Genomic DNA, 72,089 nt, shown 5'->3' with positions numbered 1-72,089 from the left:
GGGGGGCAATTCAAGAAGTTTACCACAGAATATTCTTCATAAGCATTGCCTTTATTCTACATTTTGTTAAGAGTAAATAAAGATGTGATAATATAAGAAAAAATAGAGAATATTTAGGATAAGATGAAGAGTGATGTTACATAACCAAGTAGCTATAAATGTAAGTACAACGATACAGGCAAAATGTATAGCCAAGTGCAATGCAGAGCTAAACTTCTTCAGTACCATCGGTGTTATCCAACCTTATGGTAAGAGTAAATATAGATTTGATGTGTAGAAAATGGAGGGCAAAGGAAAATAAGCTGCAGAGTGATGGTACATGAACAACTAGTTGTCAATATAAGTACACTCATAAAGGACAGTAGGTACTTACAAGAACAATGCAAAGCTAAACTTTTTCATTGGCATTGGATATATTCTACACTAATGTAACCATTAATACAAATCAAATAATTTGGAGAGAACAATTGATAAGCAAGCTATCATGCATACTGCTGTCACATAATGAACCAGGTATGAATGCAAGTATAGTGATACAGGACAACATGTACGAACAAGAGCAAAGCAGCGGGCAACATATTTGCGATATCCTGTCATCCTTTTCAAACCAGAATTATTCTTCGAGCAGATTTCCTGCAAAAGAGATCCATAAGGCACATGCAGAAAAGTAGAAGTTCAAATTGTCATGTGATATCATAGACAATACCTCATCCTAGGGATGAGACCAATGCATAACAAGGACTTTCCATTCAATGTCTTCTAAATTTAGCACAGGAGACTTCATCGGAAATTCGTTTATAGACTTGCCATCAAAGTGTGATTTCCTCAGGAAACAACGATACTGCTACAATGCTTCCTTGAAAAGCGCAAGCAGGCTTTGCTTGTCATGACTATCCAGATTGACCCTCGCCTACTTACAACAATGTAATGTAAATCATTGATGTGTTCAATCAGCAGAAAACAGGAAAATAATCACCCTGAATAATAGCACTTACACGTAAGTGGGACAGGAAGATGTGAAAAACGGTGTTTGTGTTCACTATAATCTTCATGATGGGAATATATGCACGTAGTCCCTAACAACATTGAAAGCATTGCCTTTTAAATTGGGAATAACTGGGATGGGGTTCTAATCTGCAGGAATTGGCCGTCTCTGCAGTTGGGATAGGTCTTCGGCCGGTGGACTTGCTGTACTTTTTGCTAGAGTGGGATTTTTCTGTGGTACGGCTGGTGCTATGGCAACTGAAATCAGCATACCTTTTATGAGAGTGCAGCTCCTGTATGGTGGGGCTACTGGTGTGGCCAGTGAAGTATGGGTACAGTCTTCTGGAGTCAGTCCTACGTTTTGTGTCACTGGTTGTAGAGCCGATATAAGTGGGGCGTTGTCTGATTTCTCTGGCACCACCACATTTTTCAAGGACTATGCTGGTGCTCCTTCAGGTTCAGCAATCACCCTCTTCCTTTTTGATGTCTGATGCACAAGAACAACATTTGAGTGGAAAAACATGGTATGATGACAGATGGAAAATGTATTCATAATGGATGGGCATGGCATCTTGACATATATGATGAGTAAACTAAGCATATGGAGGTGCAACAAAGTAGAAGAAATGCAAGACACCTTATGCAAGATGAGTGTAATCAATGAAACCTTGCCAAATTAGAACAGGTACCTTGATGGGTAACAGGACATGCCAGCTGCCTTCGACTCCTCGAGGTCAGAATAGTCATTAGGATCATATTCTGAATAAGAATCTGCAGGTGGGGAGCGCATGAGTTTCATTGCATCCAGAATGGCACTCAATGCCTTGGTGCCAATTTTGTTAGTCCTTGAAGTGTTCCACAATATTCTTGTGATGCACGCATTCTGATATTCATTGTGAGTACGTAAAATATCTGAGAAGCATGAAAACATAAATAGTAGTGAGATTATCTTTGTAATGCGGAGGATATTCTAATATAGGGGCCCCCTATAAACCCTTGTGTGCTATCACTGGATTCTGATGAGAGAGCCCATGTGTGCTGTAATATGGTGCGTGCATTAATATAATCTGGCACAAGTACACAAAAAATAGGCTCCAGAAGTAAGGATAGTTGGTAGATGATAGGTTCATAATATATTGTACGGCTAGAAAGGCTTCGGATACTTGCTCTCTTCAATTGAAGGTGCGGTACTGTTAATATCAGTGTAACTCTCAAAGGCGTCACGGCTCCCTGCATTTCCTTGCGAATCTTATAGGATTCAAGTGGGCAGGCCACTAGAATTCCTATGCCTATGTTTACAAAGTCCTACGAATCGAAGAGTTGAAAGTGTCCATCACAACCGACCGAATATACCTCTACACTGCAAATGTCCCTGCTCCTCTTCACTACAAGGAACATATTGTACTACTTTCATACTTCCTTCATTCCAAAATATAAGTCTTTGTAGAGATTTCCACTATGGATCACATACAGATGTATAAAGATACATTTTAGAGTGTACATTCACTCATTTTGCTCCATATGTAGTCCATGGTGGAATCTATATAAAGACTTGTATTTAGGAACTGAGACAGTACTTATTAAAGAAGAACAAAAGAGGAACATGCTAAAGAAGAGCAAGCAGATTTTGGATAATAAAATGTTCGCTGCGCAGTGCCCACACATGATGAACCAGAGTGCATTAAGAATGCAACTGTAACGCCCCAAGACTGACGCTCCAGACGCCTTGCATGTATTTTGAGTTTTGTCGTGTGTGTTTTATTTATTTGTTGCATGCATCATGTCATCATTTGCATTGCATCGGAACTCCGTTGCCGTCATGTTTTAAAAACTTGCATCCGTTTGTCGTTGCCGTTTCTCCCTTTGCCTTCATTACCTTCCCTCAGACCGCTTTCCCTTCATTGATCATTCCGAGACCAACCTTGTTCTTTGTTTTCCCTGTTGCCTAAACCGGAGTCTCTCTGTACAGTGCACAGGTCCCCTCGCGTGCACATCTGAACTTGCTCCGAACCCGACTCGGGCTGTCGTTACTGTTGGGTTTGATTCATTTTCAAAAGTCCCTAAAACATCTTCGGTTTCCCTTTGGACTTCCCAAGTCTATTTTATTCTCGTCCATCAGATTTCAATCAGAAGATCCAAACTTACCTCCTTTCCATATATATAGTCCACCCCTAGTCTAATTTGAGACCAAATCCTAAAACCTAGGGGATCTGCCCATCCATTCCGTGTCCACAGCCGCCACCAACTCACCATCTACCTCGGGATCCCTCCTGATCCCAAATCCACCAATCAACAGCCCCCTCCATCCACCAGCGCCTCCTCTGCTCGATCCCGAGGGGATCACGAGCAGCTCGCCACCGGCTGCAAGCAGCAGCACCACCAGGACCCCGTCGCCCCTTCTCCTCTTCTTCTCCTCCGCCCCTCCTCCCTCTGTTTCTCTCCCTCGTCTCTCATGCCTCTCCCTCTCTGTACCAGGAACATCCATGGTTGGCCGCAGCTCCCTCGCCGCCGTTTGCACCAGGCCCAGCCGGGAGATGGACGGATCCGTCCTCCCACGTCCACCCCCCGTCCCGCTCGTCCCGGAGCTCCCCTGCTTCGCCAAGTCTAATGCCATGGGAACCTCGCCCGCTCGACCCCGTCTCAATCTCAATTTCGCCATGGCCACCCATCCATGGAGATGAGCCGCGCCGCCCTATTCACCTGTGACCTCGGGTCGCCTCTCCGTCGTCCTCACCACCCACTAGTGAGCTCCTTGCGCCGCCTCCGGCCCCTTTCTTATCCTCGTGTCGTGCCACTGCTGACTTCTCCACCTAGCCGTCGTTTTGTTGCAGGAGCCGAGGCCGTTGCCCCCTCTCAGTTCATCACGCCGCCTCCAGTTCCGCCGGATCCATTGCCTGCAGGCCCTTCCTGGCCGGAACCCGCTGCCGCGCTGCCGTTCCTCGCCCGCAGCTCCGCCTAGGTGCCGACGTCCCGCTTCTTCCCTGCGAGAGCCACGTCTCTGCCTCGTTCAGTTCGAGCGAACGAGAGATCTCCTGCCGACCCCCTGCGTTGACCTACTCCAGCCAGCGTGGACAAGCGCCAAGGCCCATCGCCCCTTCTCCCTTTCCACCGACTTGCCTCAAGGCCTGATGTGAGCAGCTCCCCCGCGCCCTGGGCCAGATCTTAGTTTCGGCCCGATAGTATTTTTTTCCCTGACCTGTGGATTTTGCGAATTATCCAGAGAAAACTGTTGTTTACAGAAAAGTCCTTGTTGTTCATGCATCAATAATTCACAAACCATGCATCAGAATTAAATAAACTATATATGTAGTATGCTCAATTTTTCATGTACTTTCATAATATGCCATTTTCATCCATGTTAAAATGTTTAAACTTGTTGTTTGTTTAATTTTGCATAAATGCCATGCTAAAATGATTTATTTCATAACTAAATAACCGTAGCTCCAAATTTAATAAACTTTATATGTAAATGGGGTAGAAAAATGCATAGTTTAACATGGTGACATTACTTTGTATGTTTAACAACCCTAAAATATGGTTTAGGGCAGAACAGTACCAAATCTAAAATATGCACATGTAGATTTTTTTGGAATTGTTGTTTGTTCTTCTGGCCTCATTTAAACTTGCCTAGTTAGGTAGTTTCATATGCTTCACCCCTTGCCATGTCTAATAACATTTAATATTGTTGGGTACATAACTGAGAGAGAACTAAATAATTGATGTGGTGTTTCGTCAATATGTAACTTGTTACATATTGAGCTCCACTTAATTTGTAGTGTCGTTTGTTGCACTTTACCATGCCATGCCTATTTAAATCGGACATGCATCATACTTGATTGTGCATCATGTCATGTTTATGTGATGGTTGTTTACCATGTTGTTTGCTTCTTCCCGGTTTGCTTCTCTCGGTAGCTTCGGTTTCTTTCCGGAGTTGTGAGGATTCGTTCAACTACGTCCATTTGTCTTCTTATTGGACTTGTTCTTCTTCCTTGCGGGACCTCAGGCAAGATGACCATACCCACGAAATCACTTCTATCTTTGCTTGCTAGTTGTTTCGCTCTATCGTTATGCCGCGCTACCTACCACTTGCTAAATCATGCCTCCCATATTGCCATGTCAAGCCTCTAACACACCTTTCCAAGCAAACCGTTGTTTGGCTATGTTACCGCTTTTGCTCAGCCCCTCTTATAGCGTTGCTAGTTGCAGGTGAAGATGAAGTTTGTTCCTTGTTGGAACATGGATATTTTGGGATATCACAATATCTCTTATTTAATTAATGCACCTATATACTTGGTAAAGGGTGGAAGGCTCGGCCTTATGCCTGGTGTTTTGTTCCACTCTTGCCGCCCTAGTTTTCCGTCATACCGGTGTTATGTTCCTTGATTTTGCGTTGATTACGCGGTTGGGTGATTATGGGAACCCCTTGATAGTTTGCTTTGAATAAAGCTCCTCCAGCAAGGCCCAACCTTGGTTTTACCATTTGCCTACCTAAGCCTTTTTCCCTTGGGTTCCCCGGACTCAAGGGTCATCTTTATTTTAAACCCCCGGGCCAGTGCTCCTCTGAGTGTTGGTCCAACCTGTCAGCCGCCGGTGGTCACCAGAGGCAACTCTGGGCTGGCCTATCAGAAGTTTGGACAATCCGGTGTGCCCTGAGAACGAGATATGTGCAGCTCCTATCGGGATTTGTCAGCACATTCGGGCGGCTTTGCTAGTCTCGTTTTACCATTGTCGAAATGTCTTGTAACCGGGATTCTGAGACTGATCGGGTCTTCCCGGGAGAAGGAATATCCTTCATTGGTCATGAGAGCTTGTGATGGGCTAAGTTGGGACACCCCTGCAGGGTATAAACTTTCGAGAGCCATGCCCGCAGTTATGTGGCAGATGGGAAATTGTTAATGTCTGGTTGTAGAGAACTTGACACTTGACTTAATTAAAATACATCAAACGCGTGTGTAGCCGTGATGGTCTCTTTTCGGCGGAGTCCATGAAGTGAACACGGTTTGGGTTATGTATGAACGTAAGTAGTTTCAGGATGACTTCTTCATCACTTCTAGCTTCTCGACTGTTGTGTTGCTTCTCTTCTCGCTCTTATTTGCGTATGTTAGCCACCATATATGCTTAGTGCTTGCTGCAGCTCCACCTCATTACCCCATCCTACCCATAAGCTTACATAGTCTTGATCTCGCGGGTTTTGAGATTGCTGAGTCCTCGTGACTCACCAGATACTATCACAACAGTTGTAGGTGCCGACGATACTAGTGCAGGTGATGCAACCGACCTCAGATGGGAGCTCAACGAAGATCTTGGTCGTTGCTATGTTTCGTTTTATGTTGATCAGTAGTGGAGCCCAGTTGGGACGATCTGGGATCTAGCAGTTGGGTTATCTTCTTTTCTTTTGGCTTCGTCCGTAGTCGGACTATGTGTGTGCTCTGAATGATGTATGAATTATATGTTCATTGTGTGAAGTGGCGATTGTAAGCCAACTCTTTATCCCATTCTTGTTCATTACATGGGATTGTGTCAAGATGACCCTTCTTGCGACAAAACCACCATTCGGTTATGCCTCTAAGTCGTGCCTCGACGCGTGGGAGATATAGCCGCATCATGGGTGTTACAGCAACTCCATGTTGTCTCTCTATATGCGGTGCACATGCTTTTCGAAAGTAAAGTAGGAACATTAGCTAACCAATTAAACGTTATCTGTTTTATTAATATCAGCATCATATCAGATTCATATTTGAGCAAAGAGTTTGGAATTATGAGTGGCATGTTGTTTAGCTTGATGGATTGAGGAGCAGCGCTAAGCAGCTACGATGATGGTACTGAATATAAAGGAATGTCTGCATCCAAGTCGCGTGACTTTTGTCATTTGGGTCTGTCGACCATTTCAGGCGGTTGGATGAAGATCCTACATCTCCTAACCCTTCTTCTTCCTTGTCTCTGATTCTTCCCCTACAGAACACCGCACGGGCCGCCGGCCGAACCACCAGCCCCGCCCCCTGCCCTCCCCTGAACCACCCCCCACCGCATGCCTACCTCCGCCACCCCTACCACCACCCCCGCCCCCACCCGCGTTCAGTTTTCTTCATTTAGCAAGGGCCCACCACTGCCCCGCACAACCATTGTTCCCACCCAAGCCCCTTCCTTCCCTCCGGCGAACTCCGGTGAGCTCTCAAAAATTGACTGACCCAATTTGGAAATTTAGTCTACTGTCATTTAACTAGTGTGGAATATAAAAGGGGAAAACCATAATCATTGTGATAGACTGCTGAGCATGCCATGGCGGATCTGAAGGTGCAAACCGTACAAAGGCATCTTCGCAACCAATGTTTGCTTTCCACTAACAAGTAAGATCCTAAGTGATGGACAAGAAATCATAGTAAAGCAGTGGCGATCTATTTTCTTGCTGCGATAAATAAGTTGAGCATATATGAAAGAATACCGCCTCTGATATGGTGCCGTGTATGCATCTGCTGAGAATTTGATGGTGTTGCGGTAGCGATGGCTGTCGGCGGCATTGAAACAGATCTAGGAGGGTAGACGGTGGCGGCGGGGGAAATATCCCGACGATGTGGATGAGACGATCGTAGGAGCGGCGCCGGCAAGGTGGACAACGATGGGGATGAAGCGAGGGGACGGGATGCAAGGATCCTGGTCCGAAGCGGTGGAGGAGAGAGGTCGATCTCTTGTAATGGAGAACGACATTGGGGTATCAGCTCCGGCATGGCGGAGGAGGATGACGGTGGATGGGGTGGTGGAGGGAGGACGCTGGGGTGGAGAGGGTGTTTTGGCGCTCACGGAGTGCGAATGGGGAAATGGAGGGAGAGAGGAAGGGGAAACCTTGCCTTCAGGGCGCGCTTCTCTCAAATGCAAGGAAATTTACAAACTTAGCCCCCGTTTAAAATTTCCTACATCACAACAATAATTGTTGGTTGGGGATAGGACGGTAATCCCGCATACACAGAATATTTGGCGCCGGCAATTTCGGCCGAGGAGACACTGTGTTTTGGCGCCCACCGTGTATGAATCCGGGTGAGAGGCGGTTATGTCGCGTTTGAGTGAAATTACAAACCTGCTCCTATCAAGACCTATTGAAATTGAGCCGACATGTGTTGTGTGTCAGGGGCAGGCGGTAATTTCCATCTCCCATATTTTGGTTTCGGGCGGTTACTGCGAGCTTGGCCGCTTCGTTCAATTTTTTGAGAAAAAGCTTGCACATTTACCGTGCCAACTCAATTCGAATCCATTTTGTATTCTATTTTTGTTCGGGCAGGATCCATTTTCGATTGGAATAAAATTCTATATACATCATTTTTTATATATACTTTCAAAAGCGCAACAAACATACTCCCTCCGTCCCAAAATTTGTGTTTTAGATTTGTCTAGAACGGATGTACCTAATACTAAAACATGACTTGATACATCTGTATTTAGAAAAATCTAAGACAAGAATTTTGGGACGGAGGGAGTATGATTTAAAAATACAATGATATCAAAATCATAAGGTTGAATTCAAAATTTTAAACCAAATTATGTTCTACTAAAATGTATGGATCTGTAATATCTACATATTAAATAACATAGATGCGCGTGAATTCATATGAGTATGCATGTTTGGTAGATCAATTTTGGTTTGAGTATGAATTACATGTATCATCATCTTGAATCCAAATATTTGAATCCCTTTTATGGTGACATTTTCTATACACGCAACTAAATATTTGAATCTCCTTTCACGCCCATCTCTCTCGCATGCTGCGTCATGTAACTATCACTCTCTTTTCTCCATCTCACCAGCATGCTCACTTCATGTTTCTCCTATATTTTTGCAAACATGGTCTCTTGACGTCTCCCTTGAGAAGTGTCACACTCTCCCTAGCATTATACATTACACGGTTTTCATTATCTCTCACATCTCTATCATTCTCTGGTATCACTAGGTACCTAAGCTTTCTTTTTCACCGCCACACACACACTCTCACTCGTCTTTCACTTTTTCTTTCTCTCCAGGGTTCTCTCATGCACCCCATATCTCTCTATATATGACTCCTAACAGTAAAATTACTCTCTCCCGCACACACAAAGTTTGTTGCAGTCTCCTTTCTGTCTTCATCTCGGTTATAAAAATGTCATTATTCATTTGTTTACCGATCAGAAAAACTCCCCCTCCCTTTCTCTCTCTCTCTCTCTCTCTCTCTCTCTCTCACACACACACACACACACACACAACTAATGCTTCCTCTCGCCTTCCCGACTACCATCTCTCTCACAGACACACAAATTTCTCGCTTTCGCACCCCGACTCATATTTCTCTCACAAACATTGATCAACTAGCCTCTAGATAGGTTTATACACCCGCACACTCTTGCTTCCACTATCTCGTACATGTCTCTCTCGCGCTCCTTGTATCTATGTAGATTTGTCATCCCTTCTTGAGACACGCCCTCTTGATCATGCACACACACACACACACTATCGCTCATTTTATGGTGATACCTCTTGCACACACACTCTGTGTTTCTTTGTCACACACCCACTATGTCCTCCTCCTCTGTCCCTCTCTCTCTCTGTCTCACACACACACACATGGGCTTTTTGCAACAACTAGCAAGATGCCCATGCGTTGTATAGAACATCAATATGCATTTGTATGAATAGTTTATCCTGTGGGAGAAAAGGATGAACGAGGGAAGGCCTTATTTCCAAAAGTGGAGATGGGTGTGGGTATCTTTTCGCAAAATTTCCATAGTTTCCTTCCTATCCGTCAGATATAAATCAGACGACCTATATTGCAGGATGGCAGGCACACCATCATCACCAACTTTGTTTTTTATAAGAGTAGAGATATACCACTTCTCGAATCTTGAAACCAACCACACTCCTCCCTTATATCATCAAAACCACCAAAGGAATATATTTTGAGTGAAACATAACATTTTTTACTGATATACGTATTTTAAAACTAGACTCTTTTCTATCAAATCGGAGAATATGTGTTAATCTACTTTCATCGTGTGGCAACGCAGTGGCACGTTGCTAGTTATTACTACTGTATAATTTTTTGGACACCAGACAATCGGTGGAGTACAGATAAGAAGATAAGAGGTGCACGCACGCAGTCGGTCTCTTGCTGTCTCGCACACATGAGATTTACGTAAATGCACCATAAACAAATAAACCCTAAAACCCTAGGTGCACGATTGCTACATGCGCGGGTACCAGGTACGTGGTGGAGTGCACCTTTGTAGGAATAGTCAGCTCACATGATAATTTGATCCATAAGAGTTGATGGTCGGGACCACAGGTGAATGACCTAGAGGCGGTGGCTCCCCAATCACCACTGGCCGAGTAGCCACGTTTAAAATATCATTTTTTAGCAGGGTAAGAGTTCCAATTTTCAATGGCGCGATATAAGTACTATTTTTCAGAACAATGGGTATGGAGGAAAAATGGAATTCATAACTACTACCTCCGTCCTGGTTTACTAGTCCCCATCGTATTTTGGGTCAAAGTTTGTCCACCAATTTTACTTACAAAATGTGAATGGAAAATGATATTTTGTTATGCCCAAACAAAAAAGGAATGGAGGGAGTGATTGCTCTGACACGGACGCGGCCTCTCATAGCGCAAGCATTGAACCGGCGGGCTGGCCAAGATGGCCCCACTAGCTGCAGGCCAGGCTGAAGACGCCTCCTCGCCACATGCTACCGGCTTCAGACTGCCCCGCATGCCTCCATTGAATCCGCCCATGTGCCGGTAACACGTCTTTCTGCGAGCCAGACGGCATTTTAGAACACAACACCGGTTGGCTCCTGTTGTCCGCCCACTATTTAAACGAGGCCAGATGCCTGGCAAGAACAACACCACACCGCCGCTCCCCATATCCTCCTTGCACCATTTTCAACACACTCTCCATATCATTCGATGAGCAGGAAGATGAGTTCTCCGTCATAAAAGCCGGCAGGGTGGCCACCGCCGACACCTGGGTCGGGAGCCGCCGTCGCTCGGAACCCACGAATGCTACCTTTCTCCAGCAGAAACCCGATGTGTTGCCGGGTTTGGCTCAAAATATCATGGACCCCAACCGCGGCCGGCATTAGAAATATTATGGTTGTCTCCAGAAGTTATTCGTGTTTAGTCAAAAATTGTCCAAAATATAATTAATTATGTATGGTCTTGACTTGTTGTGCTCGCACTGGTAGTAGGAACTAGAGGTTTTTCTTTATTTATAATTCTCCTCACATTTATTTGGATTTGAAGTGAATCATGGTTGTGGATGTTATCTATGAATGTGCAGATATCTGTGAACATGAGTTTGATGTGGAAGTTGAACTTGGAATATTGGGCTTGCATGTGAACTATACCATGTCCAATGCTTCGTCTATTATTGTCTGGAAAGTAATTACTATTATTACATGACCCAATATTTTTTTATTTTGTGCCATATCAGTAGATGCACGGACATCACAATAGGCATGCTGACTGGATAAACATTTGAACCTAGCTATAATGAAGGAAAATTTGTATTGAAAACAATTTTAGATAGCAGGAAACGCCTAGCATGCTCTGCCTCTGCTAGCTTCTTTCTGGCTTCTTCCATCTCTTCTTTGGCTTGGGTGAAGAGAGCATCTAATTGCTCTTTTCGCTTCTTCGGGAACTCAGCTACATTCTCAAGGGTTGTTGCACGCTTTCTTTCAGCCTTTACTAGAGCCAGGAGGACACGAACAATTGACGACTCCACCTGGCTTGTGTGTAATCCAACATCATCTGGGAATTGGCACCTTGTGTCTAATCCAGCATCATTAGGGAACGGGCACCTTGTGTGTAATCCAGCCTCATTTCGGAAACATGATCTCGAGGTTGACCATACTTCCCTCCTCGCGGGAGCTGCATCCTGACATGAAGTAACTTCTTTTTTAGATCAATACTCAGAGCAACCCAGATCCATTTAGTAGAAGCCAGATAAACAGGACTCGGAGAAGTGAATTCAAATGGAGAAATATAAAAATAGACTCCAAGGTGAGAAGACACACTTCCTACATCGAGCTAAAAATGAAAGCGTTGGGACAATTAAGACTCTTCTTATTGCACATCGAAGAACACAAGGCTAAGAGAAAAAAAAACTACAACATATACACATCGAAGAACACGAGGCTAAATGAAAGTTATTGAAAGGGTGTTACTTACCAAAGCTTGTTTTACAGGTTCGGTGCAGCTCCTCTTTAACTTGCCACGTTCCTTAAAGATGTCCCCAATATCCCGTGTTTGGTCCTCATTGCTCCTCTGCATGTTCGCACTCGTGGTTTTAAAATCTCAACATGGCAAGAAAAATATAGTAATACTCATGCATCTTGTGGGATACATTAAAGCACTCATCTGTCATGTTAGAGCATCTCCAATAGAAACGCAACGCGCAGCATGTTAAAAAAGTGTTTACAGCGCCAGAATAGCCAGTTTTTGTGGGCCGCGGAGTGATGGCTCCAGCGGCCGCTGCAAAAAATTGCACGCGCGCGCCGCTCCAGAAGACGCGCTACATTTTTTCTCATTTCTACTCTGACTCAATACACATTCACTCTGAGTCGATACTGGCATAGATAGATACATAGATAGTTCTCATCATAGATAGATAGAAGAATAGATAGTTCAACTACTCCTCGTCGTCCAACTCGATGATGTCCTCCTCCGATGTCTCACGATAAGCGGCAAGATATGGATCGTCGTCGGAGTCCCAGGGCGACGCTGCTCCTAGCTTGATGTTTAATTGAGCAGTCGCCTTCCCTGTATGCTTGTCCTTATGATAGGTGGCTCGCTCTGCCCTCCTCTTCTCCCTCTCCGCCCTTCTTTGCGCATAGAACTCACACTCGTTGATGATGTCCTGCAGGAAGCGTTGGCGCCACAACGCCATGGCTTCCTCGTCCATCTCGGCGATGCCGAGATGGTCCTCCCGCCTCCGATTGTCGCGACGATCCTCGTCGGTGATAAGCCACGGGGGAGGCGCGAGCTCCTGCGCCCGCTCCCGCGTTGGCATGTTGGGGAAGTTCATTGTTCTACAAGGCCACCGGAGGCACCATGTCATCGCATCATACGCGCGGGAGGCCTCGTGGGCGGTGTTGAAAGTGCTGAGGGAGAGGCGCGTCTCGCGGAATCTGATCTCGGCGTAGAAGCTGCCGGAGGGGTGCGCGCGGACGCCGCGGTATCCCCAAGTTTCCCGGTGATGCAGCGGCATGGTGGCATGCTAGCGGCGAGGCGAGAAAGAGCGAGGAGAGAGCGGTGGCGAGGGAAAGAGAGGGGAGAGAGTGGTGGCAAGGCATAGAGCAGTGGGAGGTCGTTGGATTTTATAAAGCATGCCGGACACCGCGCGCCAAAACTAGCGCGCGCCCCGCCGCATTTTCCCACGCGTGCGATCCTTTCTCGACGTCCCTGCTATCTCTACTGGCTTCTCTGCTCTTATTATATATATATATATATAATATTTATTTTATATTTATATATCACTACTTCTTATATCGTATATATCTCTTTGCCGTTTGTCAGTTCTTTGCCATATGTTTTTTATAAGCAGATGGCAAAGACGTTCTTTGCCATCAGCTGGCATATGGCAAAGAGCTGGCTGATGGCAAATTCCCTGTTTCCAGTAGTGTATGTACTACTCTTTTCTTTCTAATAAAAAAACAAAAAAAACAGAGTTGGTGATGATGGTGTGCCCGCCGTCCTGCAATATAGGCCATCGGATTTATATCTGATGGATAGGAAGGAAACTATGGCAATTTTTCAAAAAGATACCGACACCCCTCTCCACATTTGCAAATAAGGCCTTCCCTTGTTCATACTTTTCTCCCACAGGATAAACTACTCATACAAATGCATCTTGATGTTCCGTGCAACGCATGGGCATCTTGCTAGTTCTAAAAAACTTTCAATCATTTGCCACACTACTGGTTGCAGATGAAGAACCTACCTAAGCACAGCGCAATACAAGAGCGACTCACAATTACAAGGTGATATTCTGATGGACAATGCAAGCTAGTATGACCAATTACTTTTACGAGAACAATAGCAACCAGGAAATTTAAAGGGTAGGTATGAACAAAATTGGAACCGCACATGTACTACTAAGAGATTCAATACACACATTACCAATCGAGGAGGAGTACGATGGTCGCAGTGGCCTCTGTGCATCATGGTCGGAAATGGGAGTCAGTTCATTGTCCACGGCGGTGGTGCTTCTGCGCTTGGCATCAGCTTCCGAGAAGCAGATCCAAGACCGTGGAAGATGGTGCTGGGGAGGAGGCTCCGTGTACGAAGACGATGGTGGACCGGCTCCAATGCACGTACGACATCATCGATGAGGCAGATGCACTGCGGTGGACGAGTGCGCCGATGTAGAAGGGGAGGAGCACGAAGGCTGTGGTGCCATGGAGAAGTCTATTTTGCGGTGGGGATAGAAAATGGGGAGTACTCAGGTGTACTACTCTTGGTACAGGGGTGGGGTTGGCTGGGTAGGGTGAACCTGAAGTTACCAAAACAGCCCCCTACCAACCAGCATCCGTAGGCCTGTTCCGAAGGGTATGATGGTAACTCTACACTGCTCGAATCAGGGTCGCGGGAGATTTTCCCGCCAACCTCAAAATTTTGTAACACTGAACACCCCGTTTGGCGTGTTGGGTACTTGGCTAAGCAACTAGTACTCCATCCGTTTTTATTAACTCTTCATATTAGGTTTGGCTGAAGTCAAACTTCCTAATGTTTGACCAAGTTTATAGAAAAATATAAACATTTACCATAACAAATATGTATGATGTGAAAGTACATTCAATAATGAAACTAATGGTATTTATTTGTTATCATATATTGATCTCTACTACACAAACTCCTTCTTGTAGACGTTGTTGGGCCTCCAAGTGTAGAGGTTTGTAGGACAGTAGCAAGTTTCCCTCAAGTGGATGACCTAAGGTTTATCAATCTGGGGGAGGCGTAGGATGAAGATGGTCTCTCTCAAACAACCCTGAACCAAATAACAGAGTCTCTTGTGTCCCCAACACACCCAATACAATGGTAAATTGTATAGGTGCACTAGTTCGACGAAGAGATGGTAATAGAAATGCAATATGGATGGTAGATATAGGTTTTTGTAATCTGAAAATATACAAATAGCAAGGTGGCAAGTGATAAAAGTTAGCGAAAATGGTATTGCAATGCTTCGAAACAAGGCCTAGGGTTCATACTTCCACTAGTGCAAGTTCTCTCAACAATAATTACATAATTGGATCATTTAACTATCCCTCAATGTGCAACAAAGAGTCACTCCAAAGTCACTAATAGCGGAGAACAAACGAAGAGATTATTGTAGGGTACAAAACCACCTCAAAGTTATTCTTTCCGATCAATCTATTGGGCTATTCCTATAAGTGTCACAAACAGCCCTTGAGTTCGTAGTAAAATAACACCTTAAGACACACATCAACCAAAACCCTAATGTCACCTAGATACTCCAATGTCACCTCAAGTATCCATGGGTATGATTATACGACATGCATCACACAATCTCAGATTCATCTATTCAACCAACACAAAGAACTTCAAAGACTTCCCCAAAGTTTCTACCGGAGAGTCAAGACGAAAACGTGTGCCAACCCCTATGCATAAGTTCACAAGGTCACTGAACCCGCAAGTTGATCACAAAAACATACATCAAGTGGATCACGTGAATATCCCATTGTCACCACAGATAAGCACAACAAGACATACATCAAGTGTTCTCAAATCCTTAAAGACTCAATCCGATAAGATAACTTCAAAGGGAAAACTCAATCCATTAAAAGAGAGTAGAGGGGGGGAAACATCATAAGATCCAACTATAGTAGCAAAGCTCGCAGCACATCAAGATCGTGCCATATGAAGAACACGAGAGAGAGAGAGAGAATAAACACATATCTACTGGTACATACCCTCAGCCCCGAGGGTGAACTACTCCCTCCTAGTCATGGAGAGCGCCGGGATGATGAAGATGGCCACCGGTGATGATTCCCCCCTATGACAGGGTGCCGGAATAGGGCCCTGGTTGGTTTTTGGTGGCTACAGAGGCTTGCGGTGGCGGAACTTCCGATCTAGGTTTCTTTCTGGAAGTTTGGGTATTTATAGGAGGGTTTGGCATCGAGAACAAGTCAGGAGGACCCACAGGGTATCCACGAGGCACAGAGGCGCGCCCTCCACCCTCGTGGGCCCCACGGGACTCCTCTCCGAATATTTTCCCGAAAAAACCTCCGTTGATTTTCAGCGCATTCCAAGAACTTCTATTTATGCACAAAAACAATACCACGGTAGTTCTGCTGAAAACAACGTCAGTCCGGGTTAGTTCTAACCAAATCATACCAAAAGCATGTAAAAATATTATAAACATGGCATGAATACATCAAAAATTATAGATACGTTGGAGACGTATCAAGCATCTGCAAGCTTAATTCCTGCTCGTCGTCGAGTAGGTAAATGATAAAAACAGAATTTTTCATGTGGAATGCTACCTAACATATTTATCAATGTAATCTTCTCTATTGTGGCAAGAATATTCAGAACCATAAAATTCAAAACAAAAGTTTAATATTGACATAAGGAATGATAATACTTCAAGCACACTAACAAAGCAATCATGTATTCTCAAAATAACATGGCCAAAGAAAGCTATCCCTTCAAAATCATATAGTCTAGCTATGCTCTATCTTCATCGCACAAAATATTTAAATCATGCACAACCCCGATGACAAGCCAAGCAATTGTTTCATACTTTTGATGTTCTCAAACTTTTTCAATCTTCACGCAATACATGAGCATGAGCCATGGATATAGCAGTATAGGTGGAATAGAATGGTGGTTGTGGAGAAGACAAAAAGGAGAAAATAGTCTCACATCAACTAGGCGTATCAACGGGCTATGGAGATGCTCATCAATAGATATCAATGTAAGTGAGTAGGGATTGCCATGCAACGGATGCACTATAGCTATAAGTGTATGAAAGCTCAAAAAGAAACTAAGTAGGTGTGCATCCAACTCGCTTGCTCACGAAGACCTAGGGCACTTTGAGGAAGCCCATCATTGGAATATACAAGCCAAGTTCTATAATGAAAATTCCCACTAGTATATGAAAGTGACATCATAGTAGACTCTCTATCATGAAGATCATGGTGCTACTTTGAAGCACAAGTGTGGTAAAAGGATAGTAGCATTGCCCCTTCTCTCTTTTTCTCTCATTTTTTTGTTTTTGTGGCCTTCTCTTTTTTGGCCTCTTTTGTTTCCGTCCGGAGTCTCATCCCAACTTGTGGGGGAATAATAGTCTCCATCATCCTTTCCTCACCGGGACAATGCTCTAATAATGAAAATCATCACACTTTTATTTACTTTACAACTCAAAATATGACTCTATATGAATGCCTCCAGCGGTGTACCCAGATGTGCAATGAATCAAGTGTGACATATATGAAAAAAAATTATGAACGATGGCTTTGCCACAAATACGATGTCAACTACATGATCATGCAAGGCAATATGACAATGATGGAGCCTGTCATAATAAACAGAACGGTGGAAAGTTGCATGGCAATATATCTCGGAATGGCTATGGAAATGCCATAATAGGTAGGTATGGTGGCTGTTTTGAGGAAGGTATATGGTGGTTGTATGGTACCGACAAAAGTTGCGCGGTACTAGAGAGGCTAGGAATGGTGGAAAGGTGAGAGCGTATAATCCATGGAATCGACATTAGTCATAAAGAACTCACATACTTATTGCAAAAATCTACAAGTCATCAAAACAAAGTACTACGCGCATGCTCCTAGGGGAAGGGTTGGTAGGAGTTAACCATCATGCGATCCCGACCTCCACACATAAGGAAGTCAATCAATAAATAAATCATGCTCTGACATCATCACATAACGGTTCACCATATGTGCATGCTACGGGAATCACAAACTTTAACACAAGTATATCTCAAATTCACAACTACTCCACTAGCATGACTCTAATATCACCATCTTCAAATCTCAAAACAATCATAAATAATAAAACTTCTCATAGTATTCAATGTACTTTATATGAAAGTTTTTACTATATCCCCCTTGGATGCCCATCATATTAGGACTAGTTTCATAACCAAAGCAAATTACCATGCTGTTTCGGACTCCCAAAATAATATAAGTGAAGAATGAGAGCTCATCTATTTCTTCAAAATAAAACCACCACCGTGCTCGAAAAGATATAAGTGAAGCACTAGAGCAAACGACAAACTACTCCAAAAGATATAAGTGAAGATCAATGAGTAGTCGAATAATTATGTAACTATGTGAAGACTCTCTAGCATTTAAGAATTTTAGATCTTGGGATATTATTCAAACAGCAAGCAAAACAAAACAAAACAAAATGACGCTCCAAGCAAAACACATATCATGTGGTGAATAAAAATATAGCTCCAAGTAAGGTTACCGATGAACGAAGACGAAAGAGGGGATGCCATCCGGGGCATTGATACGTCTCCAACGTATCTATAATTTTTTTGTTGTTCCATGCTATTATATTACCCCTTTTGGATGTTTATGGGCTTTATTTTACACATTTATATCATTTTTGGGGCTAACCTACTAACCGGAGGCCCATCACGTATTGCTGTTTTTTTCCTATTTCAGTATTTCGAAAAAAAGGAATATCAAACGGAGTCCAAATGGAATGAAACCTTCTGGAGCGTCATTTTTGGAACGAACGTGATCCAGAGGACTTGGAGTGCAAGCCAAGAAGCAGTCGAGGAGGCCATGAGATAGGACGGCACGCCCACCCCCTCTGGGCGTGCCCCCTGTTTTGTGGGCCCCTCGGGCGGCCACCGACGTACTTCTTCCTCCTATATAAGCCTACGTACCCCAAAAACATCTAGGGAGCCAACGAAACACAATTTACACCACCGTAACGTTCTGTATCCGCGAGATCCCATCTTGGAGCCTTCGCTGGCGCTCTGCCGAAGGGGGAATCGACCATGGAGGGCTTCTACATCAACACCATAGCCCCTCCGATGAGTTGTGAGTAGTTTACCATAGACCTTCGGGTCCATAGTTATTAGCTAGATTGCTTCTTCTCTCTTTCTGGATCTCAATACAATGTTCCCCCCCTCTCTTGTGGAGATCTATTCGATGTAAACTCTTTTTGCGGTGTGTTTGTCGAGATCCGATGAATTGCTGGTTTATGATCAAGTTTATCTATGAGAAATATTTGAATCTCCTCTAAATTGTTTTATGTATGATTGAGTTATCTTTGCAAGTCTCTTCGAATTATCAGTTTGTTTGACCTACTAGATTGATCTTTCTTGCCATGGGAGAAGTGCTTAGCTTTGGGTTCAATCTTGCGGTGTCCTTTCCCAGTGACAGCAGGGGCAGCAAGGAATGTATTGTATTGTTGCCATCAAGGATAAAAAGATGGGATTTATATCATATTGCTTGAGTTTATCCCTCTACATCATGTCATCTTTCTTAATGCGTTACTCTGTTCTTTATGAACTTAATACTCTAGATGCAGGCAGGAGTCGGTCGATGTGTGGAGTAATAGTAGTAGATGCAGGCAGGAGTCAGTCTACTTTTCATGGACATGATGCCTATATACATGATCATGCCTAGATAATCTCATAATTATTCGCTTTTCTATCAATTGGTCGACAGTAATTTGTTCACCCACCGTAATACTTATGCTATCTTGAGAGAAGCCACTAGTGAAACCTATGGCCCCCGGGTCTATCTTTTATCATATAAACTTCCAATCTACTTTTATTTGCATCTTTACTCTTTTGCATCTATCTTATAAAATACCAAAAATATATTTATCTTATCATACTGTCTCTATCAGATCTCACTTTCGCAAGTGGCCGTGAAGGGATTGACAACCCCTTTATTGCGTTGGTTGTGAGTTCTTTGTTTGTTTGTGTAGGTGCGTGGGACTTTTGAGGAGCCTCCTACTGGATTGATACCTTGGTTCTCAAAAACTGAGGGAAATACTTACGCTACTATTGCTGCATCACCCTTTCCTCTTCAAGGAAAACCAACACAAGCTCAAGATGTAGCAAGAAGGATTTCTGGTGCCATTGCCGGGGAGGTCTTCGCTCAAGTCAAGACAAACCAAGTACCCATCACAAACTCATCTCCCTCGCATTTACATTATTTGCCATTTGCCTCTCGTTTTCCTCTCCCCCACTTCACCCTTGCCGTTTTATTCGCCCTCTCTTTCCTAATATTCTCCTCTCTCTCTCTCTCTCGCTTGCTTTCTTCTTCCTTGCTTTTGTTTGCCATTATATCTGAAATTGGGAGATTATCGTCTACATGGACAATAATGATAACATGGAAAATTCCGAGGCTCCGGCTGAAGAACCCCCTATCTTGCATACTAAAAAGTTTCGAATCGGTAGTGGTAACATTATTGGAAAAAGTGTTATTCAAGATTTCTTTACTTATGCCGGTGCTTTACCTTCCATGGGTGGTTATATTCTTCATAGTACTAGTAGTCTTGTGGATGCCATTGCTATGCTTGTAGTTGAACTTGAAAGACAATTTATGCATATGCATCCTTGCATACAAAGAATTTTTCTAGAATTTTCCAATATTGAGCATTCTTCTGTTAAACGCGATGTTACTATCTTTTTGGCTCATGAGTTTATATTTATAATAAGAGAGGCCAAAGAAATCTTTGCGAACTATAGGGTGGACGCCGGTCGTCCTCCCATAGAGGCTGTCCTCTTTGATCAAGAGGAAATTAGGCGTTTTCAATCTTCGGACTATGTTTCTTTCAATGAAAACCTTAGAAAAAAGGTTCCTACCAATGTATTGGTTGATAGAATTACCGAACTTAATAATGATTTTGCCCTTCGAAATAATGAGCTAGGATAATCTCTTGAGTATAGGCTCACGAGATTTTGCCAAAAGAATGCTTTTAGTGATGAATTAGTTGTGCATTATGAAGGGCCAAAGGAGGAATCCGTTCCTCCTGAGATTGATCTTGTGGAATTTTGTCTCGCTAAATTTAGCCCTTTTGATTAAACTTGCTGCCGAACGTAGAAAATATGAGATGAGCTTTCAAGATCTATCTTATTATTATGGCACTACGTAGATCTATCTTCGCTTTTATGCCTAGCTAGGGGCGTTAAACGATAGCGCTAGTTGGGAGGCAACCCAATTTTATTTGTGTTTTTTGTTTTTGTTCCTGTTTAGTAATAAATTTTGCATTTATCTTCTTTTTAGATGTGTTTTTATCTTTTAATTAGTGTTTGTGCCAAGTAGAACCTATAGGATAACTTATGATGTTAGTTGATTTGATTCTTCTGAAAAACAGAAACTTTGCACGCACGAATTTAGTTTTGTTAAATCACAGAAACGTGATTTTTCGTTGATTCTTTTTTCTTCTAATCAATAGACAAATTTTTTAGGGCTTCCTACTTTGGTATGATTTTTAGAGTTCCATAAGTTTTCTTTAGTTACAGATTGCTACAGACTGTTCCGTTTTTGACAGATTCTGTCTTTCATGTGTTGTTTGCTTATTTTGATGCATCTATGGCTAATGAAATAGTTTATAAACCATAGAGAATTTGGAATACAGTAGTTTTAACACCGAAAAAAATAAAGAATGAGTTCATTACAGTACCTTATGTGGTGGTTTTGTTTTCTTTTACTAACGGAGCTTATAAGATTTCCTGTTAAGTTTTGTGTTGTGAAGTTTTCAAGTTTTGGGTAAAGCTTTGATGGACTATGGAATAAGGAGTGGCAAGAGCCTAGCTAGGGGATGCCCATCGCACCCCAAGATATTCAAGGATAGCCAAAAGCCTAAGCTTGGGGATGCCCCGGGAAGGCATCCCCTCTTTCGTCTTCGTTCATTGGTAACTTTACTTGGAGCTATATTTTTATTCGCCACATGATATGTGTTTTGCTTGGAGCATCGTGTATTATATTAGTCTTTGATTTTTATTTTACCACAATCATCCTTGCTGTCCACACCTTTTGGGAGAAGCCTACTTGATTGAATTTATTAGAATATGCTATGTGCTTCACTTATATCTTTTGAGCTTGATAGTTTTTGCTCTAGTGCTTCGCTTATATCTTTTAGAGCACGGTGGTGGCTTAATTTTATAGAAATTACTAGTCTCTCATGCTTCACTTATATTATTTTGATAGTCTTTTAGAACAGCATGGTATTTGCTATGGTTATAAAATTGGTCCTAGAATGGTAGGCATCCAAGTTGGGTATAATAAAAACTATCATAGGAAGTGAATTTGATGCTATGATCAATTTGATACTTGATAATTGTTTTGAGATATGGAGGTAGTGATATTAAATTCATGCTAGTTGGGTGATTATGAATTTAAAGAATGCTTGTGTTGAAGTTAGCAAGTCCCGTAGCATGCACGTATGGTTAAAGTTGTGTAACAAATTTGAAACATGAAGTGTACCTGGCTTGTGCATCCTTATGAGTAGCGGTCGTGGACGAGCGATGGTCTTTTCCTACCAATATATCCCCCTAGGAGCATGCGTGTAGTGCTTGATTTTTGATGACTTCTAAATTTTTGCAATAAGTATATGATTTCTTTTGACTAATGTTGAGTCCATGGATTATACTCACTTTTACCTTTCCATCATTGCTAGCCTCTTCGGTACCGTGCATTGCCCTTTCTCACCTTGAGAGTTGGTGCAAACTTCGCCGGTGCATCCAAACCCCGTGATACGATACGCTCTATCACACATAAACCTTCTTATATATTCCTCAAAACAGCCACCATACCTACCTATTATGGCATTTCCATAGCCATTCTGAGATATATTGCCATGCAACTTTCCACCGTTCCGTTCATCATCATCATGACATACTTTACTTTTTTCATATTGACATTGCATGATCATGTAGTTGACATCTTATTTGTGGCAAAGCCACCATGCATAATTTTTCATACATGTCACTCTTGATTCATTGCACCATCCCGGTACACCACCGGAGGCATTCATATAGAGTCATATCTTGTTCTAGTTTCGAGTTGTAATTCATATGTTGTAATCAATAGAAGTGTGATGATCATCATTATTAGAGCATTGCCAAAAAAAATTAAAAAAATAATGGCCAAAGAAAAAAAATAAAAAAGAACAAAAAAGAAAATAAATAAAAAGGGCAATGTTACTATCTCTTTTTCCACACTTGTGCTTGAAAGTAGCACCTTGTTCTTCATGTAGTGAGTCTCATATCTTGTGCTTCAAACTAGCACCATGTTTTTCTTATAGTGAGTCTCATATGTTGTGACTTTCATATACTAGTGGGAATTTTTCATTATAGAACTTGGCTTGTATATTCCTACGATGGGCTTCCTCAAATGCCCTAGGTCTTCGTGAGCAAGCAACTTGGATGCACCACCTACTAGTTTTCTTTCGTTGAGCATTCATTTATAGCTCTGGTGCGTCTGTTGCATGGCAATCCCTACTCCTCATGTTGACATCTATTGATGGGCATCTCCATAGCCCGTTGATTATCCTCGTCAATGTGAGACTTTCTCCTTTTTTGTCTTCTCCACACAATCCCCATCATCATATTCTATTCCACCCATAGTGCTATAGCCATGGCTCACGCTCATGTATTGCATGAAGGTTGAAAAAGCTTGAGATTATTTAAGTATGAAACAATTGCTTGGCTTGTCATCGGGGGTATAGAAGTTGGGAACATCTTTGTGTGACGAAAATGAAGCATAGCCTAACTATATGATTTTGTAGGGATGAACTTTCTTTAGCCATGTTATTTTGAGAAGACATGATTGCTTTGATTAGTACGCTTGAAGTGTTACTATTTCTTTTATCAATATGAACTATTATTTTTGAATCATTTGGATCTGAACATTCATACCACAATAAATAAAATTACATTGAGAATTATCCTAGGTTGCATTCCACATCAAAAATTTTGCTTTTATCATTTACCTACTCGAGGACGAGTAGGAATTAAGCTTGGGGATGCTTGATACGTCTCCAACATATCTATAATTTTTTATTGTTCCATGCTATTATATTACCCCTTTTGGATGTTTATGGGCTTTATTTTACACATTTATATCATTTTTGGGACTAACCTACTAACTGGAGGCCCAGCCCGTATTGCTGTTTTTTGCCTATTTCAGTATTTCGAAGAAAAGGAATATCAAACGGAGTCCAAACGGAATGAAACCTTCGGGAGCGTGATTTTTGGAATGAACGCGATCCATAGGACTTGGAGTGCAAGCCAAGAAGCAGCCGAGGTGCCCACGAGATAGGAAGGCGTGCCCACCCCCTCTGGGCACGCCCCCCTGTCTTGTGGGCCCATCGGGCGGCCACCAACGTACTTCTTCCTCCTATATAAGCCTATGTACCCCAAAAACATCCAGGGAGCCAACGAAACACAATTTCCACCACTATAACCTTCTGTATCCACGAGATCCCATCTTGGAGCCATCACCGGTGCTCTGCCGGAGCGGGAATCGACCACGGAGGGCTTCTACATCAACACCATAACCCCTCTAATGAGTTGTGAGTAGTTTACCACAGACGTTCGGGTCCATAGTTATTAGCTAGATGGCTTCTTCTCTCTTTTTGGATCTCAATACAATGTTCTCCCCCTCTCTTGTGGAGATCTATTCAATGTAAACTCTTTTTGCGGTGTGTTTGTCGAGATCCGATAAATTGTGGGTTTATGATCAAGTTTATCTATGAGAAATATTTGAATCTCCTCTGAATTCTTTTACGTATGATTGAGTTATCTTTGCAAGTCTCTTCGAATTATCAGTTTGGTTTGGCCTACTAAATTGATCTTTCTTGCCATGGGAGAAGTGCTTAGCTTTGGGTTCATTCTTGCGGTGTCCTTACCCAGTGACAGAAAGGGTTGCAAGGCATGTATTGTATTGTTGCCATCGAGGATAAAAAGGTGGGGTTTATATCATATTGCATGAGTTTATCCCTCTACATCATGTCATGTTGCTTAAGGCGTTACTCTGTTCTTATGAACTTAATACTCTAGATGTAGGCAGGAGTCGGTCGATGTGTGGAGTAATAGTAGTAGATCCAGGCAGGAGTCGGTCTACTTGTCGCGGACGTGATGCCTATATACATGATCATGCCTAGATAATCTCATAATTATTTGCTTTTCTATCAATTGCTCGACAGTAATTTGGTCACCCACCGTAATACTTATGCTATCTTGAGAGAATCCACTTGTGAAACCTATGGCCCCCGGGTCTATCTTTTATCATATAAACTTCCAATCTACTTTTATTTGCATCTGTACTTTTTGCATGTATCTTATAAAATACCAAAAATATATTTATCTTATCATACTATCTCTATCGGATCTCACTTTCGCAAGTGGCCTTGAAGGGATTAACAACCCCTTTATTGCGTTGGTTGCGAGTTCTTTGTTTTTTTGTGTAGGTGTGTGGGACTTTTGAGAACCTCCTACTAGATTGATACCTTGGTTCTCAAAAACTGAGGGAAATACTTACGCTATTGTTGCTGCATCACCCTTTCCTCTTCAAGGAAAACCAACGCAAGCTCAAGACGTAGCAGGCATCCCCAAGCTTAGGGTCCTTGTTGTCCTTGAATATTACCTTGGGGTGCCTTAGGCATCCCCAAGCTTAGGCTCTTTCCACTCCTTATTCCATAGTCCATCGAATCTTTACCCAAAACTTGAAAACTTCACAACACAAAACTCAACAGAAAAGTCGTAAGCTCTGTTAGTATAAGAAAATAAACCACCACTTAGGTACTGTTGTGAACTCATTCTAAATCCATATTGGTGTAATATCTACTGTATTCAAACTTCTCTATGGTTCATACCCTCTGATACTACTCATAGATTCATCAAAATAAGCAAACAACATAATGAAAACAGAATCTTTCAAAAACAGAACAGTCTGTAGTAATCTGTAGCTCTCGAATACTTCTGTAACTCTAAAAAATCTGAAAAAATTGGTTGACGTGAGGAATTTGTCTATTAATCAACTTAAAAGCACTCTTCTGTAAAAAATGACAGCTAATCTCGTGAGCGCAAAGTTTCTGTTTTTTACAGCAAGATCACATTAACTTTCACCCAAGTTTTCCCAAAGGTTCTCCTTGGCACTTTATTGAAACAAAAGATATAAAACATGATTACTATAGTATCTTAATCATGTGAACACGCAAAAAAGTAGGGGTGAATATTGGGTTGTCTCCTAACAAGCGCTTTTCTTTAATACCATTCTAGCTAGGCATGATGATTTCAATGATGCTCATATAAAAGATAAGAATTGAAACACAAAGAGGGCATCATGAAGAATATGACTAGCACATTTAAGTCTAACCCACTTCCTATGCATTGGGATTTTGTGAGCAAACACCTTATGGGAACAATAACTAACTAGCATAGGAAGGCAAAACAAGCAAAACTTCAAGATTTTAAGCACATAGAGAGGAAACTTGATATTATTGAAACTCCTACAAGCATATACTCCTCCCTCATAATAATTTTCAGTAGCATCATGAATGAATTCAACAATATAACCATCACATAAAGCATTCTTTTAATGATCCCCAAGATATAAATTTTATTACTCTCCACATAAACAAAGTTCTTCTCATCAATAGCAGTGGGAGCAAACTCAACAAAATAACTAGCATGTGAGGCATACTCCAATTGAAAATAAAAATCACAATGACAAGTTTCATGGTTATCGTTGTTCTCTATAGCATACATGTCATGACAATAATCATCATAGATAGGAACTTTATTCTCATAATCAATTGGAACCTCTTCAAAAATAGTGGATTCATTACTAAATAAAGTCATGACCTCTCCAAATCAACTTTCATAATTATAATAAGATTCAACACCCTCCAAAATAGTGGGATCATTACTTCCTAAAGTTGACACTCTTCCAAACCCACTTTCATCAATATAATCATCATAAATAGGGGGCATGCTATCATCAAAATAAATTTGCTCATCAAAACTTGGGGGACTGAAAATATCATCTTCGTCAAACATAGCTTCCCCTAGCTTGTGGCTTTGCATATCATTAGCATCATGGATATTCAAGGAATTCATACTAACAACATTGCAATCATGCTCATCGTTCACAAATTTAGTGCCAAACATTCTCTTGCATTCTCTAACACTTTGGCACAATTATCAAAATCCTTATTTTCACGGAAGACATTAAAAAGATGAAGCATATGAGGTGCCCTCAATTCCAAAACAAATTAGTTTTCGTGTATATACTAAACTAGTGATAAAACAAGCACTAACCTCCCCGACAACGGCGCCAGAAAAGAGCTTAGTTGATGGGGTGTTAGTGCCGCTTACCTAGCCTCCCCGGCAAAGGCGCCAGAAAAGAGTTTGATGTCTACTACACAACCTTCTTCTTGTAGACATTGTTGGGCCTCAAAGTGCAGAGGTTTGTACGACAGTAGCAAATTTCCCTCAAGTGGATGACCTAAGGTTTATCAATCCGTGGGAGGTGTAGGATCAAGATGGTCGCTCTCAAGTAACCCTGCAACCAAATAACAAAGAGTCTCTTGTGTCCCCAACACACCCAATACAATGGTAAATTGTATAGGTGCACTAGTTAAGCGAAGAGATGGTAATAGAAGTGCAATATGGATGGTAGATATAGGTTTTTGTAATCTGCAATTATAAAAACAGCAAGGTAGCAAGTGATAAAAGTGAGCGAAAACGGTATTGCAATGTTTCGAAACAAGGCCTAGGGTTCATACTTCCACTAGTGCAAGTTCTCTCAACAATAATAACATAATTGGATCATATAAATATCCCTCAATGTGCAACTAAGAGTCACCCCAAAGTCACTAATAGCGGAGAACAAACGAAGAGATTATTGTAGGGTACGAAACCACCTCAAAGTTATTCTTTCCGATCAATCCATTGGGCTATTCCTATAAGTGTCACAAATAGCCCTAGAGCTCGTAGTAAAATAACACGTTAAGACACACATCAACCAAAACCCTAATGTCACCTAGATACTGCATTGTCACCTCAAGTATTCATGGGTATGATTATACGACATGCATCACACAATCTCAGATTCATCTATTCAACCAACACAAAGAACTTCAAATACTGCCCCAAAGTTTCTACCGGAGAGTCAAGACAAAAATGTGTGCCAACCCCTACGCATAAGTTCACAAGGTCACTGAACCCGCAAGTTGATAACCAAAACATACATCAAGTGGATCACGTGAATATCCCATTGTCACCATAGATAAGCACGGCAAGACATACATCAAGTGTTCTCAAATCCTTAAAGACTCAATCCGATAAGATAACTTCAAAGGGAAAACTCAATCCATTACAAGAGAGTAGAGGGGAAGAAATTCATAAGATCCAACTATAATAGCAAAGCTCGCGGCACATGAAGATCGTGCCATATCAAGAACACGAGAGAGAGAAAGAGATATCAAACACATAGCTACTGGTACATACCCTTAGCCCCAAGGGTGAACTACTCCCTCCTAGTCATGGAGAGCGCTCGGATGATAAAGATGACCACCGGTGATGATTCCCCCCTCCGCCAGGGTGCCAGAACAGGGCCTCGATTGGTTTTTTGTGCAGAGGCTTGCGGCGGCGGAACTCCTGATCTAGGTTTCTTTCTGGAAGTTTGGGTATTTATAGGAGGGTTTGGCATCGAGAACAAGTCAGGAGGACCCATGGGGTATCCACGAGGCACAGGGGCGCGCCCTCCACCCTCGTGGGCCCCATGGAACTCCTCTCCAATAACTTTTTGTTCCAGTGTTTTTATATTTTTCAGAAAAAATCTCCGTTGATTTTTAGCGCATTCCGAGAACTTTTATTTCTGCACAAAAACAATACCATGGTAGCTCTGCTGAAAACAGCGCCAGTCCGGGTTAGTTCTAACCAAATCATACCAAAAAGCATGTAAAAATATTATAAACATGGCATGAATACATCAGAAATTATAGATACGTTGGAGACGTATCATATATGTTAATATTTTTTGTTATAAACTTTGTGATAGTTTACAAAACTTGACTTTGACCAATGTTAATATGCGGGCTTAAATAAAAACGGAGGGAGTACACATTTGTTTTCTTAGTTTGTAGTGGAATTAATCATTTGTTTTAATCATGAAATAAATATATTAGGCTACTGACTTCGAATGTAATGGTTTATACAATTCAATAGTTAGTATCATTGCTAAATTCCAAGATGTATGCGAGGTCTATAGTACTTCACAATATGCTCAAAATCACATAGTCCCAGTCAAATGAAAATCTAAATGCATTTCAGAGTTATTACTTTGTAGGATGCAACAAAACCAACCATAACTCTACATGATCCATTACAAAAGCAACATTTTGAACACATCCCAATTTGTGAATGAAATGTGTAGAGAGTGCAAAGATGGAGCAGATAGGGCAGGAAATATTGAGAGAGAGATAGAGAGATAGGAAGAGGTTAGGTCTGTGAGAAAGATGGAGACATGTATTATACGTGAGATGCTTGTGCATCTGGATTTTGTACACGTTGAAGGAGAAGAGACAACGGGTTTTATGAGAGAGCTGGAAAAACTTGGACTAGAGGGGAAGGATCTCGTGGATTGAGGGATTTATAATTTTGTGCGGGAGAGAGAGGGGGGAGGAGTCAGTCAGCCGTCGTCACAACATCCTGCTTCCAAATGGCCTCGCATTCTCTAGTGCACTGTGGTCGCCGTCTTCGATCTCCTCGATGCCATCTTTGAAGATTGAGGTGGTGTGCATGCTGGGGTGCAGAGAAGCACAAGCAAGAGTGGTCGACATACAACCTTGGATGGGGATGAATTGTGTGCTCCCAGAAGGGGGGAGTGTGTGTGTGTGTGCCAGATACTGAGAGAAATCAAACCTATGGAGAGAATATGTGTGTGTATGTGATGGAAAGCTACATGCTAAATAGGGTTTTCACGAAGAGATTATGCGTGCGAGATAGAGAGCGTTGTGCAGGCCTTGGGGTGGGCAGGGGCCGGGTGAGGGTCTCAAAATGTGTGCGCTGATGCATGTGTTACATGCGATCATGCGAGGGACGGACGAATTGACATAGATCGTTGTTGTGTCACGGATTCTCCTCTCTCTCTCTCGCGCACACACAAGTACAAATAGAAGACCGTTCTCTCATGTATACACAACATATCAGCATCTCTCTATGTCTCACTCATGCATGATCATTTGCACATTCACACCTTTCTGTGTCTCTATCACACGCACACCATCTCCACATTGCCCTTTTGCCACAACACACATATGGACACATACACGCGTTCTCTCTCAATCACACACACATAATCAGTATTAAAGAAACTAGGGCACACCTAAAATGTCCAAATCCAAATAAGCACGAACTGAAGCTAAATTCAAATATATGGATATATTGTAGCGCGAAGAACTTTTCCAGGAAAAAAAGTAGAGTAATATTCGGGGATTGTTTTCACACACACAAAAAGGTTCGGCAGATGTCCTTCGAGCGCGACACGGTGACGCACCGTTCAATCGACCGCGTGGCCACGGTGCACGCGCTTGCAAAGGATTCTGTATCGATGTTGTGCTAACTAGTATGGTAGTATAGCGTTGCCTCAGTATAATGTTTTTTTGAAACTGGGCCTCAGTCTAATGTTTACGTGTACTACTACGGTGTTCTTTTAAGTTTTACCAACCCTGTATAAAACTAAACTAAGCTCCCATGCGCGCACTTAACAATATGTCGCCGCCGTCGTTACGCATGCTGGCGCCCGCCTGCTCCAGCCGACCATTTCTCGCCCATCACCTCCATGTCCCCACCATCCCTGTGCCATGAAGCCGAAGGCTCGCCCACTCATGTCGTCTGTAGTCCCTCCTCGTGATGCCGTCGCACTGCCAAGCACGCGAGCACCTGGTGGAGCCACATATATGCCCACAACGTATGAAAAGGAGGACGAGCGCGTCCTCCAGTACGCCGTCGAGGAGGAGCTAGCGTGTGATTGTTATCTCCACCTGCACGGAGGAGGCGCGCATAGTGGCTATCAATACGGAAGCCGGTCACGCCAACGCCGAGCCCGCAAACCGGGTGTGGACGCGGAATCTACCTTCGAGACCTTGAATGCCACGTGGATCCTGCAATCTGACGGAACAATATGGGTCTGTCGACTGTGAGCCGTTGGGTGCAACATGGATGGCCAGAAGGGCTTCTTCAACCTCCAAAATTGATGCACTATTCATCTTCTCTCTCAGGCATCCAGCCGCCAACCCGCTACAGGCCTAACCGCCTACTGCCGCCGCCCCGCCCTCCCCTGAACCACCTGCCACCGCCATGCTCCCCCACCCTGCCATCCGTTTAACCCCGGAATGATCCATTTTTTCTTGCGAACTGCATTGCACACCCAACACTCATAAGATAGATCATGGGAACTGAGGGAGTCCTGGATTAGGGGGTATCTGGACAGCCGGACTCTATACTTCGTCTGGACTATTGGAGCGTGAAGATACAAGACTCAAGACTCCGTCCCGTGTACGGATGGGACTCTCCTTTGCGTGGAAGACAAGCTTGGTGATCCGGATATTATATTTCCTTCCTTGTAACCGACTCCATGTAAACCCTAGCCCTCTCCGGTGTCTATATAAACCGGAGAGGTTGGTCCTTAGAAGGCCGATCACGATCACAATCATAATCATCATAGGCTAGCTTCTAGGGTTTAGCCTTTATGATCTCGTGGTAGATCTACTCTTGTACTACTCATATCATAAATATCAATCAAGCAGGAAGTAGGGTTTTACCTCCATCGTGAGGGCCTGAACCTGGGTAAACATTGTGTCCCTTGCTTCCTGTTACCATCAGCCTAAGACGCACATATCGGGACCCCCTACCCGAGATCCGCTGGTTTTGACACAAACATTGGTGCTTTCATCGAGAGTTCCTCTGTGTCATCACTGCAAGGCTCGATGGCCCGTCTCGTTGTCAAGGACAACATCACCTCGGGGGGAGCGCTGGCTGTAGGCCATACTCTCCGACTTGGCGGCTTCATTATGGCCGCCCCATCGGCTGTCATGCCGCCGACGACCTCTCAGGTCATCACACATAGCCTCCACGTCAATTCGGAACTCGCCGAACAGATGGATCCGATTGAGCTCTCCTCCCTTAACGTGCTCTTGGATCGCATCGCTTCTGAGTCACCATAGACTATGACCGGATTGGGCTTAAACCTGACCAAAGGTACATTAAATCCATGCTGGTCACCCACGAGATAGCGGTAGTGGAGGAGCCACATACGGATTACCCCTCTATCTTGAGGACGAGTTATGTCCGGCTCACCGAGCTCCCTGAGCCAGACACCCGTTCAAGGGAAGACATGACCCAGACCCCGGACTTAGAATCGGGTATTGGGCCGAAGAAATTGGGCAGCATTCCGGATCCCGAGCTGTCAAGCCCGGAAGCTTCCATACCCCAGGGCGTTAGATCAGATCAGAATCCAGATTCAGCTACACCCACTCACCCATACTTAAACCCTCTCTCCCATATCAGACAAGAGCCCCAAGAGACAGTACATCGCTATTGGGCCAGATTCCTCCTTGTGCTATACAAGGTCAAGGACTGTCGTGAGGAGGACGCAGTCTCACTTTTCTGCAAATAATTGCACGAACAAAGGAATCCTTAATGTTATAAGTCGCCGTGACATAACACACTTCGTGGACTTGGCAACCATAGTACAGAAGTACTGTGCGATGGAAAGCGCCTGGAAAACCCAAACAGAACTTTGGGATAATCCGGCTCGCACTAAAACCTTTATCCGAGCTAAACGGACGAACTCTCGAAAGTCAGCCGATTCAACTCCCAAGAAACCAAAGCCCGCCCCAGGGCGTGGAACCGTATTGGAAGAATGGCTCAACGGGCCATGTAAACTCCACAGCACGCCGGACACTACACCAACACATAGCCTTAGAGCATGTTGGATACTCCGGCAGGTAGCAAAAAGTGACGAGGATCTTCTTGCAAGCCATAAAGCAGAACAACTCCCCGCCAAAGAAAACAATACAGTACTAACAGTCTTCGAGACTTTCGCCTCAAACAATAGGCGCAAGCGAGCTCATCGAAGCTCCGCTGAAATCTGCCATGTGGAAAAAATAAATCCGTTGAACGACACTGCTATAACTTTCAATGCCAGTGATGAACCTCAATTCCAGACCGTCTGGACACTAGCCGCTTTGGTCCTTAGCCCAATCATAGACGGATTTTGGCTCACCAAAGTACTCATGGATGGCGGAAGCGGATTAAACTTGATCTATGAAGAAACACTCAGCAAGATGGAAATTGATAAGAGCCGCATTGAGCAAAGCGGCACAACCTTCAGGGGAATCATCCCCAGTCGGGAAGCACGGTGTGCGGGAAAAATCACACTTGATGTGGTATTCGGCACTTCGGAGAATTACAAGTCCGAAGAAATCACATTCCAAGTGGCTCCTTTTAGCAGCGGATACCACTCCCTTCTAGGGCGGGACGCATTTACAAGCTTTCAAGCTATACCCCATTACGGGTACATCAAGCTTAAAATGCCCGAACCCAACGAAATCATCACTCTAGCCAGTGATCCGGGCGTCGCACTTCACGCCGAAAACAAAACCGCATCACTAGCCCTGGAAGCTTTATCAGAAGCCCTAGCAGCCGAAGAACTAACAATGCTGCGTGCCACCATGGACAGGGACGACATGATACTCGACAAGCGACCCAAGTCCACCTCATTCAAACCCGCAGACGAAATAGTCAAATTCTAGGTCCATCCAACGGACCCCACGAAGAAAGCTTCCATCAGGACACAGTTAAACCACACAATGGACGCCGCACTGCGAGACTTCCCGCGGGAGAATTGGTACATTTTCGCCTGGCACTGCGAGAGTTCCTGCGAGAGAATTGGGACATGCCGGGCATCCCACGCAGACTGGCCGAACACAGCCTCAATATACTAAAAGGGTACAAGCCTGTCAAGCAGACTCTAAGGCACTTTTCAGAGCCCAAACGGCAAGCCATGGGGGAACAGCTAGCCAAACTACTCGAGGCCAGATTCATCAGAGATATCAAGCATCCGGATTGGCTGGCAAATCTGGTAATGGTACCAAAGAAGGACAAATCCTGGCGCCTATGCATCACTTCAAAGACCTCAATAAGGCTTGTCCCAAAGATCCCTTCCCCCTCCCTCGCATCAATCAAATCATCGACGCCACCACAGGACACGACTCACTGTGTTTCCTCGACGCATACTCTGGATACCATCAAATAAAGATGGCAGAGTCCGACCAAGCTGCAACAACTTTCATAACGCCATACGGTCCTTTCTGCTTCAACACTATGCCTTTCGGGCTTAAAAATGCCGATGCAACCTATCAGCGCATGATTCAGACATGCCTGGAAAAGCAAATCGGCAAGACAGTGGAGGCGTATGTGGATGACGTGGTCATAAAAACAAGACACTTCGAAACCCTAATAAACGACTTGAGGCTTACATTCGACAACCTCCGAACATACGACATCAAGCTAAACGCGGAAAAATGTGTTTTCGGCGTACCCTCTGGGAAGCTGCTCGGCTTCATTGTTTACAATAGAGGAATTAATGCGAATCCAGCAAAGATCAGAGCCCTATCACAGTTGGCTATTCCAACAGACCTCAAGCATATCCAGAAATTAGCTGGATGCATGGCTGCCTTAAGCCGCTTTATCTCCCAGTTAGGAGAAAAGGCATTACGCCTTTACCGCCTTCTTCGGCGCACCGAACAATTCGTGTGGACGGATGCAGCCGCGGCCGGACTAGATGAAATTAAGACCTTATTGGCCAGTAATCCAGTCCTAACAGCGCCAAATACTGGCGAACCCATGCTACTTTATATAGCTGCAACACATCAAGTTGTAAGCACAGTGCTCGTCGTCGAACGAGAGGCTGACGGATACAAATTCCCGCTCCAGAAGCCGGTATATTACGTATCCATGGTCCTCACCCCATGCAAATCCCGATACCCACACTATCAAAAAATAGCATATGCGGTATTCATGGCATCCCGGAAGCTACGACACTACTTTCAAGAGTGTTCGATTACGGTGGCCTCCGAAGTACCACTCAACGACATAATAAATAACCGCGATGCTACGGGCCGGATTGCTAAATGGGCCATCGAACTCCTTCCGTTCGACATAACATACAAGCCACGGCGGGCCATCAAGTCGCAAGTACTGGCTGACTTTGTCGCCGAATGGACAGAAGCCGAACTCCCTAATGAGTACGGCGTGTACTCTAACTGGATCATGCACTTTGACGGCTCTAAAATGCTGGCCGGATTGGGAGCAGGTGTAGTCCTGACGTCTCCCACCGGAGACACGGTCCAGTACGTACTCCAAATATTATACACAGACTCCAACAATACAACCGAATACGAGGCTCTGTTGCACGGTCTTCGGATGGCAGTCTCTATGGGTATTCAATGCCTAGAAGTGCGCGGGGATTCAAACCTCGCAATATCACAAATAAACGGATACTTTGATGCCAAGGATCCAAAAATGGCGGCCTACCGTAATGCCGTCCTCAAAATGCCAGCTTGGTTCGAGGGGCTCGAATTCTACCATGTGGCTCGAGAAAACAATCAAGCGGCGGATATTCTCGCCCGCATCGGCGGTAAACGCGACCCTGCCCCACCTAACATATTCCTAGAAAGCCTGTTCAAGCCATCCGTGGTATGGGAAGGGGAGTCCGGCAACACTATCACGGATCCGAATACACCCCCAGATTCCGAACCATCAGACATAATCGGAGGCTCCACCACAGAAATAACATCTTCGGCCCAATAAATCATGGCTGTAATCGCCTCGTGGACCGAGCCTCTCTTGGCCTACCTAAATAGGCAGGAGCTCCCAGAAGACCAAAATGAAGCACGTTGCATCGTGTGGCGTTCTAAAGCTTACAAAGTCCATAAAGGGGAACTCTATAAGAAAAGCGCGACCGGAGTGCTCCAAAGGTGCATCTCCGAAGAGGAAGGGCAGCAGCTCTTGGCTGAAATCCATGCCGGACTGGGCGGGCACCACGCCGCGGCTCGAGCACTAGTCAGCAAGGCCTTCCGTATAGGCTTCTATTGGACGACAGCCCGAGCAGACGCACATGACCTTGTCAAACACTGTGTCGGTTGCCAGCTCTTTGCAAATCAGAGTCACATGCCCCCTACCGCTCTCCAAACAATCCCCATAACTTGGCACTTCGTGGTCTAGGGGCTGGATATGGTTGGACCTCTTAAAGGGGGAAGCCATAAGAAAAGATACTTATTGGTTATGGTGGACAAGTTCACCAAATGGATAGAAGCTAAACCAGTCAAAACGGCTGAATCCAGACCAGTGATAGACTTCATATCCGGGGTTGTACACCGATACGACGTCCCCCACAGCATCATCACTGATAACGGCTCAAATTTCACAGCTGATGAAGTGAAAACTTGGTGCGGCAAAATGGGCATTAAGCTCGACTACGCTTCCACCTACCATCCCCAAACAAACGGCCAGGTCGAACCTGCAAACGGTCTCATCATGAGCGGCATCAAACCCAGACTAGTGTGATCCTTGAAAGAGTCGAACACACACTGGGTCGAAGATCTCGACTCCGTATTCTGGGGGCTGCAGACCACGCGGAATCGCACCACCGGATATACACCATTTTTTATGGTGTACGGCGCGGAAGCAGTACTACCCTGCGACATAATACATGATTCGCCTCGCGTACGTATGTACGAAGAGAAGGAAGCCGAGTTAGATCGGCAGGATAACTTGGATGCCCTGGAGGAGGTGCGCGGCGTTGCAAAAGCCCGCTCCGCATTCTATCAGCAGCAGGCTCGACGGTACCAAAGCAGAGAAGTGCGGGCCAAAACTTATAATATTGGCAAATTCGTTCTACGCCTACCGGAGAAGAAGAAGGACAAGCTCAAACCTAAGTGGGAAGGTCCCTTTTTCATTGACAAAGTTCTCACCAGAGGAGCGTACCGCTTACGTAATGCATCCGATAACAGGCTCGAGCCGAACCCATGGAATGCGTCCAGGCTCCGGAGATTCTACGCCTGGCGCCGAACTCAGTGTTCGTCTCCTTACCCCCTCCTTTTTAATTATGCTCCCTCCATTTTCCTTTCTCGACCTTTTTTCCTCTTCACACAAAGTATTTAATACAGTATGGACGCCCGGATCACTCTGGCCGCACTATGTGTGTAAGCAATACCTGGGGGCTTCCTATACGGAAGCTAAACATAATTACTCTAAATGGCCTTTTGCCCATCACATATGCCTTCTTCTTCCATATGTGCATTTTCTTCACCATTATATTCATCGATATGACTTAAGATGTGGCCATGCTGGGTTGCCTGGCTATTGTGTTTATGCCCTACGTTCCCGTTAATTCGGCTAGGGCATAAGGGGAGCATCTCTGCGATTGTTACTACCAGTTCAGCCGGATGTGTACCTCAGACTGGGTGAAGCCGAAAGCTAGCGTTCTTAAGGGAATATTCGATCGGTGAACAAAAGATGTTTTTCGTTTATTACAATGCAAAATACCCAGAAGTTTTTGTATCCTACGTCTTTGTTCGCAGTCCGGATATGTGCATCGTCGCATGCGTACCCAGGGAAAGGAACCCCTAACGGAACTATTCTCCTTGGAAGATGTTTCTTACTACCCATGTAATATAACATAACTAGTTGAATACTTGTCTGTTCAAGCACATATGACCCCTACGCCTGGTTTCCATGCGTACCCCGGTTTTGTATAACTAAGAAGGTATTTGGATACACCCCGGACTGTCGGATCCGGTGGCTGAAGCGAAAAGGTCCGCAATGACAAATGATTTTAATCCGGCTAGGGACTACTTATGTCCATTGAATTACACAGTCACTTGGACTGACTATATTCCTCCTCTATACCATCCAACAGGCTATCTAGCTTACAATCCTGTTGGGAATACTTTGCGGCTAACGCTACCTAGTCATACACCAAACTCACGGGAATTTCTTGCCCATCTGGCCCCGCCGGTACGACTTCGGCCATATGATTCGGGTCAAGCTTGGTCTAGCGCGTCTTCACCATAGCCCAGGCTTCTCTTGCACATTGTCGGTAGGCTGACATCTTCCACAATCGGAAGTGCTGCCGTGCTCCTTGGAGCATATCCACAAGCTCCCCCATACCCTTCGGTTGGAAGCTTGATGGCCACAAGGCCTGTGCAATGCCCTGCATCACCTGCTGAGCTCGCCTGTGCAGTTGTGAGATGTCTTGCAGCAAATCGCCTGCAGACGCGGGCATCTCTTCTTCAGGATGGCCCGTCAACCTACAAATAAAAATTCTTTCAATATGTATTATAGTTCGTCTAGGCACTTACTATAAATGACGCGACGAAGCCTTTTGTTCTCCTTCACAGAGTCCGCCAGCTGATTGCGGACATCTTTTAATTCCACGTCCAGCCGGATATTGGCATCTTGAAGATTGTTCTTCTCCTGCCTAACTTGCGTAAGAACACGCTCGCCAGCCTTTAGCTGCCTTCGGAGATGCGACTCGCCATCTCCTACAAACTCCGGATTCACCCCGGGAATGTCTGCAGAATTTTCTGTTACACTTATCATACGAGCCACTTACTAACTAGTACATCTCCGTACAAATGAGACAAATTTTACCAGATGAGGCCTTTTGGGATTCCTCTAACTTGGCAACCATGGCCCCCAGCTGGGTCTTGCACTCCTCCAGCTCCCGAGACAATTGGTCATTCTTATCTACAAGGACCTGTGCATAAATTGATCCTTAAAATAGTTGTTCCAACCGTTTCGAGTCTCAGGGGCTACTGCTATACATGCTTATCAAATTTTCTTACCCGTATATCTTTGGTATACTGGTCCGTCGCTCGAGTGAGCCCACCTTGAGCAGTTCGGACGTACGCGTCTCCCGGTGGAGGCGCGATTGGCAGGATCCCCGGATATAGTCCGGCTACTCCTCTTCCTGCCAGGACACGAAGGGCGCTGTCACATTTCAAATACAATAATCACAGAACAGGTTTTATCCTTACCTCTGTAGCGGTGTTTCGGCCCTAACCGCCTTCCTCTTAAGCCTGCCCGATCCGGACACCCGTTGCTGACGAGCCCCTAGGGGCTCGGCCCCGCGTTCCGATCATCGTCTCTACAAAAACATGACACTTCAGGTGCAAGGCATGACATTAGAAAGGAATCATCTTCGGAGGATAGGGTTTTCGGCTTGGCTTACACGCGACGTGGGTAGCAGTACGGGATAGTTGGCGGTAATAGCCATTGAGGTGCCATCACAGCTCGCCTGATAAAATATCCCGTTGACGAGCTCCACAATAATATCCGGATCTTCTTCGAGCCCTGGATCAAGGGCCCTTCCTGGGTCCTCTGGCTACGGGGAAGGTCTGGAGATTCCTTCTACGGGGCTCCTCAGTTCCTGCTCGGAAATATTGAGGTAAATAATCTTGGCAAAGAACGCCACAATAAGTAAAGCAGGGGAAAGAATGACGACTTACCCAGCTTGGGGGGTTGTACATAGAAAACCCATCCCGCTGTTTAATGTGAAGGAATTCTTCTTCTTCCCCTTTATATAAATCAGGAAATATCCTCGCCAGAGCCTTGGCAGAGTTCGGACCTTTACGGCCACAGCGGGTGGCATCATCTTCCCCATTGTAGTGCCACATGGGCTTCCCCCGATATTGAAGCGGCTGCACTCCCTGCATTATGCATATTGCCATGACCTCGACTATCGTCAGCCCGGATTTGGCCAGTAACTTTATCCGGCTCATCAGAAAATGTATTTCTCTGGTATCCTCCCCTTGGGGGCCCCGAGAGCGCCAGCTTCGACGTGCCTTCGGCGGAGCATTGTTGAACTCAGGGAGACCTGTCTGGACTGGACCCGGAAGGGGAACGTCGTCAACATAAAACCACTCCGAGGGCCAGTTCTCCGGTGCCTTCTTGGGAGTGCCGGATAGGTATCCGGTCTCGGTGTTGCGCCATACTTCGGCTCCACCCACTTGACATAGGGATTCTCCTTAGTTGCAAGGGACAAGGCAGAGCAGCTTCTTCCATAACCCAAAGTGAGCCTCGCAGCCTAGGAATAGCTCACAAAGGGCGATGTATCCTGCTATATGCAGCACGGAGGCAGGGGTGAGGTTGTGCAACTGGAGGCCGTAGAACTCCAGAAGCCCGCGAATAAATGGGTGGATAGGAAACCCGACGCCCCTTAGAAGATGCGGGATGAGGCATATTCTCTCATCTAGGGAAGGATTAGGAGATCCCTCTTCTTTCTCCCCGCCATTATTAGTGGCTATTCTAGCTCAGACGGAGACCATGAACGCCGGTGGTAGAAACCCTTGGGTCTGTAACTCTATCAAACGACTGCGAGGAACTGAAAACTCTTCCCAGTCACCCGACTTGGAGTGAGGAGAGCGGGAAGAAGAGCTGCGATGATCGGCCATGTTGGAATGGTTTTTCCGGAGCGCTCTGTTGGATGCTTGCTCGAGGGAAGAGGATGAGGTTTGGATCTGAGAATCCCCGTCTCCTCAAATAGATGGTCAACCTGCCTGACCAGGGGGTGGAAAATGCAAAAATGCCTCGACCCCTCGCATTCGCTCGACACGTGGAAAGGGTCATTATTGAGGCACAGAAGCTGAGGAGTATAACATTAATGGGAAGCCAAACACAGTTCATCATAACATGTGCTTTGGAGTATTCGGAGATGGAACCCGCCTTGCAATGCCGAAGACAAGACTGCGCGCCGGACTCATCGTCATTGAAGCCTGGTTCAGGGGCTACTGAGGGAGTCCTGGATTAGGGTGTATCGGGATAGCCGGACTCTATACTTCGTCTGGACTATTGGAGCGTGAAGATACAAGACACAAGACTCCGTCCCATGTCCGGATGGGACTCTCCTTTGCGTGGAAGACAAGCTTGGCGATCTGGATATTATATTTCCTTCCTTGTAACCGACTCCACGTAAACCCTAGCCGTCTCTCGTGTCTATATAAACCGGAGAGGTTTGTCCTTAGAAGGCCGATCACGATCACAATCATAATCATCATAGGATAGCTTCTAGGGTTTAGCCTTTACGATCTCGTGGTAGATCTACTCTTGTACTACTCATATCATCAATGTCAATCAAGCAGGAAGTAGGGTTTTACCTCCATCGAGAGGGCCTGAACCTGGGTAAACATTTGTGTCCCTTGATTCCTGTTACCATCAGCCTAAGACGCACAGATCGGGACCCCCTACCCGAGATCCGCCGGTTTTGACACCGACAGGCACCCTGCCACCCTATTATAGATACTGGGGTAGCTTCTCTGTCGTCTTCTTCATTCGCTCTGTCGAACTTCTTTCACAAATCGACTGACCCAAATTATACTTCTAGTATGTATTAAGTACGGTAGGAATGTGAAGATACGAGCAATAGTACCAACTACAAGAAGAACGGTTGTTAGACATACTAGTACTACTGTACATACTAAAGAGTTCAAATAACCAGAAAGAACATAAGCATAGTTCTGCTGGGGGCTTAGCACATCACACCCCTGAAATAAAACTAAGCAACTAGTCCGCTTGACACTGCAGTGGAACCAGCATGAGCAACGACACTGCCACCTTACTCGGAGTCCGAGTCCATGTCCTCGACTTCGTCCTCGTCCCTCTTCCTCTTCCTCTTCACCGACACTTCTTTGCTTGAACCAGAGACTGAGCTCTGCTTATTCATCCAACCCTTGTAGATATTTAAAGAAAGGTAGGCATCCATTGCTGCATACAGGATGTGATCTACATCTATTGTCTTTGACTCCCATGCAAGATGAAACTCCAGGTGAGGTTTGTTCAGTTGAGCGTATGAAGGATCAATCATGGCTGCTGCCAGGATCAACATTGAAGGCTGAGAGGAGGACACCAGGATTGCCTTCTGGAGATCGAAGGGCTGGCCTACAACGAGGCCTATCCAACCCATGACTCTCCTGTTGTTCGTAAAGTTTACAGTAACAAATTTCACTATTTTGTCCTTGAGGGAGAACTCAAATTCCTAGCACCTAACTTCGGCATGGCATATGTAGTAGACCAAGAACATGTTATGTATGCAAACCTGGATCACAGCGGGCTTCTTCTTCTCAGCCTCCTTTAGAAGCTTCTCGCTTTCTCGTGTACTCAACATCTAGCCCAGCGACCCACTCATCCTTTGAACTTTTGAACATGCATAGGAAGCGAGCAAGGCATGCTTCCACCGTCGCGGATCTATGGGTGTAGATGACGATGAACTCATCGTCAGTGATGGTTCTAACCTGGTACTCAGCGGCGATCATGGAGATTTGGGAGGCCATGGATTTTGGAGGCCGGTTAGGAGAAGATGAACTGGTGTAATGTGAAAGGATGGGATGACTGGAAGCGAACCGTTGTAAGGTAGCAGACGGGGACGAGTGCTACCTCTTGAGCATTGCGTTGGTTTTCCCTTGAAGAGGAAAGGGTGATGCAGCAAAGTAGTGTAAGTATTTCCCTCAGTTTTTGAGAACCAAGGTATCAATGCAATAGGAAGCTCCTCAAAATTCCCACGCACCTACACAAACAAACAAGAACCTCACAACCAACGCGATAAAGGGGTTGTCAGTCCCTTCATGGAAACTTGCGGAAGTGAGATCTGATAGAGATAATAAGATAAGATAAATATTTTTGGTAATTTTATGATATAGAATGGAAAGTAAAAGATGCAAATAAAAGATAGATGAAAAAATTATATAATAAAAGGTAGACCCGGGGGCCATAGGTTTCACTAGTGGCTTCTCTCAAGATAACATAAGAATTACGGTGGGTGAACAAATTACTATCAAGCAATTGATAGAAAAGTGCATAGTTATGAGATTATTTAGGCATGATCATGTATATAGGCATCACGTCCGCAACAAGTAGATCGAAACGATTCTGCATCTACTACTATTACTCCACACATCGACCGACTCCTGCCTGCATCTAGAGTATTAAGTTCATAAGAACAGAGTAACGCATTAAGAAAGATGACATGATGTAGAAGGATAAACTCATGCAATATGATATAAACCCCATCCTTTTATCCTCGATGGCAACAATACAATACATGCCTTGCTGCCCCTGCTGTCACTGGGAATGGACACCGCAAGATTGAACCCAAAGCTAAGCACTTCTCCTATTACAAGAAAGATCAATCTAGTAGGCAAAACCAAACTGATAATTCGAAGAGACTTGCAAAGATAACCAATCACACATAACAGAATTCAGAGAAGATTCAATTATTTCTCATAGATAAACTTGATCATAAACATCGTATAGGTCTCCAAGAAGATATATGAGAACTTTGTATTGAGATTCATAGAGAGAGAAGAAGCCATCTAGCTAATAACTATGGACCCGAAGGTCTGTGGTAAACTACTCACAACTCATCGGAGAGGCCTTGGAGATGATGTAGAGGCCCTCCGTGGCCGATTCCCCCTTCGGAGGAGCGCTGGTGAACGCTCCAAGATGGGATCTCGCGGATACAGAAGGTTGTGACGGTGGAATTAGGTTTTCATGGTGCTCCTAGATGTTCTCGGGGTACGTGGATATATATAGGAGGAAGAAGTAGGTCGGTGGAGCAACGAGGGGCCCACGAGTGTGGGGGCGCGCCCACCCCCATAGGGCGCACAGGGCACCCTCGTTGCCGCCTCGTTGACTTCTTGACGTCCACTCCAAGTCTCCTGGTTTGCAATTGTTCCAAAAAGATCGCTCCCGAAGGTTTCATACCGTTTGGACTCCGTTTGATATTCCTTTTCTTCGAAACACTGAAATAGGCAAAAAACAACAATTCAGGCTGGTCCTCTGGTTAGTAGGTTAGTCCCCAAAATGATATAAATGTGCAAAATAAAGCCCATAAACATCCAAAACAGCTAATATAATAGCATGGAACAATAAAAAATTATAGATACGTTGGAGACATATCAAGCATCCCCAAGCTTAATTCCTGCTCGTCCTCGAGTAGGTAAATGATAGAAACTTAATTTTTGATGTGGAATGCTACCTAACATAATTCTCAATGTAGTTTTCTTTATTGTGGCATGATTGTTCAGATCCAAATGATTCAAAATAAAAGTTGATATTGACATGAAAACAATAATTGTTCAAGTATACTAAGAAAGCAATCATGTCTTCTCAAAATAGCATGGCTAAAGGAAGTTATCCCTACAAAATCATATAGTCTGGCTATGCTCTATCTTCATCACACAAAGTATTTAATCATGCACAACCCTGATGACAAGCCAAGCAATTGTTTCATACTTTAATATTCTCAAACTTTTTCAACTTTCACGCAATACATGAGCGTGAGCCATGGATATAGCACTATATGTGGAATAGAATTGTGGTTGTGGAGAAGAGAAAAAAGAGAAGATAGTCTCACAACAACTAGGCGTATCAATGGGCTATGGAGATGCCCATTGATAGATATCAATGTTAGTGAGTAGGGATTGCCATGCAACGGATGCACTAGAGCTATAAGTGTATGAAAGCTCAACAAAAGAAACTAAGTGGGTGTGCATCCAACTCGTTTGCTCACGAAGACCTAGGGCATTTTGAGGAAGCCCATCATTGGAATATACAAGCCAAGTTCTATAATGAAAAGTTCCCACTAGTATATGAAAATGACAACATAGGAGACTCTCTATCATGAAGATCATGGTGCTACTTTGAAGCACAGGTGTGGTAAAAGGATATTAGCATTGTCCCTTCTCTCTTTTTCTCTCATTTTTTCTTTTTTTTCTTTCTCTTTTTTTCCTTTTTTTATTTTTTTTCTCTTTTTTTTTCTTTGGACTTTCTCTTTTTTTATTTGGCCTTTCTCTCTTTTTATAAAGACTAAAGTCTCATCCCGAGTTGTGGGAGTCTCCATCATCCTTTCCTCACTTGGGACAATGCTCTAATAATGAAGATTGTCACATTTTTATTTACTTACAACTCAAGATTACAACCCGATACTTAGAACAAAATATGACTCTATATGAATGCCTCCGGTGGTGTACCGAGATATGCAATGAATCAAGAGTGACATGTATGGAAGAATTATGAAGGTGGCATTGCCACAAATACGATGTCAACTACATGATCATGCAAAGAGCAATATGACAATGATGATGCGTGTCATAAAAAACTGAACGGTGGAAAGTTGCATGGCAATATATCTCAGAATGGCTATGGAAATGCCATAAAAGGTAGGTATGGTGGCTGTTTTGAGGAAGGTATATGGTGGGTGTATGGTACCGGCGAAAGTTGCGCGGCACAAGAGAGGCTAGCAATGGGGGAAGGGTGAGAGTGCGTATAATCCATGGGCTCAACATTAGTCATAAGAACTCATATACTTATTGCAAAAATCTACAAGTCATTGAAAACAAAGTACTACGCGCATGCTCCTAGGGGGATATATTGGTATGAAAATACCATCGCTCGTCCCCGACCGCCACTCATAAGGAAGACACTCAATAAATAAATTATGCTCCAACTTCATCACAAAGCGGTTCACCATATGTGCATGCTACGGGAAGCACAAACTTCAACACAAGTATTTTTCAAATTCATAATTAATCTACTAGCATGACTCTAATATCACCATCGTCATATCTCAAAACAATTATCAAGCATCAAATTGATCATAGCATCCAATTCACTTTCTATGATAGTTTTTATTATACCCAACTTGGATGCCCATCATTCTAGGACCAATTTTATAACCATAGCAAATACCATGCTGTTCTATAAGACTCTCAAAATAATATAAGTGAAGCATGAGAGATCAACAATTTCTACAAAATTAAACCACTGCCGTGCCCTAAAAGATATAAGTGAAGCACTAGAGAAAAATTATCTAGCTCAAAAGATATAAGTGAAGCACATAGAGTATTCTAATAAATTCCAAATCAAGTGTGTCTCTCCCAAAAGGTGTGTATAGCAAGGATGATTGGGTTAAACTAAAAATCAAAGACTAATATCATACAAGACTCTCCAAGCAAAACACGCATCATGTGGTGAATAAAAATATAGCTCCAAGTAAAGTTACCGATAAACGAAGACGAAAGAGGAGATGCCTTCTGGGGCATCCCCAAGCTTAGGCTTTTGGTCATCCTTGAATACCTTGGGGTGCCATGGGCATATCCAATCTTAGGCTCTTGCCACTCCTTATTCCATAATCCATCCAATCTTTACCCAAAACTTGAAAACTTCACAACACAAAACTCAACCGGAAATCTCATAAGCTCCGTTAGTGCAAGAAAGAAAAACCACCACATAAGGTACTGTAATGAACTCATTCTTTATTTATATTGGTATTAAACCTACTGTATTCCAACTTCTCTATGGTTTGTACCCCCCGATACTAGCCATAGATGCATCAAAATAAGCAAACAACACACGAAAAACAGAATCTCTCGAAAACAGAATAGTCTGTAGCAATATGTAACTTTGGAATACTTCTGGAACTCTAAAAATCCTACAAAAATAGGAAGCTCTGGGAAATTTGTATATTGATCTACTTCAAAAGTAATCAACGCAAAATCACGTTTCAGTGATTTATTAAAATTATTCTCGCGCGTGTAAAAGTTTCTGTTTTTCAGCAGAATCAAATTAACTATCACCATAGGTTATCCTATAGGTTCTACTTGGCACAAACACTAATTAAAACATAAAACCACATCTAAAGATAAGATATATGAATTATTTATTACTAAAAAGAATCAAAAAGCAAGGAACAAAAATAAAATTGGGGTGCCTCCCGACAAGCGCTATCGTTTAACGCCCCTAGCTAGGCATAAAAGCGAGAATAGATCTAAGTGTTGCCTTCTTTGGCATTCAATTCCTAAATAGAGCACTTATAATCCTTAGGGGTTTCTTTCTTTTTAGCAATGATTAAACTCCTAGGCAAGAAATCAAGAAATTCATTTGTAACAAAAGGTTCCTTAATGATAGAGAGCCAATTGGGATGAACACTTATTGATTTGATATCCGCATTTTCCTTACTAGAAGATTCACCCTTATTTTTAGGAACATAAATAAATTTGGCAATTTTGGTAGGAGGAGTTGGAGTATTTTTCACGGAGGAAAAGGCAGACCCTAAGTTAGTAATAATATCTTCAAGTTTACCGATTCTTGTAGAATCTAGATTTATTCTTTCGTTAACTATAGGTTCAAAGTAGATCCAACCCTAGATCCATATTGGGTAATTTGGTTATGGATTTTTTATCCAAATTTTCAATCAACTCAACAGTGGCAACTTTATTTTCAATAATTTCAAGACTTTGCATCACATGTTCTAGAGTTAAAATAGTCCCATTAACCAAGAGAGGAGGTGGACCAAACAAATCCAACATAGCATTATAAGCATCAAAGGTATGGCTATCGAAAAAATTCCCTCCGGTAATGGTATCAAGAATGCATCTATTCCAAGGAGTAACGCCTACATAAAAATTGCGAAGAAGAATGGAAGTAGAAAGCTTCCTAGTAGATCTATTTTGAGCATTGCAAATTCTATGCCAAGCGTCTTTTAGATTTTCTCCCTCCCTTTCCTTAAAATTAAGAATTTCATGTTCGAGAGTAATAACGAGGATAGGAGGACTAGCCATAACGACGAGCACACAAGAGACAAACGAAAGAGAGGAGAACGGCAAGGAGAGGGCAACTAAAATGGCAAGGGTGAAGTGGGGGAGAGGAAAATGAGAGGCTAATGGCAAATAATATAATGCGAGGGAGATGAGTTTGTGGTGGGTACTTGGTATGTCTTGACTTGAGCAAAGACCTCCCCGACAATGGTGCCAAAAATCCTTCTTGCTACCTCTTGAGCATTGCGTTGGTTTTCCCTTGAAGAAGAAAGGGTGATGCAGAAAAGTAGCGTAAGTATTTCCCTCACTTTTTGAGAACCAAGGTATCAATCCAGTAGGAGGCTCCTCAAAAGTCCACGCACCTACACAAACAAACAAGAACCTCGCAACCAACGCGATAAAGGGGCTGTCAATCCCTTCACGGAAACTTGCAAAAGTGAGATCTGATAGAGAAAATAAGATAAGATAAATATTTTTGGTATTTTTATGATATAGATTGGAAAGTAAAAGATGCAAATAAAAGATAGATGAAAAACTTATATGATAAAAGATAGACCCGGGGCCATAGGTTTCACTAGTGACTTCTCTCAAGATAGCATAAGAATTACAGTGGGTGAACAAATTACTGTCGAGCAATTGATAGAAAAGTTCATAGTTATGAGATTATCTAGGCATAATCATGTATATAGGCATCACGTCCGCAACAAGTAGATCGAAACGATTCTGCATCTACTATTATTACTCCACACATCGACCGACTCCTACGTGGATCTAGAGTATTAAGTTCATAAGAGCTGAGTAACACATTCTGAAAGATGACATGATGTAGAGGTATAAACTCATGCAATATGATATAAACCCCATCTTTTTATCCTCGATGGCAACAATACAATACGTGCCTTGCTGCCCCTGCTGTCACTGGGAAATGACACCACAAGATTGAACACAAACCTAAGAACTTCTCCTATTGCAAGAAAGATCAATCTAGTAGGCCAAACCAAACTGATAATTTGAAGAGACGCGCAAAGATAACCAATCACACATAAAAGAATTCAGAGATGATTCAATTATTTCTCATAGATAAACTTGATCATAAACCCACAATTCATCGGATCTCGACAAACACACTGCAAAAGGAGTTACATCGAATAGATCTCCAAGAAGATCGAGGAGAACTTTGTATTGAGATTCAAAGAGAGAGAGAAGAATCCATCTAGCTACTAACTATGGACCCCAAGGTCTGTGGTAAACTACTCACAACTCATCGGAGAGGCCTTGGAGATGATGTAGAGGCCCTTTGTGGTCGATTCCCCCTCCGGCGGAGCGCCGGCGAAGGCTCCAAGATGGGATCTCGCGGATACAGATGGTTGCGGCGGTGGAATTAGGTTTTCGTGGTGCTCCTGGATGTTCTCGGGGTACGTGGATATATATAGGAGAAAGAAGTAGGTCGGTGGAGCAACAAGGGGCCCATGAGGGTGGGGGGAGCTCCCACCCCCATAGGGCGCACAGGGCACCCTCGTGGCTGCCTCGTTGACTTCTTGACATCCACTCCAAGTCTCCTGGTTTGCAATTGTTCCAAAAAGATCGCTCCCGAAGGTTTCATCCCGTTTGAACTCCGTTTGATATTCCTTTTCTTGAAATAGGCAAAAAAAACAGGAATTCGGGCTGGGCCTCGGGTTAGTAGGTTAGTCCCAAAAATGATATAAAAGTGTAGAGTAGATCCCATAAACATCCAACACAGGTAATATAATAGCATGGAACAATCAAAAATTATAGATACATTGGCGACGTATCAACGAGTAGGGCGTGCGAATGGCATGGGGTGGTGGCTTGCCCGATGGATAAACGGTTGCATGCCCCCAAAGAGTTCTCAAGTACTATGCAGGACCCACTAGATGTCATGTCTACTAGACCCATATCGTAGGCTTGACGATACCGCTTCTGCGTTCGCACGCCGTGCCGGCGCGTGCATGTAACTTCACTTAATTTTGTCAATCATCGCGCCTCCCATGACCTTCACCTCCCTCGCGCGGTCGCGCCCTTTGAAACTTCGGACGGCTATAATTGAGCAATTTTATTGCCCACTCCGCATGCATGATACTCCCTTTGGTCCTTTTTACTCTGCGTAAGATTTGTGTCAAGTAAAAGTTTGCAACGTTTTTGACCAAATTTATAATAAAAATATTGTCGGTGTCAAAAACGGCGGATCTTGGGTAGGGGGTCCCGAACTGTGCGTCTAAGGCTAATGGTAACAGGAGGCGGGTGACACAATGTTTACCCAGGTTCGGGCCCTCTCTATGGAGGTAATACCCTACTTCCTGCTTGATTGATCTTGATGATATGAGTATTACAAGAGTTGATCTACCACGAGATCGTAGAGGCTAAACCCTAGAAGCTAGCCTATGGTTATGATTGTTGTTGTCCTATGGACTAAACCCTCTAGTTTATATAGACACCGGAGGGGGCTAGGGTTACATAGAATCGGTTACAGAGAAAGAAATCTACATATCCAAATTGCCAAGCTTTCCTTCCATGCAAAGGAGAGTCCCACTCGGACACAAGACGAAGTCTTCAATCTTGTATCTTCATAGTCCAACAGTCCGACTTAAGCATATAGTCCGGCCATCCGAGGCCCCCTAATCCTAGACTCCCTCAGTAGCCCCTGAACCAGGCTTCAATGACGATGAGTCCGGCGCGCAGATTGTCTTTGGCATTGCAAGGCGGGTTCCTTCTCCGAATACTCCAAAGGAGATCTTGAACACAAGAATCGGGTCCGGCACTGCAAAACAAATTCCACATACTACCGTAGAGAGCACAATACTCCACAAGTCTAATCTGCTAACAACTTTTTCATAGCGTGACATCACATCGCGGCCCGGTCATTATTCAAACTGTTTTTGTCAACCTGCTACTTCACACCTTGCGAGGCGGTTTTATTGGCACGTCTTGTCGAAGCAGAGATCATGTCCCCTTATCACATGATTCTCATCAATACGGGCGTGGGTAACCCAACCGCGCCATTAGCACGATGCTTGGGGAATAAGCGAGTTTCTAGGGCAAGTGGGGAGGCGCACGACCCCTACGGCCTTTATAAGGAGACAAGGATTCCCCTTTCTCACCCACACCTTCTTCTTCCTCTGCTCACCCATTCTCAAGCTCCAACGCCGAAGCTTCCACCTTCTCTGCAAAATCTTTCCGAACATGTCCGGAGTGGGAGGCAAGTGGATGGCCTCCTCCGTCACGAAGGAGGACATCAAGAAGCTCCGGGAGGCTGGATACTTGTTCGCAGACATCGCACATTGGCTTTTGGCCGAAGGGCAGATCATCCCTACCCTGAAACCCCAGGAAAGGGTAGTATTCCTCTCTCATTTCGTCCGAGGGCTGAGATTCCCCCTCCACCCGTTCGTCCGCATACTAATGTTCTACTACGGGCTGGACTTCTATGATTTGGCCCCCAACTTTATCCTCAACATCTCGGCATTTATCGTCGTGTGCGAGGCCTTCCTCCACATCACGCCCCATTCCGGCCTATGGCTGAAGACCTTCAACGTGAAGCCAAAGGTGGTGGGCGGCCAACAAGCGGAGTGCAGAGGCGCCATGGTGGGCAAGATGCCCAATGTCACCTGGCCTGAAGGCTCTGATACGTCTCCAACATATCTATAATTTTTTATCGTTCCATGCTATTATATTACCCCTTTTGGATGTTTATGGGCTTTATTTTACACATTTATATCATTTTTGGGACTAACCTACAAACCGGAGGCCCAGCCTGTATTGCTGTTTTTGCCTATTCCAGTATTTCTAAGAAAAGGAATATCAAACGAAGTCCAAACGGAATTAAACCTTCGGGAGCATGATTTTTGGAACGAACGTGATCCAGAGGACTTGGAGTGCAAGTCAAGAAGCAGCCGAGGCGGCCACGAGAGGGTAGGGTGCCCCCCCTACAGGGCGTGCCCCTGTCTCGTGGGCCCCTCGGGCGGCCACCGATGTACTTCTTCCTCTTATATAAGCCTATGTACCCCGAAAACATCCAGGGAGCCAACGAAACACAATTTCCACCATCATAACCTTCTGTATCCGCGAGATTCCATCTTGGAGCCTTCGTCGGCGCTCTGTCGGTGGGGGAATCGACCACGGAGGGCTTCTACATCAACACCATAGCCCCTCGGATGAGTTGTGAGTAGTTTACCATAGACCTTCGGGTGCATAGTTATTAGCTAGATGGCTTCTTCTCTCTTTTTGGATCTCAATACAATGTTCTCCCCCTCTCTTGTGGAGATCTATTCGATGTAAACTCTTTTTGTGGTGTGTTTGTCGAGATCTGATGAATTGTGGGTTTATGATCAAGTTTATCTATGAGAAATATTTGAATCTCCTCTGAATTCTTTTATGTATGATTGAGTTATCTTTGCAAGTCTCTTCGAATTATCAGTTTGGTTTGGCCTACTAGATTGATCTTTCTTGCCATGGGAGAAGTGCTTAGCTTTGGGTTCAATCTTGCAGTGTCCTTACCCAGTGACAGAAAGGGTTGCAAGGCACGTATTGTATTGTTGCCATCGAGGATAAAAAGATGGGGTTTATATCATATTGCATGAGTTTATCCCTCTACATCATGTCATCTTGCTTAAGGTGTTACTCTGTTCTTATGAACTTAATACTCTAGATGCAGGCAGGAGTCGGTCAATGTGTGGAGTAATAGTAGTAGATGCAGGAAGGAGTCAGTCTACTTGTAGCGGACGTGATGCCTATATACATGATCATGCCTAGATAATATCACAATTATTTGCTTTTCTATCAATTGCTCGACAGTAATTTGTTTACCCACCGTAATACTTATGCTATCTTGAGAGAAGCCTCTAGTGAAACCTATGGCCCTCGGGTCTATCTTTTATCATATTTGCTTTCAGTCTACTTTTATTTGCATCTTTGCTTTTTGCACCTACATTATGAAATACCAAAAATATATTTATCTTATCATACTATCTCTATTAGATCTCACTTTCTCAAGTGGCAGTCAAGGGATTGACAACCCCTTTATTACGTTGGTTGCGAGTTCTTTGTTTGTTTGTGTAGGAGCGTGGGACTTTTGAGGAGACTCCTAGTGGATTGATACCTTGGTTAACAAAAACTGAGGGAAATACTTACGCTACTATTGCTGCATCACCCTTTCCTCTTCAAGTAAAACCAACGCAAGCTCAAGATGTAGCAAGAAGGATTTCTTGCGCTGTTGCCGGGGAGGTCTTCGCTCAAGTCAAGACATACCAAGTACCCATCGCAAACTCATCTCCCTCGCATTTACATTATTTGCCATTTGCCTCTTGTTTTCCTCTCCCCCACTTCACCCTTGCCGTTTTATTCGCTCTCTCTTTCCCAATCTCCTCCTCTCTCTCTTTCACTTGTTTTTTCTGTTTGCTTGTGTGTTGGATTACTTGTTGCCATGGCGCAAGATAATACCAAATTGTGTGATTTCTCGAATACCAATAACAATGATTTCCTTAGTACTCTGATTGCTCCTCTTAACGATGTTGAGTCTTGTGAAATCAATACTACTTTGCTGAATCTTGTTATGAAAGATTAATTCGCCGGCCTTCCTAGTGAAGATGCCGCTACTCATCTAAACAACTTTGTTGATTTGTGTGATATGCAAAAGAAGAAAGATACGGATAACAATATTGTTAAATTGAATTTATTTCCGTTTTCACCTAGAGATCGTGCTAAAGTTTGGTTTTCATCTTTGCCTAAAAATAGTATTGATTCTTGGAACAAGTGCAAATATGCTTTTATCTCTAAGTATTTTCCTCCCGCTAATCTTATCACTCTTAGGAACAATATTGTGAATTTTAAACAACTTGATCATGAGCATGTTGCCCAATCTTGGGAAAGAATGAAATTGATGCTTCGCAATTGCCCTACTCATGGTTTGAATTTATGGATGATCATACAAAAATTTTATGCCGGTTTGAACTTTGCTTCTAGAAATCTCTTAGATTCGGCCGCTGGGAGGCACGTTTATGGAAATCACGATAGGAGATTCTACAAAACTTCTTGATAATATTATGGCTAACTATTCTCAATGGCACTACTTAGATCTATCTTCGCTTTTATGCCTAGCTAGGGGCGTTCAACGATAGCACTAGTTGGGAGGCAACCCAATTTTCTTTGTGTTTTTTGTTTTTGTTCCTGTTTAGTAATAAATCTTGCATCTACCTTCTTTTTAGATGTTCTTTTATCTTTTAATTATTGTTTGTGCCAAGTAGAACCTATAGGATAACCTATGATGATAGTTGATGTGATTCTGCTGAAAAACAGAAACTTTGCACGCACGAATTTAGTTTTGTTAAATCACAGAAACATGCTTTTGCGTTGATTCTTTTTGCTTCTGATCAATATACAAATTGTCCAGGACTTCCTATTTTGGTAGGTTTTTCGAGTTCGAGAAGTTTGCGTTAGTTACAGATTGCTACAGACTGTTCTGTTTCTGATAGATTCTGTTTTTCGTGTGTGGTTTGCTTATTTTTATGCATCTATGGCTAGTAAAATTGTTTATAAACCATAGAGAAGTTGGAATACAGTAGGTTTAACACCAAAATAAATAAAGAATGATTTCATTAGAGTACCTTATGTGGTGGTTTTATTTTCTTTCACTAACGGAGCTTATAAGATTTCCTGTTGAGTTTTGTGTTGTGAAGTTTTCAAGTTTTGGGTAAAGCTTTTATGGACTATGGGATAAGGAGTGGCAAGAGCCTAAGCTTGGGATGCCCATGGCACCCCAAGATATTCAAGGATAGCCAAAAGCATAAGCCTGTGTATGCCCATGGAACCCAAAGATATTCAAGGATAGCCAAAAGCCTAAGCTTGGGGATGCCTCGGGAAGGCATCCCTTCTTTCGCCTTCGTTCATTGGTAACTTTACTTGGAGCTATATTTTTATTCGCCACATGATATATGTTTTGCTTGGAGCGTAGTGTATTATATTAGTCTTTGCTTTTTAGTTTACCACAATCATCCTTGCTGTACACACCTTTTGGGAGAAGCCTACTTGATCAGAATTTGGTAGAATACTCTATGTGCTTGACTTATATCTTTTGAACTTGATAGGTTTTTCTCTAGTGCTTCACTTATATCTTTTAGAGCACGGAGGTGGATTAGTTTTGAAGAAATTTCTAGTCTCTCATGCTTCACTTATATTATTTTGAGAGTCTTTTAGAACAGCATGGTATTTGCTATGGTTACAAATTTGGTCCTAGAATGATGAGCATCCAAGTTGGGTATAATAAGAACTATCATAGAAAGTGAATTGGATGCTACGATCAATTTGATGCTTCATAATTGTTTTGAGATATGGAGGTAGTGATATTAAAGTCATGCTAGTTAAGGTGATTATGAAAAATACTTGTGTTGAGGTTTGTGATTCCCGTAGCATGCACGTATGGTGAACCGCTTTGTGATGAATTTGGAGCACAATTTTATTTATTGATTGTCTTCCTTATGAGTGGCGGTTGGGGATGAGCGATGGTCTTTTCCTACCAATCTATCCCCCTAGGAGCATGCACGTAGTACTTTGTTTTTGATGACTTCTAGATTTTTGCAATAAGTACATGAGTTCTTTTGACTAATGTTGAGTCCATGGATTATACGCACCCTCACCTTTCCACCATTGCTAGCCTCTCTTATGCCGCGCAACTTTCGCCGGTACCATACACCCACCATATACCTTCCTCAAAACAGACACCATACCTACCTATTATGGCAATTCCATAGCCATTCTGAGATATATTGCCATGCAACTTTCCACAGTTCCGTTCATATGACACGCATTACTTTTGTCATATTGCTCTTTGCATGATCATGTAGTTGACATTGTATTTGTGGCAAGGCCACCTTCATAATTTTCATACATGTCGCTCTTGATTCATTGCATATCCCGGTACACCGCCGGAGGCATTCATATAGAGGCATATCTTGTTCTAGCTTTGAGTTGTAATTCTTGAGTTGTAAATCCATAAAAGTGTGATGATCTTCATTATTAGAGCATTGTCCTAGTGAGGAAAGGATGATGAAGACTATGATTCCCCCACAAGTCGGGATGAGACTTCGGACTTTACAAAAAGAAAAAAAAGAAAGAAAAAAAGAGAAAGGCCAAAAACAAAAAAAAGAAAGGCCAAAGAAAAAAAAGAGAAAAAGGAAAAAATGAGAGAAAAAGAGAGAAGGGACAATGCTACCATCTCTTTTTCCACACTTGTGCTTCAAAGTAGCACCATGATCTTCATGTTAGAGAGTCTCATATGTTGTCACTTTCATATACTAGTGGGAATTTTTCATTATAGAACATGGCTTGTATATTCCAATGATGGGCTTCCTCAAAATGCCCTAGGTCTTCGTGAGCAAGCAAGTTGGATGCACACCCACTTAGTTTCTTTTGTTGAGCTTTCATATATTTATAGCTCTAGTGCATCCGTTGCATGGCAAGCCCTACTCACTCACATTGATATCTATTAATGGGCATCTCCATAGCCCATTGATATGCCTAGTTGATGTGAGACTATCTTCTCATTTTTGTCTTCTCCACAACCACCATTCTATTCCAAATATAGTGCTATGTCCATGGCTCATGCTCATGTATTGCGTGAAAGTTGAAAAAGTTTGAGATTATTAAAGTATCAAACAATTGCTTGGCTTGTCATCGGGGTTGTGCATGATTAAATACTTTGTGTGATGAAGATAGAGCAACAGCCAGACTATATGATTTTGTAGGGATAACTTTCTTTAGCCATGTTATTTTGAGAAGACATGATTACTTTGATTAGTATGCTTGAAGTATCACTATTTTTATGTCAATATGAACTTTTATTTTGTACCATTTGGATCTGAAAATGGATGCCACAATAAAGAAAATTACATTGACAAATATGCTAGGTAGCATTCCATAACAAAAGTTTCTTTTTTATCATTTACCTACTCGAGGACGAGCAGGAATTAAGCTTGGGGATGCTTGATACGTCTCCAACGTATCTATAATTTTTGATTGTTCCATGCTATTATATTACCCCTTTTGGATGTTTATGGGCTTTATTTTGCACACTTATATCATTTTGGGGACTAACCTACTAACCGGAGGCCCAGCCCGTATTGCTGTTTTTTTGCCTATTTCAGTATTTCGAAGAAAAGGAATATCAAACGGAGTCCAGACGGAATGAAACCTTCAGGAGCGTGATTTTTTGAACGAACGTGATCCAGAGGACTTGGAGTGCAAGTCAAGAAGCAGCTGAGGCGGCCACGAGAGGGTAGGGCGCCCCCCCTACAGGGCGCACCCCCTGTCTCGTGGGCCCCTTGGGCGGCCATCGATGTACTTCTTCCTCCTATATAAGCCTACGTACCCCAAAAACATCCCGGGATCCAATGAAACACAATTTCCACCACCGTAACCTTCTTTATCCGCGAGATCCCATCTTGGAGCCTTCACCGGTGCTCTGCCGGAGGGGGAATCGACCATGGGTGGCTTCTACATCAACACCATAGCCCCTCCGATGAGTTGTGAGTAGTTTACCACAGACCTTCGGGTCCATAGTTATTAGCTAGATGGCTTCTTCTCTCTTTTTGTATCTCAATACAATGTTCTCCCCCTCTCTTGTGGAGATCTATTCGATGTAAACTCTTTTTGCGGTGTGTTTGTCGAGATCCGATGAATTGTGGGTTTATGATCAAGTTTATCTATGAGAAATATTTGAATCTCCTCTGAATTCTTTTATGTATGATTGAGTTATTTTTGCAAGTCTCTTTGAATTATCAGTTTGGTTTGGCCTACTAGATTGATCTTTCTTGCCATGGGAGAAGTGCTTAGCTTTGGGTTCAATCTTGCGGTGTCCTTACCCAGTGACAGAAAGGGTTGCAAGGCACGTATTGTATTGTTGCCATCGAGGATAAAAAGATGGGGTTTATATCATATTGCTTGAGTTTATCCCTCTACATCGTGTCATCTTGCTTAAGGCGTTACTCTGTTCTTATGAACTTAATACTCTAGATGCAGGCAGGAGTCGGTCGATGTGTGGAGTAATAGTAGTAGATGCAGGCAGGAGTCGGTCTACTTGTCGCGGACGTGATGCCTATATACATGATCATGCCTAGATAATCTCATAATTATTCGCTTTTCTATCAATTGCTCGCCAGTAATTTGTTTACCCACTGTAATACTTATGCTATCTTGAGAGAAGCCTCTAGTGAAACCTATGCCCCCCGGGTCTATCTTTTATATATTTGCTTTCAATCTACTTTTATTTGCATCTTTATTTTTTGCACCTATATTATAAAATACCAAAAATATATTTATCTTATCATACTATCTCTATTAGATCTCACTTTCGCAAGTGGCCGTGAAGGGATTGACAACTCCTTTACTGCGTTGGTTGCAAGTTCTTTGTTTGTTTGTGTAGGTGCGTGGGACTTTTGAGGAGCCTCCTAGTGGATTGATACCTTGGTTCTAAAAAACCGACGGAAATACTTACGCTACTATTGCTGCATCACACTTTCCTCTTCAAGGAAAACCAACGCAAGCTCAAGACATAGCAGGCTCCTTTATGGAGACCGTGAAGGGGTGGCAATCGGGGTGGTTCTACATCCCCGAGCCGCACGACGGCAACTGGGCGGCGACCCCGGAATTTCAATCCGGCTTCCCCATGCGGCTCACCTCCTGGAAAGAGAAGGGCCTATCCTGGGGCTCAGCAGAAGAACAGACCGGACTTCAGTCCTGCGTCCAAAATATGATAGGCAAGAAGATCAAGCTTGTCAACGTGGTTCAGGTCATGCTCCTCCGCTGGATTCTTCCGTGTCAGAGACGGGCTTGCAATTTGTGGGAGTTTGACCCAGCCAAACACCAGACGCTGTGAGAGCTCTTTGGCACGACGCACGAAGACGTCTGGAAGATGCTCTTCATGGCCAACAAGGTCCCACCACCCATAACCAAAGATCGCGGACTCAGCGCGAAACGCCAAGCCAATCTGGTGAGTTTTGACTTTTTGCAAGATGTGCTTTTTACACATCCGCGGGAGGAATCTTAGCCTCCATGCCGTTTTTACAGGACTGGGTAGCGATAGCGGAGCAGATTGACTGTCCGGCTCCGCTACCTGAGGATCCAGAATCGCATCTTCTAACGAAGATGCTGTTTCCGGCACCCTATGAGGTGCCAGAGAAGAAGGCCAAGAAGACGGGTGCGGGGACTAGGGAAGGTCTCCCGCGCAAGGTTGCATCGGACATGACGTCCGAAGACACTGAAACACACTCCTCCACCGAAGACGAGGAGGAGGAGGAGGAGGAGGAGGAGGAAATCCACCCCCCCCATCGGGGGGGGGGGGAGAAGAGGAAGGCCGCCCCGCATGGGGAGGCCGAGGTGTCAAAGAAGCGAAAAACCTTCCTTCTGGACCACTCCACCGCGGCCACCAACAGCGGCGAGGAGTGGGAGCCCAGGGACAAGCCCCTGGCCAAGTCGTAAGTATCCGAACAAAATAGTACTTCTGGTATGTTTTCTTTATCGCTTCTTATTATGCCGAACATGCATCTGCAGTCCGGCCAAATCCCACATCATGGTATCCTCCTCTTCGGAGGGGTCTCTGGACCCGTCGGCAATGAACAATGATTCGCTTCCGACAGCCTTCTCCCCCAAGCCCGCGGACGACACTGAAGTGTTCTCTCGAAGGATACCGGGCCAAGGGGAGACAGTTCCGGAGACGCCCCCAAGCAAAATCCCAATCGCCGGGCACATGGGAGGGAAGACCCCCATGGACTCCGATAATGGGGGCCGCAGCCAGTTTGGCCCCCAGACAAATACGGCTCCGGAAACCCAAGTGGTTCCAAATTCAGGCAGGTAGCCTCTGTCTAAGGAGGGCGAGCCGCCTGTACTGATGACCTCTATCCATCCAGAGGCACCGGACAACTTGCTGGAAGTGCTTCGCAGCGCTTCCATTGATGAAGAACGCCGTACTCTTATGAGTACGGTGATTGAGAAGGTCCGGTCCGCCAAAACTGGATTGACCGAAGCCTGCGCCGGCCTTTTAACAGACTTTGAGGTAAGTAAGACAACTATAAGAGAATATCACAGTATAGACAGTAGCCCCTGATGCTCTGTTTGGTGTTCGGAAAGAAAAAGCCGAATAGAGGATCAAATAATGTTCGCAGGAGTCTAACAGAAGATGTCTATGTGAATAAGCAGGCGTCACTACTAGCCACTGCTGCTCGTACTGCGGAGGTCTCTGGACTAAAGCAGGACTTGGAGCGGACCGAGGGAGAGCTCGGCCTCATGAAGAGGCAGCTCGAGGAAAGCAAAGGTAGGCGATACCGCATTTATATATTTATAAAGGATAAATGGTTTCTGCTGATAGAAGCATCATGAACTTTGATAGGGCCCACGACCAAAGTGGCCAAGGAACGCGCCGAGCGCGAGAAGCAAGAGGCCCGGGTCAACGAGGTCCAGCAAGAGCTCCAGGATTTCGTCCAGAAATACGAGTCCTTGGAGCATGACTCTAAGACTCAAGAGTCCGAGCTTGCTAAGGCCCTCCAGATCGCACAAGACGCTAAAGCCGAAGCCCAGAAGGCCCTCCAGGAGATTCAGGCAACCAAGAAGATTGCGGTGGGTAAGGTATTCATTATGCAAAGCAAGCATGTGAAGGAGATTTTTCCTTTTACTTACCCAAATTTGGAGCTCTCCAGGAGCGTTCGCAGATCTACCGAGCAGCATATTTGATGCCGCAGAGTCCTATCGAGCCGAAGAACGGAGCTCGACCGAGAAGTTGTTCCGGTCTCAATATCATGGGACAGAACATCTGATGCCCTTGAGCGTCCAGCTAAAGCAACTTGTCGAGCTGCACAAGGCAACCGAACTGGCCATGAAGGACCTCATAATCCGGCTGTGGCCTGCCGAGCCTCTGCCCAGCAGCTACTTCGGTCTGGTGAAGCGGCTTGTGAGTTCCTGCCCACGACTTGACGTCATAAAGTGGTCAGTTTGCATTGAAAGTGCGGGAATGGCCTTCGCTCGCGCCAAAGTGCACTGGGCGAAGATGGATGCCGAAAAGCTGATGACTGAGAGGCCACCAAAAGGCAAGGAGCACCGCCGGCCCGAAAATTATTATGATAGTGTCCTTAAGGGCTCTCGCCTTGTGGCGGAGCAATGTGCTAAGGATGTAATCTTTGAATGAATGCACTCATTTTATCCTGTAATATGAAACAAGTTCATTTGCACAATATAATGCTTGTTGATTTAGAATTTTACCTCCTGTGTGGCCGCTTACAAAATCTGAGAGTTGGCCAGTCGTCGACTTCTGCCCCCATGTAACCAGCACCGGGGTGTTCGGGATAAATCTAAACACTCTTTATCCAAATTTTTGGTCCTTTAAGGAGCTGTTTAGCGCGACGAACAAGGCAATCAGACTATACATCTTTATCACCCTCACTTAGCCATAGAAGTTCTATAATTTTAAATTTTGCCATAGCCCCTGGTATTCGGAAGGCCGAACTTGGGGCGCTATACACGCCTAAATCGGACAAAGACCGATTCCTTGCATGAAGCGGAAAAAATCTTTAAGGATTTGAAACCTCTCGAACAGCGACCAGCTCTCGCCGCATCATGACAGTTAGTTTTCGGCTTTCTCTACTGAGGTGCTCATCTGGAAGAACCGGGACACAATCGCAGTAGTTCTCCATTTACTACCCTAGCCTATATAGCGGAACGTAGGGTAGCAAGCACAGGAGCCGGGCAACTCAACTATTGACCCATGACATGATTCAGAGATGATGCATATAATGCTATAAGTTCGGGGTGCCACACTGTCGAAAGTGTTCGGACTTTCTTGCCGTGTTATGGGGTACACTGAAGCCCCTGGCTAACTGAACATACCAGAATGTCTAGGTGCTATTTGTAATAAATAAACAGTCAAGGAAGAAAAAGAAATGTTGTAATAAGCTGACGTTGTACACTATTTTCCATTGCTATTTGAATGATACGTCGAGGCGTATGTATACTAGTAGTGTGATAAGAAAATAGGACTATTTGACATGCCCTAACCAAGAGCGAGCTGCGTGTGGGTATGTAAAACAGGTATAGCGATCGTTATCAGAGACCACTTGGGGATTCCCTTGTACGTCAAAGCTCCTTGCCTGCTTGGTGTTTCCGTCCCGTGATGGGTCCGATAATCAGGTTATCGGAAGAGCCTCAAGAAGATAGGGACCTGAAAGAAAGAAAAAGGTGAAGGTATGTGGATTCTAGGGCGGTTGAGCCGCATTGTGGACCGCAATCTAGCTGTGCCTCCGTCTATGCCCATGGTTTTTTGAGTGCGTAGTTATGTACGTGCGGCACAAATTTCACCGCTTGACTGGGGTGAGGACGGAGGCCGAATTGCTAGGCAAGCTCTGGACGGGCCGGATGATCCTGTTGCAGAGTACTTCGGACTCGCTTAACGGTGTCTGGGGGCTTTATTGCCGAGTTGAGGGTCTGTCTAAGGAGACTGCTCTGTACTTCTGCTGCAAGGGCCACAGTGTGCTCCTCCGTGCAGAGGGAGCGCCCTGTATTTCCATTAACTATTATAACATCGCGGGGTCCGGGCATCTTGAGCTTGAGGTAGGCGTAGTGTGGCACCGCATTGAATCGAGCGAATGCAGTTCGTCCTAGCAGTGCATGATAACCACTGCGGAAGGGGACAATATCGAAGATTAACTCCTTGCTCTGGAAGTTGTCCGGGGATCCGAAGACCACTTCCAGTGTGATTGAGCCTGTACAATAGGCCTCTACACCTGGCATGGCACCTTTGAAGGTTGTTTTAGTGGGTTTGATCCTTGAGGTATCGATACCCATTGTGCGCACTATATCCTGATAGAGCAGGTTCAGGCTACTGCCACCATCCGTGAGGACTCATGTGAGGTGGAATCCGTCAATGATAGGATCAAGGACCAGTGTGGCTGAGCCGCCATGACGAATACTAGTTGGGTGGTCCCTGCGATCAAAGGTGGTCGGACAGGAAGACCATGGGTTGAACTTTGGGGCGACTGGCTCAATCGTGTAGACGTCCCTTAGTGCATGCTTCCGCTCCCGCTTGGGAATATGGGTGGCGTATATCACATTTACTGTTTTCACTTGGGGAGGAAATTTCTTCTGTCCCCCTGTGTTTGGCGGCCGGGGTTCCTCGCTGTCATCACTATGTAGCCCCTTTTCCTTATTTTCGGCATTCAACTTGCTGGCCTGTTTAAATACCCAACATTCTCTGTTGGTGTGGTTGGCTGGTTTATCGAGGGTGCCGTGGATTTGACATGAGCGATCGAGTATGCAGTCGAGACTGGACGGGCCCGGATTTCTTCTTTTAAATGGCTTTTTCCATTGGCCGGACTTGGAGCCATTGAATCCGGCATTGACGGCCGTGTCTTCGGCGTTATCGCTATTATTGCGGCGCTTGTGTCTGTTGCGCCTGGGATTTCCATTGCTATCTCTGGCATCTGAGGTGCCAGGATTCCTTGATGTGTTGTAGCTATGGGCCAACCAGCTGTCCTCGCCCGCACAAATGTGGGTCATGAGTGTCGTAAGGGCTGCCATGGATTTTGGCTTCTCTTGTACAAGGCCGCTAGGGCTTTGGCATCCGGACAGTCGACAATTTGGTTCTTTTTAGTTAAGAACCGGCTCCAGAATTTCCTGGCTGACTCTCCATGTTGTTGGGTTATGTGACTTAAGTCATTAGCATCCGGTGGTCACACATAAGTGCCCTGGAAGTTGTCGAGGAATGCGTTTAACAGGTTCTCCTAACTGCCGATGGAGTTCCCCGACAGACTATTCAGCCAATGCCGAGCTGGTCCCTTGAGCTTTAGTGGGAGGTATTTGATGGCATGCAGATCATCGCCGCGGGCCATGTGAATGGGGAGAAGGAAATCTTCAATCCATACCGCGGGGTCTTTTGTCCCATCATATGGTTCGATGTTTACGGGTTTAAACCCTTCTGGGAATTCATGCTCCATTAGTTTGTCAGTGAAGCATAGGGGGTCTGCGACGCCTCTATGGCGGGCTACATCGCGACGCAGTTCGGATGAATCTGGTCTGCTGTGTTCATCCCGGACGGATTTGTATTTAGTATATCTGGCGTGGTGGTCATCGTCACGTTTTGGGGCGCGCCCCCGCGATCCGTAGATCGATCTTGATTGTCCTGCTTTGTTTTTCTGTTCGTCTCGCAGGTCGTGCGTGTAGCCCCGGGCCTTCGTGTTTTTTTGTTCGTCTCCGTAGATCGATCTTTTCCCGACCGACTGCTTGATGGCTAAGGGGTATTTATCCCGACCAACAGTTTGTTCGGACTGCCATGGGCCTTTCCCGACCAACAGTCCGTTAGGGTAACCATGTGCCTTTCCCGACTGACTATCAGATGGGTATTCTTTCCCGACAAACATTTTGTTGGGCCTTGTGTTAGCCTTTCCCGACCGACTGTTTGATGGGGTTTCTTTTGCTGACCAACAATCTGATGGCGTTTTCTTTTCCCGACCAATAATTCCTCAACATTTTGTTTAGCCAACCATAACTTTAATTAGCATATCATATTGATTGTAACATACATATAGTTCATGTGTTCTAAGCATAATCACAAGTCATCATACATCTGGTTCACGTCAGGTGCAGCAACCCATTTTTATTCCATTAACTAATTGTCACATACATAGAGTTCAATTTGTTCTAACCAGCAAGACAAGATACCATACATTAGGTTTACATAAGGACAGCAAAAAGACACAATTATGAGACATCAGTTGTACAAAATGAAAGCTAAAACATCCAGTTGACGTGGATCGCCGGCTTCATGGTTCATTTCCTTATGTTTGCTTCCTACAGAAGATAAAGAAGTCTCAATTATTAGAATGTTCAATTAATTTATGAAATTGAATACAGGCAGAATTCATATCTGCACTGTGCACACACATGAGCACAAAATGAGGAATACACTTATCTAATCTATAAAAGTAGCGGAACATGAAGACCACCAATCGACTCCCAGCAGTGGCCATGGATGTGGCATAGAAGCCCTCTGTACGACTGCTGAGCATTTAGTGTTCCTAGGGACATACTTAAGTTACTGTGCATAGGTACTGGCAGCCAATATTCCAACACTTGTTTCCAAAAAAATGTCCGTAGGGAATACAGTGTCATAGGTATAAGAGAAATAAAAATGAGTTGTGTGAATGACCAATATTTTCTTTACTATTCAGGCCATACAAGGAAAAATATATCGGAAATATAGAATTAGTATCTCAAATATAGAACCAACTTACACAGTTCTTTTGCAATTTATAAAGGCATAACCAGACTCTGCATGATAACTAAATATATGTACACTGCTTATTAATCTGTACATACAGATTATAAATACTAGGTTTTTCCTGATACTTACTGATTAATAGCTCATGGGTGGGCGCCTTCTTCATGGCTGGGTAGAATGGAAAAATTACGCGTGCTGCCATATTAAAATATAGTTAGTCAAGATCTTTTTTTATATGGATAGTTAGTCAAGATCTTGATAGATATACAATGTACTATATTGGCCTAGAAACAGGATTCAGAAATAGCAACTTTAAAAGCAACTAGCGATGTAGTATGCTCTGTTCTGTACTATGGATGTGCTAATTGGAGTGTTCTGTAATGCAAAATTAACTATTACTATTAAGCAATAATCAGCTAGCAGTGTAAACAAGATATAATGTTCTGACAAATTTAACTATTATTAAGAGCAAGTAGCAGTGTTCTGTACTAAATGCAGAAAGTAGGCTTTGTACCCGTATACCATAAATCATATTTTAGTCTTCAATAAAACACAGGGAAACCAATTAAATGAATCTGAACATTGTTAAAAAATTGACAACGGCTCTGTTTCACTTCTCTTTCAATTGAGCAAATAGTTCTTTTGATGGAGAGAACAAATCAATGCTGACCAAGAACTAAAAGTGTAAAACAATGATAAACTTATGTACCAATTCAATGGTCAAGCTATTGTAAATTCAAGTGTCGCAAATACTACATGGTAAGTCCACACACTTGCTGGTATCGGAAAGTCCATTTCTACAGCACACGACACACTGATAATGCTAACCTCCTGGCAAACCTTTCAGGTAGATAGGCAAATGCTAACACATCATGTGTCTATTGAACCCTGCAAACTTCAGGGTGTCAGTGGTTTGAAGTAAAAGTAACAAGTGCATCTATAATATTCAGTTGGTTTGGTACACACTTAAAACTTCAGAAAATCATATTATCCGAAATGATGCAAAATGATATCAGGACTGATGCAAAATGACCAGCCAACTCTTTGACATTCAATTTGTAACCTATCTTATTATCCGAAATGGACCGCAGTATAGTAGTATGAATGTACTTCAGTCTGATGGTGTGGTTCTTCTATTCATATAAGAAAAGTACAATCGTACTTGTGCTTTCATATGCTAATCACAAATGACTTAAGGATGATTGATAGACAAGCAACTAGAAAAGGCCTATGTACATCTTACCTGGCTACTACGCCATTGTGCATAAATAGAAGCAGCTTCTTGAAGAATCCTCAGTTCTTCCTCTCTCGTTCCAGATTCATGTACAACAATTCAGTTGCACCCTCACATGTTAACATGTGGGTAGGTTTGATTACAGAGTTCTCTATCGAATATTTCTGCAATGCCGTCGCACAGAAATGGATGTATTCATTACACTTATTATAAAGAAAAAAATAGTATCTCCCAAAGAAAATATAATGGATGCACGTACATCAATCATGTATTCATTACACTTAATATAACAACATTAATCATGTATACTGCTGAAATAATAAAATAGGTACCTATTTTATTACCAATCCTCAAACTTAACAAAGTATGCAGACTCACTTATAAATCAAGGAGTTGGCCATCTTTAGTGGCTAATGTCTATGATGCAAAATTTATTTCAGATAGATACCGACCACAAAGACAAAACAATAATCAAATCTAGGTTTCATCACTTGCATGCTCAAAAAATAAGATTTGGCATATCATTCATGACGATATGGCCAGATAAGGAAAAACAAGCAACCTGGCATAACCTCAATTACACAGCAAAAGTGAGAATAAGAAAAAAGAATGCAACAAAAACCAGTCAAATAGTATGACAAAACTCAAGATGTGTCAAAAATACTCACCTATCCAAAACCAGTCAGACCTTACAGAAGTTGGTTGATAAGTGTTGCCCGCAGATCTTGCAGCTCTGTAAAAAGTAAAGAGCCAAAGATGAAATTGCAGTTCTGTCAAGTCAAAGAATGTAGTACTGCTCTGAAAGAACATATATGGTACAAGTGGAATTTAATAGTTTGGTTAGCAACTACTTTTATTGCATATATAAATAAACTACAAAGTAACTAAGACCGGAGTTTGAGGCAAGGTGTACATATTCAAGTCTGATATTAGCAGAAGTACACTGCAACCTCACTTTGAAAACATAACGGGGCTGATTTAGATGGACAAGCAGTTCAAGTTGATATCATATGCCATCTACATTAATAATATATACATACCGATCAAACTTAAAACCAGATGTACAAATAATGATAGGACCACTTCCAAAGCTTTTTGATATATCTTAAAGATATTTATGTTGCTCTAGAGAAAAAAGAGCTACTTGATGAAACAATTAAAGCATGAAATTCTATAGAAAGACTTACTTTTTGTCCATGGTGTTCCACTGACAAGTGACAACCCATGTGTTTGAAGTTATGGATGCTTGCACTGGGGGAAATCAAGAATCACCAATGTTAGAAGAAATCTGTAAGCAGATCCTCAGTTCTATAGCATTAATTGTTTAACATGTCAACATTTCAGATTTTGAATTTTGAAATTGGATAACTACGTCATCCTTGACAATGTTGCCCTCTTCGATACAAAGAATGATGTTCGCTCCTACCATTTTCAAGGTCCTTTGAATCCTCTTGTCATCAGTGGTCGTAGTCTTGTGAACGGCCTTTTTTCTCTCATCAGTGGAAAGCTAAGTACAATAACAAGAGGAGAAATGTTTCATGTATTTGTAATCTTATAAGCTGACACACATCCACTAAATGGCATTGAATAAAAGATCAATCTCAAATTATTCAGATGATGGCACGAATGATTCACAGGGCACAAATTATACATTCAGAGGAAACTTTTTAGGTCTGAAACAAAGGATTCACACAGGTAAAATAGATATTGAATAGATAACATGTTGAAAGAAGGAAACATTGCTTCTCATAGCAAAACCAATCCATGAATCAAAGCAGAGTTAGTTTTCTTAAGATAAAATTGCTGGGCCAATGTGGTGCCTAGGTCCATCGCTGGGGGTTGAAATCTGTATACTACAGGAAGAGAGGAGAGGATGGAGACCATATGAGGGAGAAAGATCTTACCCATGTCGTTGCTGCCATGGGTGGCTACTCGTGGTCACTGATAGTAGATGGGGAGATGGGGCCACCTGCCACCCTATTCCTACTTCGCTGGACGCGGAGGAAGCAGAGGCCGCCTGCCTCGCTTCAGACCACTAGGAGCGAAGGGCCCTTGCGCCCCTCAGATCTCCTGCCATGGAAAGGTGGGAAGAGGGAGCTGGGCATGGGTTGGGGCAGTGGCGCCATGGGAGGGAGGGGGAGGTGGACGCTCGCGACTGGAGTGGCTGGTGGTGGAAGGAAGGTGGCCCCTGTGATGGCCGTCGGTGGCGGCGTGAGTCGCAACCCTAGGCAGCGCCGTACGAGAGAGGGGTGGATTGGGACGAGGGAGAAAGGGGATTGAGTGAGGTGCCCCGGGCACTTATAGGTTTTGAGAGAAAAAAGAAAAAAATCGCGGGCTGGGACACGGTAAATGTTTTTCTTTGCGCGCGCAGGCCCATTTACCACCTGGTGTTGGTTGGCGTTATTTGCCGACCAATCGTTAGATGAGGATATGATCTTTCCCGACCGACTGTTCGACAGCAGAGACTTTTGTATTCCCGACCGACCGTCTTTCGCTATACAAATGTTTTCCCAACCAACTATCACTTAGAAGTTTCATCAACTAACTATCGGTCGGCGAAAATGACTTTTGCCAACACACATCAGTAGGGAATAAAGTGTCATGGTGTAGTGGCAGGCATGATAAATTCTTCATAGCCGAGGCTCACCTCGTCTTCGAAGAGAGGCATATAGTTGTCGTCCTCCGAGTCTTCATCCATTGCCTGTTCATCAGGGCTATCTTGCCCATCCTCCCGTCTGACCTGCTCGAGGCTTGGCTGGGCGGGATTGTTTTCATCTTCGGCATCATCCGGAGTGCTATTGTATCTTATGCCGGTATCGCTGTTTTTGCTATGGCGGGATTTAGAGCGGCGCCACTGATGTCGGCGCTTGGGTTGCTTCTCAAGAGCATCATCCTCCGTTGCATCCTTTTGATCCTCGCCATTGTTTTCTTTGGGTGTGTCCACCATATATATGTCGTATGATGAGGTGGTTGTCCAGCGCCCTGTGGGCGGTGGTTCCTGTTTTTCGGAGTCGAAATCAAGCATGTCGGTTAAGTCATCGACAGTGGCTATTAAGTGGATGGTGGGTGGGTAACGAATTCCTTCGTCGTCCGCTTCCCACTCGAGCCGGACATAGTTCGGCCAAGAGTCTCCTAACAGGGAGAGAGATTTTAATGAATTTAGCACATCGCCCAAGGGCAAGTGCTGAAAGATATCCCCGGAGCTAAACTCCATGATCGGTGCCCAGTCAGATCCGATGGGCACGGATGCATGCAGTTCGGAGCCTATGGACGGAGACGAGTCCGAGGGTCCGATGACACAGACCTCCTTAGAAGCGAAATCTATGTTCGACTCTATCGCCGCTGAGAGTGTGGCCTCCGTGGCGGGTGTCGGCGTTCTGGGAATGGGGGTCCCCAGACTTGCTTGCCTGCGGCCTGCGGCGTGGCTCAAGTGGGGGCCCAGCCCAGCTTCATCAGCTCAAGCTCAAGACCCTCGTGAGGGGCCAAGCCTCGCGGGGCAGACAACAGGAAGCTTCCTCGGGAGCAGCCTCCTCAAGCGGGCTCGCGAGGAGGTGGAGAGATTAAGGCAGGGTACCTCGAGAGGAGCCTGTGACGCAAGCCATGACGATCGAGACCAGGCGGGCGCCAGGCGGGCGCCGGCCAGCGCAGTGTCCTTGTTTCCCCTTTGGTGCAAAGGGGGCAAGAACAGGCCAAGGCATCAAGCAAAGGTTACCGCTTCGGTGCAACAAGACCAAGACCAGCAGAGCGACAGGATGGGGGTCATCGTGGAGCCCAGGACAGCGTCATCGTCAGAGCCTTTGGCAGCCGAAGACCAACTTTAGTCAGGATAAGTGTAACAGATGTTCCCCTTAGAAATGGCCAATTGTTGGCGCCCTTCCCGCTCATTATTTGGGATGAGGCCTAGGGCCTCCCTCTATAAATAGGACTAGCCACTCACAGGGTAGAGACATCTAGAGACATCGGGAGAACAGATCGAGAAGAGAGAGAGAGGCGACCAAACTCACCCTAACAGTTCATCGCACCAGCTCAAGAACAGCCCCTCATGAGGCTGTTCTCCCTTTGTACTGTTCATCATCAGCCCCTGAGGCAATCCACCACACCACACACTGGAGTGGGCTATTACACCACAATGGTGGCCTGAACCAGTATAAATCTCGTGTCCCTTGTGTGTTCATCTTTCTTGCTTAGATCCTTGGGAGACTTTGACGCGTGAGCTGGTAGGGGAAAGATATTCGTGCGCACCCCAGTGTTCGAACCTCAAGGGTCTGCCGGAACCCGAATTCCGACATTTGGCGCGCCAGGTAGGGGTGTGCCGGAATCTTTCTTCCGCTAGTTGCGCGTGATCTTCCGCCGTGTCCATGGCTGACGCTCGCCGAGCTCGCGCCGAGCGTCGGGCTGCTCTCGCCACCCGCGTCGCCCAGACGGCGCCCGTCGGCGGTCGCCCCCATCGTTGTCCGTCGCCTGCTGCCAATGCTGCCACCGGCCCGACAGGGAACGAGAACCAGGCCTCGTCCCTGCATCCTTCAGTGCGGCGGGAAGGCCGCACCGCCACCCCGCCGCTGACTCCAGCCGGTTCGTCGTCCCACGCCCGTCGCGCCCCCACGGATGCGCATGCTGCGCTGCTCCTGGTGCGTGAGCTCCTGCACTACTGTCCGTCGATGACCTCTATGAGGACTGGCTCGCCCGCTTCACTAAGCTCGTCAGCGCCGCAGGGGGCTCCCCTGCGTTGTCCCTCTCGCTGCCTCGCCCTCCATCCTGTGCAGGAGGTGAGGATCAGGAGGTGCCTCCGCCGCCTCCTCCCCAAGAAGGCGCCCTGGCCCTAAGGTGCGCGGCCCCAGGACGAGACCCTCCGCGTCCGGTGCCTGCACGATAAGAAAGGAGCTGCCAAGAGATCCCTCGTCCCCAAGAAGGTGTTCGCGTGCTCCCAGCACCGGAGCGCCGTGACTGCATCCCTGCGCCGCCACGTCAAGACCCCGCGCTGCTCCAGGCAGCGGTGCGCGGGAATCTCCAGGAGCAAGCCCCGCATCAGCGGAGAGCTCTGGTGGTCACCGCAGGCTGCCGCGCCTTCACTGCCGAGCTGCGTAGCATCGCATGGCCCGGCAAGTTCAAGCCAGACCTGCCTCCTCGCTACGACGGAACTGCCGACCCCACGGAGTTCCTCCAGGTCTATGAGCTGGGCATTGAGGCCGCAAATGGGGACGAAAAGGTCATGGCAAATTGGTTTCCCATGGAGCTCAAGGACGGTGCCCGCACCTGGCTCTTGAACCTGGCTCCTGGCACGATCTCTTCCTGGGACGAGATGCGCACCCGCTTCATCGCCAACTTACAAGGTACTCGCGACCGGCCGCCGGACATGAGTGACCTGCACCGCATCGAGCAACAGCCAGGAGAGACCCTGCAGAAGTACATCCAGTGCTTCAACAACGCCCGCCTCCAGATCCTCAGGGTGACTGAGGAGGTCATCATCTCAGCCTTCTCTGATGACGTGCATGACATCAAGATGAAAGAGGAGCTAGCAATCCATGAAGACCTGTGCACATCACTAGAGCTGTTCAACTTGGCGACCAAGTGCGCCAGGGCTGAGGAGGGGTGCCTCTCCCTCCTCGAGCTTCCGGCTGCCGACCCAGAAGAGAAGAAGCCCAAGGTCAAGGACGTGAAGCGCAAGGGGGATGTTGTGCTTGCAACAGAGCCGGACACCAAGCAAGGCAGGGATCAGCCTGAGTCATCCAAGGGCAGCCGATACTACGTGTACCATGACCTCCACACCCACAACACCAATGAATGTCAATAGCTCAGGGCCGTGCGAGATGGGCGTATCGGCCGACGTCCCGACCGCAACGACCGGGGCTATGGCCGAGGAGGAGGAAGAGGTGGAGGACGATGGGAAGACCGTGGCCCTCGCCAAGGGTGGCGTGACCGACCTCGCGAGGACCGCTGGCAGGACCAGCCTCGCGAGGGAGGTT

This window comes from Triticum dicoccoides, chromosome 4B (genome assembly GCF_002162155.2).
Source record: "Triticum dicoccoides isolate Atlit2015 ecotype Zavitan chromosome 4B, WEW_v2.0, whole genome shotgun sequence".
NCBI lineage: Eukaryota > Viridiplantae > Streptophyta > Magnoliopsida > Poales > Poaceae > Triticum > Triticum dicoccoides.
Note: the sequence above shows the minus strand (reverse complement) of the source record.